Source organism: Capsicum annuum, chromosome 4 (genome assembly GCF_002878395.1).
Source record: "Capsicum annuum cultivar UCD-10X-F1 chromosome 4, UCD10Xv1.1, whole genome shotgun sequence".
Lineage (NCBI taxonomy): Eukaryota > Viridiplantae > Streptophyta > Magnoliopsida > Solanales > Solanaceae > Capsicum > Capsicum annuum.
The window spans coordinates 36,398,140-36,470,228 of record NC_061114.1 but is presented as its reverse complement, the minus strand read 5'-3'; positions in this window follow the sequence as shown (position 1 = coordinate 36,470,228).

Genomic DNA, 72,089 nt, shown 5'->3' with positions numbered 1-72,089 from the left:
TAGAGAGACCGCTACATCAAAAGTATCCAATCATCGCCTAATTATCAGCTGACGTGTGGTGCACTAAGACTTAGATCTACACCAATAGGGCACAATAGGGATGAGTATATTCCACTTGTATTCAAGAGGTATCATAGCTTGATAAAGAAAAGTAGAAAATAGGGATATAAAATACACACTATAGGTACGTCACGTGCAATCAAAAAATATCCCAACTGGTAGCCCACACGTCTCCACTAATAATTCTAGATTTTAGTATATATACCAAGTTCAAGTAAGGAAAAGAAGCATCAAAAGATAAATATTAGATCAAACACAAAAGTACAACACAAAAGGGAACCTAGAGTATGAAATATAATATAAATGATGATGACAATGATGTGATGATTCCGAGGTTGTCGTACAATATCCATATACATCTATCAAGCCTTGCTCGCGATTAAAACCCATGGAGGGTTCCATAACCCATTTACAATCCAATAACCAATCAATACCAATCTAATATCCATAACTCCTCTCCGGCCATGATCTTTGGTATAGGGTTTTTAAATATGTCACATTTTTGTCAGAAAAAATGGTAATTCCACAATGGTACCAATGCCTCATAAATATATATTATATGAGGATGTAATTCTCACAACTAAACCAGAATGAGAATTTGAAATATTCAACCAATATATAAGCTTGTAAGCCAAAAATTGACTTAGTGAGTCAATATTAATGATCCAATATAGTCCATGCTCTAGCAGAATAAGATATGAAATATTTTGTTATTGATACCTTATAAATCCCAACTTAGGAAATTTCCACCAAGAAGAAAACAACCAAATATATATAAATACTAGGTCAACAACATCATATATGACCCTACACATTTACATATTGCAAATAACTTCTCAAACAACCCATAACAACTTCATAGGCCCCCACAGGAGCACATAATAGGAATAACACCATTTTTATGATTAATACCCATACCCATGACATGATTTTATATCAGTATTAACTACCCAGCCCAGTCTAAAGAAGGTTAAGCTATAAAGTACGTCAAATGTAGAAAACTCGGTACAAACAATCCTTGATGTCACCAAAATTTACCCTTTAACAAGATATAATGTGGTCTCTATCAAATTAAAGTAACCCAACTAGGATAGGGTTGATCCCCAATGGAATAGGTCAAATTTGTCTTACGAACTTACTATAGTAGTAAAAAATGTAGAAAAGTAAATGGGGGAAAATTTGTAGCAACTAATAAGGAGTAATAATTCTTGATTTACTTTGGTTGTAATCAGTCTGAGATGAGCACTAGTACTGTGTTCCTTCTAGCTACTTAACTCTATAGATTTATCGTTCTCTATTAACCTATCACAATATCTTGAATGCAGAATCTGATAAGTTATGTATCAATATCTATCTTGTGAAATCCTTTAGTGAATTTCACTCCTTACCTTTTGAGTCTTAGAGTGTCGCCTTACTAACCTTATCCTAGATCCCAAATTAACTGTTCACTTTTGAGTGTTATGCTAATTAGATAAGGGTTGTTATCCATAATTTTTTATTGTGATCTTCTTATCCTAATCACTACTTCTCTTGAGAAGTAACTACTTAATATAGGTACATTATCAACATTGGCCACTGCAAAGAACTACTAAAATGAACACGATCTTAATACTTGCAAGAATATTGATCAAGAACAGTGTTGCACTTCATTTACTTTGTTATTCAACCAAGGTTCCCACAAACCTAGCTAAGGAATATAGCCTCTTATAGTTGCAGGATAATCCATGTAATTCATAATATAAAGAATAGAAATAATATCACAACAATTGAAGAATAAAACCTAAGTCTAAAATTAATAATAAGCCAAAACAAAGAATATATAGATTCCAAGATCAAAAGTCAATCATGAAATCAATATATGTTTGCGAATAATATGATTGTGGAAACTATTATAAAAATATCAAAGGAGCATTTATAGTGTATTAAAATAACACAAAAAAATTATCCAAGACAGATTAGGAAACTAAAGTCGTTTGTGCCTACAACTTCGGGAAAAAGCCATCTGGACTGATGACGACTCATTATCAGCATTCATTGCTCTCTTCTGTACTCAGTGATGATGACTCATTATGAGACCCTACGAGTCATTGTCTAATCTTTTTGTCACTCTAGTAGATATTCTCCTTTCAGCATATAACTCATTATTGTTAGAATGGTTCTTCACTATGAGTCGCAACCTATCATGATAACTTATAGTCATCCTCTATTTCTACTTGGGCTTCAACTTATCTATCTTCAGTATTTTTTCCACTTTGCTCTGAATGAATTCTTACTATGACTCATTTTCTATCCCTACGAGTCATATCCAGCCTTAACTTCACTCATTGACTCAAAAACCATCACTGTTATCACCACGACATAGGCTATGAGCATATAGCCACCCAACAACTCGTAGTCTAGGTAGAAACTCAAATTTTCTAAAAATTTTCTTTTTATTCTGTTCCATTTCACTTCCAACCTACTTTCATGGCAACATACACAAAAACACAACTTATATCTAACAAAATAAACTATGTATTTGCATATCTTCATATTTTTAAGTATTGAAAGTTCCATGAAACCATGGAACATCAAAATACTCAACTTAGAACATTTGTATGTCCTCAAGAAATTAAAAAACAACACAATAAAACACAACACGATGCTTAACCAGAAGAAACCTAAGATACCTACGACAGTTAATTTTAATTTTTGCGCAAAAATATCACCTCCTTTTATTTTTAATTTTTCAACAACAACTTCATGAATTTATGTATAAAAAAATATGGTATAATATAATTAAGACATTGTGTTACATTAGCAACAATACATATAAAGTACACCACCTGAACAAATAAGCATCTAGCAACACAACCTATGTACCCTTACATCGAAGAAGTCCCACTCATGTAGTTAAATCATCTATGTTAATGTGGAGACAATCATAAGACACTCAAAATCACAAGAAGCTCCAACAATATGCATATAATACTATAGGCTTGCCATTATTTTCTTTAACTTAGTTTATGGACAGTTGGGTTAGGATTGCTATAGAACATTACTCAGCTTGTAATGTTGGCTTGGGTGTTGGTATGGTTCATTTAGGAATTAGGTGACAAAGCCTCCTTGGAACTATAATTATGTTTAGGGTCCATATATCAACCACTTTTGTTTTATTATGCCCTCATTTTTTCCTTTTTTCTTTTATTGCTCGTTCAGGTTGGGTGTAGTATCTTTTATTCTTTTTCTTCTTTTCATCTTTTTCTTTTTTTATCTTCTTCTTTTTCTACCATACCTAACAATACATTTATTTTTCTTATTTATGATCTTCTTTATACCACTTCTAATTACGCACCCCTATGATAGAGATCCTAAACTTAGTCAATTTTCATAGGCTAAGGTGCGCAATGCCCAAGGAGGATCGAGGCTAAAATAGGTTTATTATAATTAAAATACGAAGGTGAAAGATTAAAACAAGGAAATAGGTCTATATAGGCTCAAATAGGGATCAATTGATACTTATTTTTATTTGTGAGGTCATTTAGGATTAAAGTGGACTAATTTCAAGAATGTCCTATGATCGTTTACCAACCAACTATCCTACAACCTAGGCAAGACTAACCGAACAAGTTCTGGATTTAATAAATAATGAGAACTTAGTAAGCATCTCACACAACCATGAAAAAGGGTTGCATAACAAACTACTACTTATCAGGTTCATGTAAATACTATCTATGATTATTATGTCCATAATCCTACTGCCATAAAAAGATTCATAGTTTTCACATATATAAATACACCAAATAGTTCAAAATAAAATTTTCAGTGGGGTATCATTTTTTTAACACATTTAAAAAATCATAAAATACATCAACTACCCTTATGTACTTATTTACCTTCTATTTAAATAAAAAGACATAAGATAAAACATAATAAGTCCTAGATATGCCGATTCTAGAATTATATTCTGGCTGATGAGAAAAAAAGGCATAACAAAAGAAACCCACGGAGGCTTTGGAAATCTTGCATCCCCAACTAAAGTTGATGCACTTATTCAAGTTCATCTAAAAGTAAAAACAAAGAATGAAGATATACCTGGGTGCACTGGGCACTAGCTCATTAAGTCTCAGTATGCAAGACCCCAGATGGGACCTACTCTCATTAGTTGTAGTTCTAGTAGAGATTGAGACACATATCTATAGTGGCACCTACTAGTGGTACATGCACTATATAGAATAGATGAATGTGGAGCAGTGCCCTAAATAAAATTTATTGTAACTACAACCATCGTGTAAGAAATACATAGACTTGGAACCTTTAAAAAACAACTTCATTTTGTGTCTCTGTGTTGGGTACGACTAGGGACTAGAGTCGTACCCTTGGTCATAACTCATTGCAATATTGCCCTCCCTTTTTTTACCTTGATTAGTACATGAGGGCAAAATACTATTCCTATACGACATGACCATCCCTCAATCATAACAAATATGTATGAGTTGTATACTACCCAACCGTAGGGAGAATGGACCTAACTTGAGTGGACTATTTTGGTTATGGGTGGTCCATATGCGTTAGGGGTTAAGTCTACTCTTGGGTTATCGCTCTAGTGTGCCTACTCATACCCACAATAGTAATGTTGACCAAGGAAAAGCCTAGGGTACGACTTAGGGTTCCACTATTATCCTAGGGTACATTGCTAGTGAAACCGTATGGGGGAGTCATCCCCCTGCACGAGAGCACTTTCTAGCTTTCTATTAAGGACCTTTTGGTTATTTAAATTTCCAAAAACCCTAAGCCCTCTCACCATATAAGGCATTTTAGCCTCCAAAGTCTTCATTTTACAAGACTTAAACATTCCAAAATACTCTAAAAGTTTCTTGGAGCAAGATTGGAGGCTAGGGTTTGGAAGTGTGCATCTAGTGCCAAGGAAAAGTCAAGATTGTTGGTGTGTCCTCTTGTTTAAGGCATGTACCTCTTACTCTCTTTAAATATCTCTAAAACCCATACATGACACACCTGGATTAGTAAGTGTACATGGTGGTTTTGAATCAAATAAAAAGAGTTTTGTTACCTAACAATAAATAATGATGATTCTTTCTTATATGTGAGTTGGTACATATTATTGATGGTAGATTATATATGTGGGTTCTTTTGGTAAGTTTTTTAACATAAGGGTCTTGAGGAGCCCTAGTATTGATGATTTTTACCATGAAAATGGCCTTATTGAAGGTATGCACCCAAGGTATTTGTGAAAATGTTTGAGTTATCTAGTCATATGTTATTGATGTATTGAATTAGTGAAATGTACTAATGAATATGAATGATTCATAAATGATGTGTTAAAGGAATTATAAACTATGTATGATGAAATTGATAACCTTGGTGGTTGGGTAATAAAAGGGTAAGTCCCTGGGTATAAAGATGAACTCAAATTATGGGTTGAATTCGAGTGTAGTAGGAATGTTGTATAGAATTTTTGTAAAGGTCTTGATGACCATAACTTATTTTATATGATAAATTTAATGAAGGCATTGGCCTATTGAAATGGTTGAGCAATGAAGGCTCTCATAAGGACCAAGTGGTCATGTATGATGTTAAATTAGCTAAATAGTTAAAGTCCTTAAGTGTTGTATTAAATGTATGATTGATCCATGAGTAATGGGGATAAAGTACCATTGTCAACTAAAGATAGTGTGATGTATCGAGGTTGAATTCCGTTGCCTTATAAATGACTTAAGGTTAAAGTCCCTTACCCAATAAAATTGCTTATGGTTAAAGTACCTTGCTCAAAAAGATATCTCGAGGTGATAGTACCTTGCCCAATGTAAGAGCACGTGGATAAATTTCCTTTTTTGAATAAATATGAGTATGGACAGAGTCCCTTGTAGAATGAATGTGCATTTGGTTGAAGTCCTTGGTTAATAAATGGGTAAGCATGGTTGACGTTCTTTGTCTAAGTGTATGTGATTGTTGTAAATGGGTAAGCATGGTTGACGTTCTTTGTCTAAGTGTATGTGATTGTTGTTAGAGTCATATGAATAGTGTGAAATATTGAACCTATAAGTGCGGAGGGTCGGAGTTCCCCATTTCATGCCTAATAAATGAATGTTTGAGAATGTTGATGAGCCTTGATATCTTGATTGGCATGTAATATATCAAAAAGTATGATGAAGTGTATGAATGTGAGATAATGTGATATATATTGATTTGTTTTTGTTTGATGATGTAATTTATCATTTATCCTTGAGTTTGTGCTAGCATTCCAACTACTAACCATCTCCAAACACTATGTCCCCATGCAACGTAGAGTCTAGAGCATCTTTTTCTTCTTCTGCGCAGTGAATAGAAAATCAGGCGGTTTATGAATTGACTTGAAGGTGTGAGCTTTCTTACATCTGGAATACATTTATCTCTTATTCCTTATCTTTAGACTTTGTCTCTTTAAGACTTGAATTGGATATAGTCTGGGGCTTGTCCCAACAAATATATTTATTAACTTCGGTGTGTATAGAGGTATTGTGAACAATTGTGAACTTGGAAGTAGTTATTATAATGAATTAGTGTTGACTTGTGATATTATTCCATAATATTATCTTGTGAATTGGAGTTCCTTCGACTTATATTATATGATGAAGTGTTTAGGTTGGGTTACGGGGCAACCTCCGATACATGTGTGCTTGAGGTGCCCATACGACATTTAGGGTATGTTAAGTTGGTATGAGAGCCTAGGTTCATGGTCAGTTGGGTGTTCCTAATGTCATGTCAATTAGAGTATCTTTTTGGGATGTGAAGCGTGCCACACTTAAAAAAGAGAAGCTATGAGACATTTTAAGAAATATTTCCCTTTTTAATGCTTCAATCTCTAGCTATAAAGTCTAGGGCTTTGAATTCCTCTGATTCTATTTTCTATCTTTTAAATCATGCCTCAAAGGAGATCTAAGACTTAGGTAACCATTACAGAGGGTCCTATGGACGAAGCTCGTCCAACATTTGGATTTCAGACTTGGGCTAGGGCTATAATATCTGGCCATTCTCGTGGTGTTCCATCTACCAACCTTTCTCATGAGGGTGGCATTCCTCCCCAGTCACATCAAAGGAATGCCAATTATGTAGATTTTCATCTCTATATTGATCTCTTAACTCACTTGGTAGCCTCTCAAGAAGATCATGGTGCTCCAACTATCGTTCTTTCTCAGGCAGTAAGAATCATCTAATTTATGAGGGTAAGCCCTCCTATGTTCTATGGTAAAAAGGTTGAGAAAGACCCTCAAGGCTTCATTGATAAAATAGAGAAGATCTTTTAAATCATGCATGCTACGAGGATTGAGGCCATTGAATTTACTTCTTACTAATTGAAAGACGTAGCATACTAATGTTACGAATGGTGGAAGTTGTCTAGGGGTGTTGATGCTTGCCCCGCCATGTAGGAGGATTTCTCCAAGGCTTTTCTTTACCGCTTCTTTCCTCAAGAGTTGAGGGAAGCTAAGGCAGAAAAATTTGTAAACCTAAAGTAAGGGAGGATGTCTATTCAAGAGTATGCCTTGAAATTCCATCAATTGTCAAGGTATTCTCCCGAGATGGTTTCTATCATGAGGTCTAAAATGCATAAGTTTGTCTCAGGATTATCCCATAAGTTAGTTCTTTAAAGCAAGGCAACCTTGTTGATTAAGAACATGGATACTTCTAGATTGATTATGTATATAAAATAAGTAGAAGATGAGAAGAAGAAGAACGTTAAGCTTAGTGAGAGGAAAGAAAAGAAGTTTAGGCCTTTTGAGCGTAGTGTTGAGATAGTGTCAAGTTTCCATGAATGAAATGGGGGAGTTTGAGTTTGTTCTCCTTGGATAGTATTTGCTATCTTTACTTAAAGTTTTTGGGTGGTCATCGGTACTAGTTTAATGGCTAGTCTCGGCTACAAGGTTCTAAATTTTAGACTGGTGGTGCCCAGTTAGCTCCACCCCACCCTTCTTGCAGATTCAGTGGTTAGGGTCATCATGATCACTGTGAGAAAAGGAAGAGTAAATGTTTTCATTATGGTCAAGTTGGTCGTATGCAACGTGAGTACCTCATTCTAGCAACTTCTTAGGCCAATAGGGCCTCTGTTGCTGCTCTCTATACTCTCACACCAAAGGGTGCTATGTCTGCTACTACTTTTGTTTATGGCTTCGGCAATGGCCAGAACTGCTGGTATGCACTTGCTACTCACCATGATTCTGAGGCGCCTCCTAATGTTATCATGGGTATGTTGAGACTTTTCTTCAGTGGTTTGTATTGCTTACTTGATCCTGGGTCTACTCTTTCTTATGTGACCCGTACGTTATTGTGTGTCTTGATTATAGTTCCTAGAGTCTTTCATCTTCTTTACCTATCTCTACCCAGGTAGAAGACTCGATGGTTATTGAAATAGTCTACAGGGGGTGTGTAATATCTATTGGTTGTAAAGATACTCTTGTTGACTTGACACAGTTAGGCATGGTTGATTTTGATGATATCCAGGGGATATATTGGTTGCATTCGTGTTATGCTTCCTTAGATTGTCGGACCTGTAGGGTCGTGTTCAAATTCCTTAATGAGCTAGTCATTTTTTGGGAAGTTGGTTCTTTGGTGCCTAAGGGAAGGTTAATTTCTTATCTTAAAGCCCGAAGGTTGATTTGCAAGGGGTGTTTGTATCCTTTGGTCTAAGTTTAAGATTCTAACTTGGAAGAGCCTTCTCTATAATCTATTCTAGTGGTTAATTAGTTTGTCGAGGTGTTTACTGATGATCTTCCTGGTGTTCCTCCCGATAGGGAAATTAATTTTAGGATTGATCTTGTTTCGAATACTCATCCGATCTCTATCCCTCCTTATAGAATGGCTCCCACGTAGTTGAAAGAAATTAAGGAGCAATTGAAGGACCTCTTAGATAAAGGTTTTATCTATCCTAGTGTGTCTCCTTGGGGTTCCCCCGTGTTGTTTGTGTGCAAGAAGTATGGTTCCCTTCATAGTGGAATCTTCTATCGTCAGTTAAACAAGGTAACTATAAAGAATAAATATCTCCTTCGTAGGATAGATGATTTGTTTGATTAACTTAGGGTGAAAAGTATTTCTCTAAGATTGATCTTAGATCATGTTATCCTAAGCTTAAAATTAGAGATGCAGATATCCCTAAGATTGCCTTTAGAGCCTAGTATGGTCACTATAAGTTTCTTGTCATGTCCTTTGGGATACCAAGGACCAAGCGACATTCATGGATATGATGAATAGAGTCTTTCTTTCATTCTTGGACATATTTGTAATTATCGTCATTGTTGATATCTTAGTGTACTCTAAGAGTGAGGTACATCATGTCGATCACCTCCGTGCCATGTTGCAAACTTTGACAGATCATCATTTGTTTGCAAAAGTCTCCTAGTGTGAGTTTTGGTTGAAAGCCATTGCTTTTCTTGGTCATGTTATCTCTAGTGAAGGGATCAAGATGGATCCCCAGAAGATTGCGGAAGTTATGAAGTGGCATACACCTATGACTCCAACCAATATTCTAAGATTCTTAGGTCTATCTATTTATTATAGAAGGTTTGTGGAGAATTTTTCCACTATAGCTGCCCTATTGACCAAGTTGACCCAAAAGAAGTTCAAGTTCTTGTGGTCCTAGACGTGTGAGGATAGTTTTGAGAAGTCGAAAGATAAATTGAATTTGGCTCCAGTTTTGACCTTACCCGACGGTAGTGATGGTTTTTTAATTTATTGTGATGCATCTCGTGTTGGTCTTGGATGCCTGTTGATGCAACATGGTAGGGTGGAAGACTATGCTTCTAGGCAATTGAAAGCTCATGAAAATAACTATCCCACCATGATCTAGAATTGTTAGTCATGGTCTTTGCCTTGAAAATATGGTGGCATTATATCTATGGTGTTTATATTGATATATTTTCTGATCATACGAGCCTTCAATATGTGTTTACCCAAAAGGAGTTGAATCTCCGACAAAGAAGGTGGCTTGAGCTATTAAAAGACTATGATATGAGTCTTTATTACCATCCCGTTAATCTTATCTTTTTCCATCACCCTTATCTATAAAAACACAGGATTTGAAGTCCCCAAAAGCATATTTGGTCATCTTTTACACAAAATATCTCAAAAGAAAACCCCTCTCTCTCAAGAAAAAACCCTAGACTTTTTAAGATTCAAGCTCAAACTTCAAGAAATCACAAAAAACTTCTGCAAATTCTTTAATTATAGTATGTTAGATGTTCATCCATGGGCTTCACCCATGGATTCCAAGAACCTATTTTCAAGTTCAAAGTTATGATTTTTATGTGTTAATATGAATTATATCCATGAAATTACATGAATTTTGATTATTTATCATGTTTATAAATTATTTTGGTTGAAATCGCCCTTGATACGTTTGAATGGTGATATTCAAATGTTAAATCCTTAACCCATGTTTTAATATCAAAATTATGTGATTATTACATGATTTAACTATTCCCATGCTTAAGTCCATGAATTTATTGCCATTTAAATTTCAAGTTCAGACTATAACTGGTTTCAAGTGGAATGCATTATAGTATGTATTAAATATTGTGGTTTCCAAATTGTGTTCATGAGAATTTAGAATAAATCCTCAATTTATGATTTTATCATGTGATCGTGCTATATCATGATGTTTAAAAGTATCCCCATGTTAAATTCTTGAACCCCATGTGTTTGATGAAATGCCTAACTAATGAGTTTTTAATAATGCTTCCGATGAAATGCCTAACTGATGAGTTTTTAATAATGCTTCCTTGTTATGATTTCGAGTTTTAGTATGTCCCTATTGTTATCGATATCGAGTTTTAGGTGATATGAATACCCAAAATTAAGCTATTTACTTAGTCTCAGCATTTTTAGAATGGTTTCAGATATTTTTGAGCATTACCAGTTCAATCAGTTATCATGTCTTTCACACTTAGATAAGTTCAGTAATTCGAGTCAGATCAGTTGGGAGTAGGGTTTAGCCGAGCAAACCTAGGGATGGGGTCTTGCCCGTCAATTAGGACTGGGTCCTTATAAGAAATCCGTAAGTTCCAAAACTACGTAGATAGCATAGGTTATGGGATGTCACCTGCTAGTTTAGTACTGACACTCTCAGGGATCACTCTCTAATTTAAGACTGGTCGCAGGGGTCACCAACTAGATTAGGACTGACTCCACAATCATTATTAGTACTCGTGGTATGATACTAGCATCCTTCCAACAAGGGTCACAGGTTGTACCCCAATCAGCTCAGCTTTGGGGCATGTCGGTTAGATAATAGCACCCACAATTTTAGTTTCAGTATTCATTTCAGAACTCAGTTTAGTTTTCTTTACCATAGCACACATGTATCTGTTATTTAATTATCAGTTTTTAGTATTTCCATGTTTGTCTGTTATTACTATTCTTATGCACAATTGGCCCATGCATTCAGCCTAACCTCATCTAGCATACCAGTATAATCAAAGTACTAATCGCATACTTTTTTCTTATGCTATGATGTTTAATATAATAAGGTCAGACTCTCAGTTTCCTAACCATGCTTTGACAGATTAGATTGTTAGCTGCAATAGTGGTGAGTCCTCAAATTTTGAGGACATGAATTCTTTATTTCAGTTTATCTTAGAATTTCAGTATTTCTATTCAATCGGAGTTAGTTGGGGATTTGTCCCATCATCTCCACAGTCAGTCAGCTAGAGTCTTTAAAGACACTTTTAGGAAAAGTTCCCATTCTTTCAGTATTTATGTTGTGTAAAAGAGAATAAGCTCTATTTAAACTCTCTTTCTAATTCATCCTTTATTCTATTACAGACCATACCTCCTATAAAGAATAACGGAAGAAGGAATGGGAATTAGCCCGCACCTCCACCTATTTAGGAAGATCCCCTATATGAGTATGTTTCTTATGCTGAGTTTATATCTGCCTTCACTACTTTAGCTCACTCACTACCTGCTCAGAACGATCAGCCAACTGTTATCCCAGCTATTCCAATAGCCAATATTACCGCAGCTAGTATTCACAACTTCACCCGAATGAATTCTCCTTTATTTTTAGGATCCAAGTCTGATGAGGATCCACAGGAGTTCCTCGACAAGGTTCAGAAGGTAACAAATATTATGGATGTGACTTCTAGTAAGAGTGCAGAATTAGCTGCTTACCAGTTATAGGATATAGCTCACACATGGTATAAATAGTGGAAGGGCGATAATGGTGCTGATATAGGACCTATAGAATAGTGGATTTTGCTACAACATTTTTAGATAGATTATTTCCTTTGGAGTGGATGAAAGCTAAGGTTTTGGAGTTCATTAGTTTGAAGCAGGGAAGTATGAGTGTGATGGAGTATTCACTTAAGTTTACTCAGCTAGAAAGGTATGCTTCTCATGATGTAACTAATAACAAGTCTAGGATGAGCAAGTTTGTGTCTGGTGTAGTCATAGTGTGGTCAAGGAGTGAAGGACCGCAATGTTGATTAAGGAAATGGACCTATCTAGATATATGGTCCATGCTTAGCAGATCGAGGAATAAAAGGTTAAAGAGCAAGAAAGAGAGAGTAAGAGGTCTAGGATAGGTAGTTTTAATTTTGCTTAGTCAGAGGGTGTAACCGTTCTCAGTTTAGCTAAATTTGTTCTGCCCCATTTTCTTCTTCAGCTAGTGTGCCAGTACCAAAGTTTAGGAGTGATAGTCGGGATGAGGTGCCAGGCTCCAAAACCCAAGGTAGTGTGAACAGTAGTCGTACCTAACAACTTTGTAGGTAATATAGTAGAAATCACCTAGGTGTGTGTAGAGCAACCAATGATATATCTTTTGGATATGGTAAGCCAATCCATAGGATACGTGAGTTTAGAGTAATGGCTCATAAGGGAAAGGATTTGCGCCAACAAAGTTAGTCCAATCGTCCTCCAGTTCCATCCAGATGCCCGACTCAGCATGGCTCCACTTCCAGTGCCACCAATGGTTAATGTTAGAATAGACTTTAAGCACTCGTGTCTTGACATGATCAGTTGAGTTCTCATGATGCTATTGCGGGTAAGTTATAGGCCTTTCATATTCTTGTGTATGATTTACTAGACCCCGAAGCTTCACTTTCTTTTGTAAACCCCCATATAGATGTCATGTTCATCTTCAAACCTAAAATATTAGTAGAGCCTTTCTCAGTGTCTACCTAAGTGGGTAAATCTATCATATCCAGAAGAGTATACATAAATTTCCCTATTACAGTATCCCAACAAACCACTTTAGTTTATTTCATAAATAGAGTCAATCAGTTTTAATTTCTTGAGGAACAAATCATTGAATGAAGGGGTAGTACCTCAGTTCTTAGGAGTTAGATATGTTTTTAGATTCCTTCTCAGAATCCTATGATGACATATGATCTAGAATTAAAAGAATGAAACTAGGAGTTTGTAAACATTAGTAGAGTTGGGATAGTGTTATCTTTATTCAAGCAGATTATATTTCATAGGGTTAGTTGTATGAACGGTGAATTAGTAGGTTTGAAGCACTGTATGGAAGAATTTAGGTTTACACATTCAAAACATATGCTACAAATCAGATATTTATAAGCTAAGATGAAAGTAGTATGGTTAGTAAACATTTGGGGATATCCATGTTATATGTTAGAATCTAAGTTTAAATCTTTGAAGGTTGAGCTAATAGAAAGAGGTGTTGAAAATTCTAATTTAGAAAATTTTAAGTTGTTATATGATGATTGTTGAGGCTATAGAGGGATAAGAGTTATATCTAAGAAGAAAGTAATAACAACAAGTGTTTTATTATCGGACATAGTCATTTAGGGTGAGTTACCAGTTATGCATAGTATTATACCACAGATTCTAGAGTAAAGTGGTGGCAGTTCAGTTTAGAGATGTAGATTAAGTAGTTCCCAGAATTAGAATGATGGATTTAAGCTAAGGGGGAGTTGATAGGACAAGTGACACATTCAGGCTCTCAGATTCTAGTAGTAATGCCAATGTATTGTAGGAACATCAGTAGGATAGGAAGACGCTCGGCCCATTCTTATCTCAGTGCAAGGTTTTTCAATCATCATGATATCTACTCATGCCTTACATATCAGTCGTATTATCATGGCTCATATGCGTGAACTTTATAGAACATCATGTATGCTTCCAGTTCCTAGTATAACGAGTTCTAGTTCACCTTGAATCAATTTCCATGAATTTATAAACTCCAAACTCAGGTCATGCAGCTCATGACTCATGTATTCATGTTTTACAGTATTCGCAGTTCTCATGACTCATGCTACACTCCTAATGATAAGAGAAATTCAGCTTTTTTTTGTGTATATCCTTATATTTGATTTCTTTGATGAATTCATGTTGTTGATACTCTATTCCTCTGGCCTCAGTTTTTGAATCCAGATATTCAATCATAATTCATCTCGTAAGTGCCTTGTGCATCATCTCAGTCTTTCCTTAATATTTTAAATAAGTCAGTATCATTCGGAGGATGAAATATCCCAAGGGGGAGATAATGTAATACCCCAAGTTTCCATGTCCTACACCTTTTTACTTTTCTCTACGAAACATGATCTAGCTTAAAGTAATGGATACTCATAAGTGGACTCTCACGTTTCTATCTTAGCCTTATAACTAATCTCATGTCATTGTATGCATTTTACAAAATAAATTTAGTTCATGTAGCATGTTCCAGACTCAGTCATGTAATCATGTTTTCAGTTATTCAAATTCAATATGTAATCTTAGTACCTCCGAATTTCTCATCTTAATCTGTCTAATTTTAGGACAAATGTTCCCAATAGGGAGATATTGTAATACCCCATATTATCCTTATATTTTTTCATCCGATAGTGCATGTATAAGAGGTTTAGAACCTGAAAATTTAGCTAAATGTTGGAGATTTAGCCTTATGTTTAGCCTGTTAACTTTGATGATTTTTAAAGTAACCTTCCCAACCTCGAGACCTATGTTTTAAGTTAATTCATGCTTAGGGGTGTAAGAAGTATGTCTCGATTAAGTTTTGGATTTTTCGGACGAGGTTTGGACCATATTTGGATTTCAAAAATAGCAAGTCACAGCGATTATGGCGCATCATGGTGTAAAAGCGGTGGCAGCCTTAGCGCATCGCGGTAAGGGCCCAATCAATATTCCAGTTATTAATTTTAATTTCATAGGGGTAGTCTTATCTTTTCCCATCACCCCAATCCATAAAAACACAGGATTTGAAGCCACCAGAACCATATTTGGTCATCTTATACACAAAATCTCTCAAAAGAAAACCTCTCTCTCTCAAGAACAAACCCTAGCCTCTTCAAGATTCAAGCTCAAACTTCAAAAAATTACTAAGAACCTCCACAAATTCTTTAATTAAGGTATGTTATATGTTCATCCATTGGCCTTTTCACCCATGGAGTCCAAGAACCCATTTTCAAGTTAAGGTTATGATTTTTACGTGTTAATATGAATTATATCCATGAAATTTCATGAATTTCGATTATGTATCATGTTTATAAATTATTTTTATTGAAATTGCCCTTGATTCGTTCAAATGGTGATATTCATATGTTAAATTCTTAAGCCATGTTTTGAATATCAAAATTATGTGATTATTACATGATTTAACTATTCCAATGCTTAAGTCCATGAATTTATTGTCATCTAAATTTCAAGTGAAGATGATAATTGTTTTCAAGTAGAATGCATTATAGTATGTTTTAAACATTATGGTTTTCATATTGTGCACATAAAATTTATTATAAATCCTCAGTTTATGATTTTATAAGGTGATCTTGCTATATCATCATGTTTAAAAGTATCCCCATGTTAAAGTCATGATCCCCATACATTTGATGAAATGCCTAACTGATGAGTTTTGAATAATTCTTCCTTTTTATGGTTTCGAGCTTTAGTATATCCCTATTGTTATTGCTATCAAGTCCTGTGGGTTATGACTACCCAAAATTTAGCTGTTTACTTAGTCTCAGCATTTTCAGAATAGTTTCAGATATGTACAAGCATTATCAATTCAGTCAGTTATCATGTTAGTCACACTCAAATTAGTTTAGTAATCCAAGTTAGTTTAATTGGTAGTAGGATTCAGCACCGAGCCAACCTAGGGATGTGGTCTCACCCATCAGTTAGGACTGGGTTCGTAGAAGCAATCCCTAAGTTCTAGAACTACATAGCCAGCATAGATTAGGAGATATCACCGGCCAGTTTAGGACTGACACTATCAGGGATCACCCTTCAGTTTAGGATTGATCTTAGGGGTCACCCTTTAGATTAGGACTGACTATATAACCATTGTTAGTACCCGTGGCACGGTACTAGAACCCTTCCAACTAGGGCCATAGTTTGTAATGTCGGTTAGAGGATACCCCCCACAATTTTACTTTCAGTATTAAGTTCAGAACTCACTTCAGGTTTGCTTGACCATTGCATACAATTATCATTTATTCAATTATAAGATTTTAGTATCCCATGCATGTCTATTATTACTAATCTTAGGCATAGTTAGCCTATGCATTCAACCTAACATCATCTAACGTACCAATACATTCAAAGTACTTATTACATACTCATTTATTGCGCTATGATGTTCAATCACATCGGCTAGGATGCTCATTTTCCTAACTATTCTTAGATAGATCAGATTATTAGCAACAATAGTGGTGAGTCCTCATATTGTAAGGTCATGAATTCCTTATTTCAGTTTATCTTAGTAGTTCAGTATTTCTATTTAGTTACAGTTAGTTGGGGTTTTCCCCATCATCTTCATAGTCAGTCAGCTAGAGGCTTTTTAGACACTTTTAGACAGCCAGTTAGATTATCAATTTTTATCTGATTTTAGATAGTTCATTTAGACTTATGATTTAATAAAGTTCCCAGTATTTAAAAAATTATAGTATATTTAGTTGTTTTCTCACATGTTTTCTATTAGTATATTGTGTATTGCTTACAGCAGGTGCTAGCTCATGTGTTAGCTTGTGGTCTCTAGGTATTGTAAGCACCGTGTGGTATCCAGGGTGTAATCCCAAGGAATTACAAACTTGGTATCAGAGCCTAAGTTTTTAAAGTGTCCTAGGGAGTCTAAAAGCCTCATTGAGTAGAGTCTTTTGCATAAGTTTGAAGCGCGCCACACTAATAGACAAGATGCTATAAGATGTTTTAGGAAAAGTTCCCCTTCTTTTAATATTCTTGTCATGCGAAATATCATGACCTCTATTTAAACTCTCTTTCTAATACATCTTCTATTCTATTACAAAACCATGCCTCCCAGAAAGAATAACGGGAGAAGGAATGGGAATCAGCCCGCACCTCCGCTTGTTCAGGAAGATCCCCTGAATGAGCATATTTCTTATGTCGAGTTCAGATCATCCTTCACTACCTTAGCTCACTTAATAGTATCTTAGAATAATTAGCCAACTTCTATCCCAGCCATTCCAGTGGCCAATACCGTTGCAACTAGGATTTGGGGCTTCCCCCAAATAAGTCCTCATTTATTTTAAGGATCCAAATCCTATGAGGATCCACAAGAGTTCCTCAACATGGTTCATAAGGTAATGGAAATTATGGGTGTGACTTCTAGTGAGAGTGAATAATTGGCTTCTTACCAATTGTAGGATATAGCTCACACTTGGTATAAGCAGTGGAAGGGAAATAGAGGAACATATGTAGGGCCTATAAATTGGAAGGAGGTTTCTACAACCTTTTTAGATAGATTCTTTCCTTTGGAGTTTAGGGAAGCTAAGGTTCTGGACTTTATTAATTTGGCGCAGGGAAGTATTAGTGTGAAGGAGTATTAAGTTAAGTTTACTTAACTAGCTAAGTATGCTCCTCATGTGGTGGCTGATAACAGGTCTAGGTGAGCAAGTTTGTGTCTGGTGTATTTGATAGTGTGGTTAAGGAGTGTAGGACCGCAAAGTTGATTAAGGAAATTTACTTTTCTAGACTAATGGTCCATGCTCAGAAGATCGAGGAAGAGAAGGTTAAAGTGAAAGAAAGAGAGAGTAAGAGGGCTAGGACAGGTAGTTTTAATTTTGCTCAGTTAGAAGGTGGTACTGTTCTTAGTTTAACCAGAAGTGTTCAGCCACAGTTCCATCTTTAGCCAGAATGCCAGTACCAAAGTTTAGGAGTTATAGTCGGGATGGGGTGCTAGGCTCCAAAACCTAGGGTAGAGTGAGCAGTTGTCGTACCCATCCTCTTTGCGGAGAATGTGGTTGACCTAGGTATGTGTAGAGATAGTAGTGATGTATGTTTTAGGCCACAGGATGCGGGAGTGTAGAGTAATGGCTAAGAGGGAAAATAATTTGCGCCAACAAGGTCAGTCCAACCATCCTCCAATTCCATCCGGATGCCCGACTCAGTAGGGCACCACTTCCAGTGCTACCAATGGTCAATATCAGAATAGACTTTATGCACTCTTGTCGCGACATGATCAAGAAAGTTCTCCTGATTTAGTTATAGGTATGTTACAGGCCTTTCATATTTTTTTGTATATTTTACAAGACCCCAGAGCTTTAGTTTCTATTATAACCCCCATATAGTTGTTGACTTCACCGTCAGACCCAAAATATTAGCAGAGACCTTATTAGTATCTACCTCAGTGGGTAAATCTATCATATCCAGGAGGGTATAAAGAAATTTCCCGATTACAGTACCCAAGCAAACTACTTTAGTTGATTTTAAAAATAGAGTCATTCAGTTTTAGTTTCTCGATGAACTAATTAATGTATGAAAGGGTAATACCTCAGTGCTAAGGATTTAGACATATTTTTAGATTCCTTCTTAGAATTCTATGATAGTATATGATCTAGAATTAGAAGTAAGAAACCAGGAGTTTTGTAATAGTAGTAGAGCTAGGATAATGCTATCTTAATTTGAGCAAATTATATTTCATGGGGTTAGTTGTATGAAAGGCGAATTAGTAGGCTTGAAGTAGTGTATGCAAGAATTTAGGTTTGCTGATTCAAAACATTTGTTATGGATATGATATTTGTAGGTTATGATAAAAGTAGTATGGTTAGTAAACATTTGGGCATATCCATGTTATGTGTTAGAATCAAAGTTTAAATCATTAAAGGTTGAACTAATAGAAAGAGGAGTTGAAAATTCTTAGTCAATTTTAAGTAGGCACATGATGATTGTTGGGTCTATAGAGGGATAAGAGTTGTATCTCAAAAGAAATTAATAACAACAAGTTTTTAATTATCGGGCATAGTCATTCAGGGTGAGTATACCAGTTATGTGTAGTATTATAACCCAATTTATTTTAGAGATATAGATTAAGTGGATCCCAAACTTAGAATGATGGCTTTAAGCTAAGGAGGAGTTGATAGGACACGTAACCAAGTCAGGCTCTCAGAATCTAGTAGTAATGCCAGTGTATTGTATAACATTAGTAGGGAATAAAGATGCCCGACCCATTCTTATCTTAGTGCAAGGTTTTTCAGTCATCGTGATATCTACTTATGACTAATATGTCAGGCCTATGATCTTGGCTCGTATTCGCGCACTTTATAGAAAAATATGTACTCTTCCAATTCCTAGCATAAGGAGTTCAAGTTCACCGAGCAGTCCATACCATAGTCCACAAATTTATGAACTTCAAACTTAGGTCTTCCAACTAATGACTCATGTATTCATATTTTATAGTATGCTCAGTTCTCATGACTTATGCTACCCTCCTAATGATCAGTAAAATTTAGATTATGTCATGTATATCCTCGTATTTGATCTCTTTGATGAATTCATGTTGTTGATACTCTATTACTCAGGCCTCTATTTCTGACTCTAGCTATTAAATCAAGATTTAGCTCATAAGTTCCTCGTGCCTCATCTGAATCTTTCCTCAGTATTTTAGTCAAGTCAGTATCATTCAGGGGGGACAAAATATCCCAAGGGGGAGATATTGTAATACCCTGAGTTTCCATGTCCAAAACCTCTTAACGGTCCTCCACAAAACAAGATCCATCTTAAAATAATGGGTACTCATAAGTGGAGTCTCATGTTTCAATCTCAACCTTATAACTACTCACATGTCATTGAATGCATTTCATGAATTCAGTTTAGCCCATGTAGCATGTTTTACACTCAATCATGTAATCATGTTTTCAGTTATGCATATTTAGCATATAATCTCAGTACCTTAGAATTTCTCAGCTTAATCAATCTTATTCGAGGATGAATATTCCCAAGGGGGAGATATTGTAGTTCCCCGTATTAGCCTTAGGTCAGTTCAGCCCATAGTGCATGTACAAGAGGTTTAGAACATGAAAATTTAGCTAAGTGTTGGAGACTTAGCCTTATTTTTAGCCTCTTAGATATGATGATTTTTAAAGTAACCTTCCTAACCTCGAGACCTAAGTTTTTGAGTTATATTATGTTCAAGGGTGTAAGGATCATATCTCGGGTAAGTTTTGGATTTTTCGGACGAGGTTTTGACCACATTTTGATTTCGAAAATAGCAAGTCACGATGATTTTGGCACATCGCGGTGGAAAAGTGGTGGTAGCCTTAGCATTTCACGATTAGGGTCCAATCATCATTCCAATTTTGAATTTTAATTTTAGAGTGGTAGTCTTGTCTTTTCCCATTACTCCAATACGTAAAAACATGGGATTTGAAGCCCCCAAAAGCATATTTGGTCATATTTTTCATAAAATCTCTCAAAAAATACCTCCCTCTCTCAAGAACAAACCCTAGACTCTTAATGATTCATGTTTAAACTTTAAAAAATACCAAGAACTTCCACAAATTCTTCAATTAAGGTATGTTAGATGTTCATCCAAGGGCCTTTTCAGCCATGGAGTACAAAAACCCATTTTCAAGTTCAAAGTTTTGATTTTTACGTGTTAATAAGAATTGTATCCATTAAATTTCATGAGTTTTGATTGTGTATCATATTTACAAATTATTTTAATTGAATTGCCCTTGATACATTTGAATGGTGATATTCATTAAATCCTCAACCCATGTTTTTAATATCAAAATTATGTGATTATTACATGATTTAACTATTCCCATGTTAGTGTTCATGAATTTATTGCCATTTAAATTTCAATTTAGTATTATAATTGGTTTTAAGTGGAATACATTATAGTATGTTTTAAATATTGTGGTTTCCATTTTATGTTCATGAGAATTCAGAATAAATCCTCAATTTACGATTTTTTCATGTGATCGTGTTATATCATCATGTTTAAAAGTATCCATATGTTAAAGTCTTGATCCCCATGTGTCTGATGAAATGCTTAACTGATTAGTTTTGAATAATGCTTCCTTGTTATTGTTTTGAGCTTTAGTCTGTCCCTATTGTTATTGCTATAGAGTCCTGTGGGTTATGAATACCCAAAATTTTTGTGTTTACTTAGTCTCAGCATCTTTAAAATAGTTTTAGATATGTATAAGCATTATCATTTCAGTCAGTTATTATGTTAGTCACACATAGATTAGTTCAGTAATACGAGTCAATTCAGGTAGGAGTAGGGTTCTTCACTCAACAAATCTATGGATGGGGGCTCACCCGTCAGATAGGACTAGGCCCTTAGAACTAATACATAAGTTCCATAACTATATATCCAGCATAGGCTATGAGATGCCACTCGCCAATTTAGGATTGACACTCTTAGCGATCACCCTCTAGCTTAGGACTGATCTCAAGGGTCACCCGCTAGATTAGAACTGACTCCATATCCTTTGTTAGTACCCGTACAACGGTAGTATTACCCTTCCAACAAGGGTCATATGTTGTACCCCAATAAGCTCAGCATTGGGGAATTCTTGTTGGATGATACCTACCATAGTTTTAGTTTTAGTATTCAGTTCATAACTTTGTTCAGTTTTGCTTGACCATAGCATATAGTTATCAGTTATTCAGTTATCAGACTTCAGTGTTTCCGTGCATGTCTGTTATTACTATTCTTATGCACAGTTAACCTATGCATTCAACCTAATATTATCTAGTATACCAGTATATTGGAAGTGTTGATCGCATACTCGTTTATTATGCTATGTTGTTTACTACCATAGGTTTGGATGCTATGTTTGTCACCGTGCTTAGACAAATCAAATTATTAGCAGCAGCAGTGGTTAGTTATAATATTTCAAGGTCATGAATTCTTTATTTTAGTTTATCTTAGTAGTTTAGTATTTCTATTCATTCGGAGTTAGTTAGGGGTTTGTCCCATTAGCTCCATAATCAGTCATCTAGAGGCTTTTCAGACACTTTCAGACAACCAGTTAGATTATCAGTTTTTGTCAATTTTCTGAAAGTTGTTTTTAGACATAAGATTTAGTAAAGTTCCCAGTATTTAAAACTATATGGAATATTTAGTTGTTTCCACACATGTTCGCTATCAGTATATTATTTAGTGCTCACAACAGGTACCATCTCATGGGTTAGCTTATGGTCACTCGGGACTGTAAGAACCGTGTGGCATCTAGGGTATACTCCCAAGGCATTACATAGGGATGATCTCACTATCTCTATCATATAAGTCTTACATCCTAGGGTACCACCACTAATTATTGATAGGCAATAGGGCAGAAGTAATTAGTGGTGGCTCAGCTGGGGTAGGCATTGGTATCTCTATTATGCTATCACTAGACACACTTAACTCTTCCTTCTCATTTTCCTCATTAGCTAGCCTTTATTTTCTAAACCTTCCTATTTTGACCCACTGTTCAACTCATCATCTACACCCTTACTATCATTCTTAGGACCAAACTCTTATTTACCATCCTCTTCAAACTGGGATGGTGAGTTTGGTGGTTATTAGTTAGGGTTCTTTATCCTCGGCCTGATGGGTAGAGGTGACTGGCAAGAGTAAGAACCCTTGGTGCCTCTGGGTAAAATTTTTGTTTATTTCATCCCCCCTACTAAATGATATATTTGATGGATATGGTTGACTCATCATCAGTGGCTTTAACGCTGAGGTGTTGAGTGGAGAGACGGGTTTGCTTCTTTGGTGTCTGCTTTATGGAATCTACTTTGGGTGCCATATTTACCTATTAGGACACACATATTAGATAATCCAAAGAAAGGGAAAGAAAAGCAAGTAAAACCAAGAAGTGTGTAGCAGTGACTGTCAACCCTATGAGCAAGGGTACGACTCATTGCACAACGCTACGAGTCATCATAAGACTTATAGGGCAGAAGGATATATAGTCATTATTCATTGGTTAGGATATGATTCCTCCTAATGAGTCATTGGGTCAGACAATGACTCATCACCAACACATGTAGTGTGACCAAAATCTTTTCTTTAATGCATTCCCCTTCCCAGTCACTAAATTTCACACTACAAGACATATGGTGAGACAACTACTCATAGTATGAGTTGTAGTGTTACCAAAAACCACGTGCCCCTTTTTACCTATGTTCCAAGTGGATATGAGTTATGTAAAGACTTGTTACGTTACCTTATGAGTCCTTATGAGCCCCATAGTGACTATTACAGGGTGTCTAGAGGACTTGACCTTTTATATCAATTTCCCACAGGTAGTCATACTTCCCCATGAATATAACATCCCTAATACATACTTAATTCTTAACCATATCAAAAATTTAAGCACAAATTTCATTTACTCCTATTTTTTTTGAAATCATCAGTAATTCTCAAGAACAAGTTCATGGTTTTTTACTCTATGCAAAATTTAACTAAGGAATCTAAGTATTTTCTACCATATTTTTTATCAACTTAAGAGATACAAAATTAAGTGCACACTTAGAGTCGGAGAAACACCATACGCAGGCTTTGGCACAGTTAAATGTATAATACTCAGAGTTGGAGGAACACCAAGTGCACTCAAAGGAACACCCTCTAAACAAGTCATAAAATAAATCAACACCTCCACCATGATCGGGGTAGATGAACCTTGTGGAACCTGAGTAGGTCCTATATCTCTAGCATGCTCTACCTGAGGCTCAGAGGAGATCCCCCTAGTAATCCTTCTAGAAGGGAAAGATCCTCACGCTCGTTCTCTACCACAGATTATCCATGATTCCCAACTCTCTCCCTAGATTAGGTTCCCTCCTTGGATAATGGCTCAGCATCTCTAACCTCAAGGGATCTAGTCCTCACCATCTTCTTAGAAATAGTGAAATACAATTTATAAAACAAGGTAGGAAGGATCCACACGTACAAAAATTTTTTCCTAAAGATATCTTATAGCCTCTCAATGATTGATATGGATGTCTACATATCGATTTGTGAGACTCTACCAGATACCTTTTCTTACGTTGGTGAGACCAATGAACCTGGCTTCTCGGATACTAATTGGTCATGACCCAAAAACTAAGGGTTATGATTATACTTATCACGATACGCCTTGAAAAGTAAGCTAATTACCAAAACTGGTATGGAAAGAGAAAACAATGCAAAAATCCCAAGGCAAGACTTCTAGAAAAAAGTCAAACCATACATATATACTATAGCAGAAACATAGAAGAAATGATACCATAAATCACCCCAAAATTCAATATCATAGTTCAAGAACAATCTACATACAACTCGGAGTTTGAAAATACAACCAATAATCAAAATAAAAAATAGTTATTTCTCTGAATACAACCAAGATATAAAACTAGATAAGATGGGGTAGAAGTTTAACTTTGGAAGCATAGAGTGACCACTACATAAAAATTATCCAATTCCCACTTAAAAATAAGCTGACATGCGGCGCACTCATATCTAGATCTGCATTAAAAGGGCATAATAGGGATGACTATGGTTCACTGGTACTTAGTAGGTATCATAGTATGACTGAGCAAAGTAGAAAATAAAGTATATAAGAACACATTATGGGCACATTACCTATAATTAGAAAATATTGTAAATGGTAGCCCACACGTCTCCACTAAAAATTCTAAATGTCAATATATTTACCAAGTACAAGTACCAAAAAGAAGCACCAAAAGATAGATATCAAATCAAATATAAAAGCAAAACACAGAGGGTACTAAAGTATGAAATGCAATGAAAGTGATGATGATGATGCTATGACAAATTCAAGGTTTTCACATAACCTCTATACACACCTACCAAGTGTTGCTCTTGAAGTAGGAACCGGGAGAAGGGGGGATCCACAACTCATTAATAATCCAATAACTAATATCAATACCAATCTAATGTCCATAACTCCTCTCCAACTATGATCTTTGGTAAAGTTATTTTAAATTTCATATTTCTATAAGAAAAACCATTAAATCCATAATTGTACCAATGCTTATATATGATATAAGGATGTAATGCTCACAACAAAACAAAAATGAAAATTTTAGAAATCCAACCAATTCACAAGTGTTTGAGCCAAAAATTCCCTAAATGAGTTAACCATTCATGATCCAATATAGTCCACCTACCAGTAGAGTAAGATATACAATATTATGTAATCGATGCCACATAAATACCAACTTAGGAAATTTTCACATAGAAGAAAACAGTCAAATATATATCAATACCAGGTCAGCAATATCATATAATGCCCCATATGGTCACATATAACAAAAATTTCTTAAACCACCAATAACAATGTCATAGGCCCCACAATGGGCACAAAATAGGAATGACACAATTTTTACGATTAATACCCATACCCATAACATGCCTTTATATTGTATTAACTATCTAGCCCATTCTAAAGAAGGTTAAGCCATAACGTACCTCAAATATAGAAAACCCAGTCCAATCAGTCCTTGATACTGCCCAAACTATACCCTTCAAGAACATATAATATGGTCACTGTCAAATTATAGTAACCCGACTAGGTTGGAGTTTATTCCATAGGGAATAGATTGAATCTATCTCACAAACTTATTAAAGTATACAAAAGTGCAAAAAAATAAACGTAGGCAATTTGTAGTAACTAGTAAAGAGTAACAAGTATTAATTACCTTTGGTTGTAATCAATCTGAGATGAACACCAGGACTGTGTTCCCCCTGGATTCTTAAATCTGTAAATTTGTCGAGCTCTATTGAACTATCGTAATATCTTACATACAAAATCTGATAAGTTATATGTCTCTAACCATGTTATGGTATGACTTTAGGAAATTTTACTCTTTACCTTTTGAGTCTCAGACTATCGCCTTACGAACCCTTATCCTAGATCCCAGATTAACTATTGCCTTTTGTGTGTTAAACTAATTAGATGAGGGTTGATAGCCTCAAATTTCTATCATGATCATTTTTTATAATCTCTACATCTCTTGAAAAGTAAGTAGTGAGTACTGGTAGGTTCTCAACATTATTCACTACTAAAAAAATTATCAAATCAAAGATGATCACAATACATGCAAGGATATTGATCAAGAAAATGTTGCACTTCCTCTACTTCATTATTCCATCAAGGTTCCCAAAACCATAGATAAGAGATTTAGCCTCTCATAGTTGCAGAAAACTCCATGGAATTCATAAAAGAAAGCATATCAATAATCTCACAACAATTGAAGAATAAAATTCAAATTGTCAAATGAATAATCAACCAAAACCAAGAACAAAGAGATTCCAAGATCACAAGTCAATTTTGAAATCAATATATGTTTTTGAATAATATGAATGCATAAACCTTTACAAAAATATCAAAGGAGTATTTATAGTGTTTTAAAAAACAACAGAAAACCTAACCAAAACAAACTAGGAAACTAAATTTGATAGTACCTACGACTTAGGCAGTGAGTCGTCTAGACTAATTATGACTCGGTCTCAGCATTCGTTGCTGTCTTCTATATATCCAGTGATAAAGACTCATTATGAGAGACCCTATGAGTCTTTGGATGAACTCATTGTAACTCTAGTGAATTTTCTCCTTTTATCATGTTCCTCACTATTGTTAGTACTGTTCTTCACTATGAGGCATAGCCTATCATGATGACTCATAGGCATCCCTTATCTCCACTTGACCTTTAACTTTGATATCTTTAGGATTTTTGCCACTTTCCTCAGAATGACTTTAGACTTTAACTCATTGTCTATCCCTACAAGTTGTATCTTGGATCAACTTTACTCCTTTACCAACAATCATCATTGTTATCACCATGACTTGTTATATAAGACGTATAGTCAATCAATGACTCATAGTCCAGGTAACTAATCTTAGGTGAATTTATGCACCTAAGGCTTGTTATCTAACCTTAATTAGTCTTGATTTGAGGACTTATTTTTTGATTAATGAGTATTTAATGAGATAAATAACCATCAAATTTCCAAACTACTTGATTATAATATTTATGTTGTGTTTAAACATGTTTGGAATAAATTGTCCACTTTGAGTTTAGATGAGAAAAAACATGTTATTAGCTTAAGCTATTTGTTATTCTAGTTGATCTCGATGGATTTTAGTATTTTTAATGAGTTACTAAGAGTATAACTGTGTAATTATATATTGTATAACTTGTGTATAGTGTTTAAGATTCTATTGAAACTAGCCAAGGTACAAAACACTAAGTTAATGATCAAAAGGATAGAACTAGTACGTTTAGCTTAAGTTACTAGTTCATCATCTTGGATTGTGTGCTATTTTGAGATCTAGTTAATGGAATTTAATGATATAATATTCTTGGTGAGTTGATCATGATGACATATGGATGATACAAAAGCTGGAAATCAAGTGGAAACAACATTATAAGGCTTGGAAATAATGGATAAACACTTGGGAAATTCTGATGTTTTAGGTGAAGTCATGCTATAGGATCTTATTTTCTAGTTCTTTTTCTAGTTTTTACCTAAAATTGAAAAAATTACAAAAATATTTTCTATTTAGTTTTTAGTTTTAGTTTGTGTGTGTTAGTTGAGTAGGTGCACACTTCACCGACCCCATTGTTATTCCTTTTTATTATTTTCCATTGGACGCCCCTTGAACCTAATGTATTTTTTATTTTTAGGTATAAATTTTAAATTTCTGTGATTAAGTGAAATTTCCTTGTTGGTTATATGTGTGATTTTTGTATGCAAGTGGGTTTTGTGTGTAAAATTATGTTTTCTGCGTGAATTACTACTTTTAAGCCTCCTAGGCTCTAGTTTCTGACTCTTGTATATTGTTGGCTTAATTTTGAATTCATGTGATTGTGTGGTTGAAAGTCTACAATATAATACTTGAGTTGAGCATGTTCCATATACGGTGTAAGGTTTTTGTGTATTCATTGTTGCATTTGGTATCTAGAACATGCCTGGTGTATGTGTAGAGTGAAATAAAAGGTATGGGTTTCGGAGGTTATATAGGAATTTATTTGATAGACATATTTCATACTCTTTGTTACCAACCCTTGTGCATAATCCTAGTTAGCCCCATTGAGCCTTTATCCTACTCTTTGGTAGCCTCATATATAGCCTGTCACATCTTTTGTTTGACCTAAATTTAATCAAAAGATCCTAGTATGAGACCTCAAAAAGTAGCTATTGGTTTTGTGAAATTGGTACGCGTTGTGTTCGGGAGTTGTGTAATGTAAATATTTTCTAGTTTGTGCAAAAATTTGATCCTGAGTTGATGAATAATCCTCCCTCTATGTTATCTGTGAATAAGCTTAATGAGTTGGGGAAAAACAAAAGATGGGTGTTTAGAGAAGTGGTGAATTAGTTGTTAGTAGAGAGATCTTAAGGTTCATGTGATGTATTAAAGCACTTAGGGAATTTAGTCACTACTTTAACCAAATAGTTCCTACCCATCCATTAGACTAGAATACAACCCTTAAAGACATATTTGATGTTATGTCCTAACATTATGATATTATTAGAGCACTACACTAAGGGAAAACCTATGGTTCATCATGTGCAACCTATGAATTCATTGTGAGAATGAGCGTAATTTAAATTTTACACCCATTCTTGTGATAATTGCATCTGTGAGAGTGGGTATAGGTAACTCTCTTACGGTGAGGGCACATATTTAATGATAGTTAGGTGAATTGTATGATCTATGTGTTTGAGTAATATGTATGAGTATGCCAACTTAGTGAGTCAATTCTTGAGTTTAGGATATTTTGAAGTAGTGTTCTTGAGCTTTCACTTTTGTATAGCATACTTAAGGTAAAACCTTGGTATCTATGTAGTCATTATAGTACTAGCTTGAATCTATTTCTTGTAATAAAAGTGTGAAGTCTTCTCTGCTTATGATGCTTATAGTAAAGAGTTGTTTGAGGATGAACAAGGCCTTAAGTGTGAGTTGATTATCTTAGGTGAATTTATTCACCTAAGACTTGTTATCTGACCTTAATTAGTCTTGTTTTGAGGACTTCTTGTGAGTTTAATGAATCTTTAATGGGATAAATGCACATAAAAGTGTCAAACTACTTTATTTTAATGTTTACGGTGTGTTTCAAATAAGTTTGGAACCAATTTTAAACACTTAGATATTAGATGAGAAAACTAGTGTTACTAGCTTGAGTTATGTCTCATTCTATTTGATCTTGATGGATTCCTCTATGTGTAATAGGATAATCAAGGTATAATTGATTAATCATGGGTTTAATAACTTGTTTATTGTGTTTAAGGTTGAATTGGAACAATCCAAGGGACAAAACACTATGTTAAAAATCAAAAGGATAAAACTACTACTCTTCGCTTAAGCTACTAGTTCATTGTCTTGGATTGTGTATTATTTTGAGCACTAATTCGTGGTGTTTGATTCTATATTATGCTTTTTAGTTTGATCATGGGGATATATTTTTGATTTTAAAGATGTAAATCAAGTGTAAACAACATAACAAAACTTGGAAAGGATGGAAAAACACTTGGGACGAGACTTGACTAAAAATGGATGTTTTGGAGTTATTGGCGTGCCACAGACCTTAGGCACCATCTTAGGGCCTTGAAATGAACTTATTAAAATCATAAATTACCAATTACATATTATCACTACTATTAGGGAATCCCACGAACGCTAAGCTTGTGTCCAAGTATAAATAGGTCACTTAGTTGTTATGTTTCACACCTTGGACGACCTTAGGACTTAAAGAGAAGCTGTAGAATACTTAAATTAGGATTTATTCCATTACTTTGGTTTTGTATGGATTTTAACATTTATTCATTCATAGTGATTACGGTTATGTCTATTATTGGCTAAATATCCTTTTTTGAGGTTAAGCCAAGAACATGAGTACTATTGTTCTAAATTGATTTTTTTGTGGTTTTTTGTCATTATTGGTTGCCTATTTATCCTTTTCATCACTATTTTAAGTCTTCATGACCCTTAGAATACATTTACAATTATCTTGTGAACACGAAAGAAGGAACAAGAAGGAACAAGAATATAGAACGTGGGATAGATAGAATATAATTGTAATCTTCTAATTGAATGAAGTTATAATTTGCATGTAGGATATGAACATACCTAAGTAGCCTATTTGGTTCAATTATGGGATTAAATATTAATTCATTTAACTTAGTTGTTGAATCCTCGCTCAATGATGTAGTTCTAGGCTAAGTTAGATAGGTGATTAGAGGTTCAAAAGACCTTTAATCATGATATCAACCCCATGAACTCACAACCAAGTTAAGTAACCTAACCAATGATTTTTAACAAAACCTTAACTCTCGGCTTTTCCTATTTATTGTTCAAACTATAACTTTATTGTATTATTTAGTTTACGGTTACTTATAACTTGCAAACTCTTGTGGTTATATATAAATTAAATTAATCTTATTAGTGAACTAGTCTTGGATTGGTTTTAATAGAAGTCTCCAAGGGATCAATACTTGGGTTATATAAGGCTATTATATTACCTGGTGAGACCACATAAAGTGGTGTGTGCGCTTGGACACAACAATATTTTTGGTGCCTTAGCCTGGGACTTGTAATTTTGCAACCATCGTAGTTTTAGTTTGACATTTTTATTTCTTCGGTGCATGTCACTTGATCTTGGATTCTGAATTTGTAGGCACAATTCGTGTAATGCCCCGCATTTCGGGCTACAATATATACCATGATTCCGATGTTTTGATAAATCTCGAAGCTATAAAATCATATGCCAATATGGCATGTTAATTATTTGTGTAGCATGTGAATCCATTCAAGCTTGAATTTAGACCATATAGGTCCTTCAACTAAAGGACGAGTTGAAATTATTTCGATCGACTAAGTTTTAGTGGACGTAAAGTGTGTCAGCTTCCATCGACCATAACCCTCTGTATATATCGAATTAGGGATCCTACTATGTGTCAAATGATAGGTCTTCGAGTTAGCTTTCCAATGATACAAATTTTGCTAAAATTCGACACCCAGGCAAGAAGTTATGGCCTTTCAAGTAATTTGTGTTGCCTAACCAATCGCCCATGGCCACTGGAAAGCATAGGCGATAGCCTAGGCGGCTCCTATGTAAGCATTGATGATAGCCTAGGCGGCGCCTATGTGAACATAGGCGATGGAATGGACGGCGCCTATGTGAACATAGGCGATGGAATGGGCGGCGCCTATGTAAAGAATTCAAGTGACTTAAAAGACTCCGTTTTGGGGACAAAATGGTCCTTTTTCACCCTTACTTAGCCCTAAAATACAAAATTCAGATCTAAGGACCCCAAAATACACCTTCATTCATCAAAAGTGCTCAAAGATTCTCCTTAGGGTTTCAAAATAAAAACCCAGGCAGCTCGAGATTCAATCGGGTGTTTTAGAAACTAATTGTATATTTCGAATCCTCTCAATGTAGAATTTAAGAAGCATCTAATATTCGTGGTAATCCAGGTACGTGGGGTTATCCAAAATATCATGGGTGTAGTTTTTATGAACATGCATGCTTTTAAATGGGGGTTTTCAATCAAATGCTAATAACTTGTTTTCAATATGATTTCTAAGTCATTTTTCTTTATGTCATGGGAATTGTTTGCCTATATACTTCAATGGTTGAAACCATGCATATGTGATTTGAGATTTTCCATGGAAATTTGATAAATATGAATGATAAATTGCTTTAAAATTCCCATGATAATATCTTGATACCCCATATCATATGTGACCAACAAAGAGAGCATGAATTTGAAATAAATATAGTTCACCCCTGGTAAATGATGAAGCACCTTGGTTTTTACATGATTATGCATATGTGGAAGTGATATTGATGACTTATAAGTCGGGTATGACGATACCCTACAAAATATGATATGTAATTGAATAAAATAAAATTTGAATGCATTTATTTTACATGAGATAAGTGGATGCCAAAAGAAGGTATTTGAGTGTAAGGGCTCATCACTGGAAAACGTGTTTGCCGACATGAAAATTTGGTACCAGGCTAAGTGATCTTGTGTACTTGACTTTATATTATTCCCAAATTGGGACGATAGGTAGGAGCCCGGGCTAAGTGATCTTGCGCACTACCATTGGATCGAGACATCGTGCTTCGTAGTCTTGTGTGTCTCTCCCTCACTTATACTCTAATCTCGGTGACAACCGAGGTTTGACAGTTGGTATAAATTATGTAGTGTATTCCACCTAGCTCAGTTGCATTTCATTGTTATTGAGAAACTATTGCGTTATGCCCATGTGTTTTCAAATGATTTGACATGAAATTGCTTTATAATGGCTCTCAACTATATTTTGTAAAAAAATATTATGTTTTGTTTTGATATCTCTGCGTGCCAGTTCTTTTGTGCTGACCCTCTCCCCTCTATAACCTCTCAGGTTTAGAGGCCCAGTCTAGGGCTCAAGAGAATCAGTAGATCATTCAGACAGAGTTGCAGAGACAAGTGGTGAGCCTTCTATGTTTTGAAAGGTCTTATTTCTTGTAGTCTTTTTTTCTTATATTTAGTTTTGGGGTCCACTGGGGGCCTTGTCCTAGTTTATATACAGTTACTTGACTCAGTCATTTGTTAGAGATTTTTGCAGACAGTTGTTTAAAGGTTGATGATGTTGGGGGAACTTTATTTCCCCATTATTGTTTGTTTTCATATTTATGACCATGTTTCCGAATTATTATGTTTCTTCTGCATTACTTTGATCATATGAATTAGGTGCATGATTACCAGACAGATAGGGGTGTTTTGGGCCTCTATGGTTCGAAATGCTCGTCACAGCCAGGCCCTAGTTTGGGTCATGAAAAACTTGGTATCAGAGCACGGTTAATGGTCCTAGGATGTCTGCAAAATAATGTCGGGTAGAGTCCTATTTATGGGTGTGTAGCGCACCACACTTATAAGCAGGAGGCTGCTAGGTGTTTAGGAAATGTTTCCCTTCTTTGTGATTTAGTTCATGCTTCAGAATCTAAACTGTGTCCTAATCAATGATCACTTGTGTTTCAAAAACACAGTTATGCCTCCACGTCGTATCATCAATCAGAATGCTCAGGCAGATGAGGTCCATCCCACCCATGGGATGCAGACCCATAACAAGGCCCACACTCTAGAATTTTTCCCTACTTCGACAGTCCCTCCAGTCCTGACCAGTCCACCTCAGGCTCTGCAGACTAATGTCAACTATCCCCCAACGTCTCAGGGAGATATTTCAAATGCAGAATTTAGACGGTCTATTCATATGCTGACATAATTGGTATCTAACCAGGCTTAACAATCGGAAGATGTTGGGTCTGCATCTATTACATCTGAGGCTACTAGAGTCGGACGTTTCATGAAGATGAACCCACCTAAGTTCACTGGCACCAAGGTGGAGTAAGATCCATAGGAGTTCGTAGATGAGATGGAAAATATCTTTAAGGCAATGCACGTGGATAAAGTTAAAGGGGCGGAAGTAGCAACCTATCAGCTCAAGAAAATTGCGAATCAGTGGTATGCCGACGGGGAAGATGCAAAAGGTGAGAGTACTGAGCCCACAGTTTGGGGCAAATTTTGTGGAAGCTTTCCTTGATCGATTCTTTCCTCTGGAGTTGGGGGAGACCAAAGTAGAAGAGTTTATGAATCTGAAACAGGGTAGTATGAGTGTCTAGGAGTACACTTTGAAGTTTAATAAACTAGCCCGCTATGCACCAGAGTTGACTAGTAATATGAGAGCTCAGATAAGGAAATTTGCATCTGGCCTTGCTGATAACCGGTACTTGAGTGCCAGGGGGATATGTTGACTAAGGATTTAGACTTTTCTCGACTGACCATTCATATACAGCAGGTGAAAGAGAATAAGAAAAAGATTACTGAATCTAGAGAGAAAGACAGACAGGATAAGAGAGCTAGATCTGCGAACCATCACTAGAGTCAGCTGTAGAGTGGTAACTAGGGTAATAAGTGGTCGAAAAAGAAGAAGTTTTGGAATAATGCACAGTCAGCAGCCAGCGCCCCAACACCCAGACCACCGACAGATAGACAAAATCAGAGTTTTTAGACTCCTTATGTATCCAAAGCTCTAGGTTCACAGTCTCAGGGCAGTGTGTCCCAGCAGCGTTGTACTTATCTGAGGTTCAAAGTTTACGGAAGGAATCATCTAGGGAAGTGCTGGTTTGAGGGGAGAAACTACTATACTTGTTGTAAAGTGTGTCACCTTCAAAGAGATTATCCTTCTACTAGAGGAAATATGGGGGGCGAGGGGAGGGGGGCTAAGTCCCAAGCCGCCTCCACAGCTCCTCTTCCTAAGGGTGCCCCTTCAACTGTCGAGAGCGGTCGCAACTGGTTATATTCTTTAACTAACCGCCAGGAGGCGGAAGCTTCACCAGATGTTGTCACCAGTATGTTACAAATCTTTTCTCATGATGTTTATGTATTTCTTGATCCTTGGTCTACTTTATCTTATATGACCCCTTATGTGGCTGTTGGTTTTGGGTTTGAGCCCTAAGTAATTGTAGAACCCTTCTTTGTTTCTACTCCTGTAGGCGATTCTGTTGCTACCAAAAGGGTGTATAGAAATTGTGTCGTGTCTATTCATAGTAGGGAAACTATGGCAGACCTTATAGAACTTGATATGATAGATTTTGATGCCATTCTTGGGATGGACTAGCTTTATTCGTGTTATGACACCCTTAATTGCAGAACCCGAAAGGTCATTTTTTCTTTCCTGAATGAGACACCAATTGTATGGGCAGGGAGTTCCGTGGAACCTAGAGGTCACTTTATCTCTTATCTTAGAACCTGAAAGCTTATCTCCAAAGGCTGTATGTACCATCTAATCCGAGTAAAAGATTCAAAAGTTGAAAATCTTCCTCTGCAGTCAGTCCCTGTAGTGAATGAATTCCCAGAAGTCTTTCCTAATGATCTCCTAGGGCTAACCCCTAATAGGGAGATAGATTTTGGCATTGGTGTGTTGCCAGAAACTCGTCCTATTTCTATTCCACCATAGAGAATGGCTTCCGTGGAACTAAAGGAGTTAAAGGAACAACTTGCAGACCTCCTAGACAAAGGTTTTATTCGTCCTAGTGTTTTCCCATGGGGTGCACCCGTGCTCTTCGTGCGAAAGAAGGATGGGTCCCTTCATATGTGCATAGACTATTGCCATTTGAATAAGGTCACGATTAAAAATAAATTTCCTCTTCTTAGGATTGACGACCTTTTTGACCAGCTTTAGGGTTCCAAGTGTTTTTCAAAAATAGATCTTCGTTCGGGTTATCATCAGTTGAAAGTTAGGGAGTCAGACATTCCCAAGATAGCCTTTCGAACTTGATATGGTCACTATAAATTTCTAATCATGTCCTTCGGGTTGACTAATGCCCCTGCAGCCTTCATAGATCTTATGAATAGAGTGTTCTATCAATTTCTTGACTTGTTCATCATTGTATTTATTGATGATATTTTGATCTATTCTAAGAGTAAAGAAGATCATGCCAATTACCTTCGAATTATTCTTCAGACCCTTAAGGATCATCAGCTGTATGCCAAATTTTCTAAGTGTGAATTCTGGTTAGACACTATTGCCTTCTTGGGGCATATTGTGTCCAGTGACGGGATAAGAGTGGATCCCCAGAAAGTTGAAGCAGTGAGAAAATGGCCCAGACCCACGACTCCAACCGATATTCAGAGCTTCTTGGGTTTGCCGGGGTATTACAGAAGGTTCGTAGAGAGTTTTTCTTCCATAGCTACTCCGCTTACTAAACTAACTCAGAAAAAGATAAAGTTTGTGTGGTCTGACTTGTGTGAAAATAGTTTTGAGAAGTTGAAGGACAAGCTGACTACTGCTCCTGTTTTGACCCTTCTCGAGGGTGTAGATGATTTTGTGGTTTATTATGATGCGTCCTGTGTGGGACTTGGTTGTGTATTGATGTAGCGTGGTAAGGTGATAGCTTATGCATCTAGGCAGTTAAAGGTGCATGAGCGTAATTACCCCACTCATGACTTAAAGTTAGCAGCCGTGGTGTTTGTACTTAGAATCTAGAGGCACTATCTCTATGGAGTGCATGTTGATATTTATACTGATTATAAGAGTTTGCAGTACGTTTTCTCACATAAATAATTGAACCTCAGGCAGAGGCATTGGATGGAGCTTTTGAAATACTATGATATGAGTCTGCATTACCATCCGAGCAAGATAAATTTTGTAGCCAACGCCCTCAGCAGGTTATCAATGGGCAGCCTTTCTCATGTAGAAGAAGGAAAGAAAGAGATGGTGAAGGATACTCACCACCTTGGAAATCTGGGAGTGCAACTCTTAGATTCCAAAGATAGAGGGGTGATTGTTCATAAGTTAGCTATGTCATCCCTTTGTGCTAAAATTAAGGAGAAGCAGGTTGAAGATCCCATCTTGATGCAAATGAAGAAAGATGTGGGTCAACAAAAGGTTATGTCATTCGAAATTGGTGGTGATGGTATTCTAAGATTTCAGGGTAGGTTGTGCGTTTTGAATATTGATGGGCTGCGGGAAAGAACCTTAATGAGGCGCACACTTCGAGGTATGTCATTCACCCAGGCTCTAGTAAGATGTACCATGATCTAAAAACCTTGTATTGTGGAATAACATGAAACGTGATGTAGCTGATTTTGTGTCCAAGTGTTTGAACTATCAACAAGTGAAGGTAGAACACATGAGCCCAGGTGGTACTTCCCAGGAGATAACCCTGCCTTTGTGGAAGTGGGAGATGATAAATATGGACTTCATTACAGGACTTTCGAGGTCCCGAAACCAGTATGATTCTATATGGGTGATTGTAGATAGGTTGACAAAGTCAGCCCACTTTTTGCCTGTGAGGACAAATTATTCGGGAGAGGGTTATGCTAAGATTTACATTGACGAGATAGTTCGGTTGCATGGGGCACCAGTGTCCATTATATTCGATAGAGGTACGCAGTTTTCATCTCAATTTTGGAGATCTTTTCAGAAGGGTTTAGGTATACAATTAAATTTGAGCGCAACTTTCCACCCTCAGATGGATGGGCAAGCTAAGCGTACCATTCAGACCCTCGAGGATATATTGAGGGCATGTGTCATTGATTTCAATGGTAGTTGGGTAGATCACCTGCCACAAGTTGAATTCGCTTATAATAATATTTACCATGCCAGTATAAAGATGGCTCCTTTTGAGGCTTTGTATGGGAGGAGATGTAGGTCTCTGATAGGATAGTATAAAGTGGGTGAGACTCAATTGTATGGGCCTAATCTTGTTCATTAGGCGATGGAGAAAGTGAATATCATTATAGAACAACTTAAGACTGCTCAGAGTCGTCAGAAGTCCTATGCCGATGTTCGAAAAAGAGAACTAGAGTTTGAAGTTGGTGATTGGGTATTTCTCAAGGTTTCTCCTATGAAAGGAGTTGTACGATTTGGAAAAAGGGGTAAATTGAGCCCTTTCTATATAGGGCCATATCAAATTCTAAAAAAGATTGGTACAGTTGCTTATGAGCTAGAATTGCCTGCAAGTTTGGGTTCCGTTCAACCGGTATTCCATGTATCCATATTAAAGAAATACATTGGAGATCATTCTCTGGTATTTCCAGTAGAGGGTATCAAAGTGACAGACTCCTTGTCTTACGAAGAAGAGCCTGTTGAAATTTTAGATCGCCAAGTTAGAAAGCTAAGGAGCAAAGAGATAGCCTCAGTAAAGGTACTGTGGAGGAATCAAAAAGTCGAAGAAGCAACTTAGGAGTCAGTAGATGACATGAGGATTAGATATCCCAATTTGTTTGCTTCGATGAAGGATGATACAGAAGGTACTATTCCTATCTTATCTTTCCTAGTCCTTTATTATGCTTGAAATCGTGTCTGTCTCTATCCAGCATCATCATTCAGGGACGAATGATCCTAAAGGGGGGATAATTTAACGCCCCATATTTCAGGCTATAATATAAACCATGATTCCGATGTGTTGATAAATCCCGAAGCCATAAAATCCTATGCCAATACGGCATGTTAATTATTTGTGTATCATGTGAATCCATTCAACCTTGAATTTAGACCATAGAGGTCCTTCAACTCAAGGACGAGTTGAAACTATTTCGATCGACTAAGTTTTAGTGGACGTTGTAAGTGTGTTAGCTTCCATCGAACATAACTCTTTGTATATGTCGGATTAGGGAGCCTACTATGTGTCAAATGGTAGGTCTTCGAGTTAGCTTTTCAAAGATACCAATTTTGCAAAAATCCGATACCCGAGAAAGAAGGTATGGCCTTTTAAATTGACATACGTCGCCTAACCAATCACCCATGGCCACTGGAAAGCATAGGCGATAGCCTAGGAGGCGCCTATGTAAACATAGGCGATAGCCTAGGCGGCGTCTATGTAAACATAGGCGATAGACTAGGCGGCGCCTATGTGAACATAGGCGATGGAATGGGCGACGCCTATGTAAAGAATTCAAGTGACTTAAACACTCCATTTTGGGGACAAAATAGTCCTTTTCCACCCTTACTTAGCCCTAAAACACAAAATTCAATTCCAAGGACCCCAAAATACACCTTCATTCATCAAAAGTGCTCAAAGATTCTCCTTAGGGTGTCAAAATAAAAACCCAAGCAGCTCGAGATTCAACTGGGGGTTTTAGGAACTAATTGGATATTTCAAATCCTCTCAACGTAGGCTTCGAGAAGCATCTAATATTCATGGTAATCGAGGTACGTGGGGTTATCCAAAAATCTCATTAGTGTAGTTTTTATGAACATGCATGCTTTTAAATGGGGGTTTTCAATCAAATGCTAATAACTTGTTTTCAATATGATTTCTAAGTCATTTTTCTTTATGTCATGGGAATTGTTTGCCTATATACTTCAATGGTTGAAACCATGCATATGTGATTTGAGATTTTCCATGGAAATTTGATAAATATGAATGATAAATTGCTTTAAAATTCCCATGATAATATCTTGATACCCCATATCATATGTGACCAACAAAGAGAGCATGAATTTGAAATAAATATAGTTCACCCCTGGTAAATGATGAAGCACCTTGGTTTTTACATGATTATGCATATGTGGAAGTGATATTGATGACTTATAAGTCGGGTATGACGATACCCTACAAAATATGATATGTAATTGAATAAAATAAAATTTGAATGCATTTATTTTACATGAGATAAGTGGATGCCAAAAGAAGGTATTTGAGTGTAAGGGCTCATCACTAGAAAACGTGTTTGCCGACACGAAAATTTGGTACCAGGCTAAGTGATCTTGTGTACTTGACTTTATATTATTCCCAAATTGGGACGATAGGTAGGAGCCCGGGCTAAGTGATCTTGGGCACTACCATTGGATCGAGACATCGTGCTTCGTAGTCTTGTGTGTCTCTCCCTCACTTATACTCTAATCTCGGTGACAACCGAGGTTTGACAGTTGGTATAAATTATGTAGTGTATTCCACCTAGCTCAGTTGCATTTCATTGTTATTGAGAAACTATTGCGTTATGCCCATGTGTTTTCAAATGATTTGACAGGAAATTGCTTTATAATGGCTCTCAACTATATTTTGTAAAAAAATATTATGTTTTAAATTGATATCTCTGCGTGCCAGTACTTTTATGCTGACCCCCTCCCCTCTCCAACCTCTCAGGTTCAGAGGCCCAGTCTAGGGGTCAAGAGAATCAGAAGATCATTCAGACAAAGTTGCAGAGACAAGTGGTGAGCCTTCTATGTTTCAGAAGGTCTTATGTCATGCAGTCCTTTTTTCTTATATTTAGTTCTGGGGTCTACTGGGGGCCTTGTCCCAGTTTATATACAGTTACTTTACTCAGTCATTTATTAGAGATTTTCGCAGACAGTTGTTTAGAGGTTGATTGATATTGGGGGAACCTTATTTCCCCATTATTGTTTCTTTTCATATTTATAACCATGTTTCCGAATTATTGTGTTTCTTCCGCATTACTTTGATCATATGAATTAGGTGCATGATTACCAGACAGATAGGGGTGTTTCGAACCTCTATGGTTTGAAATTCTCATCACGGCCAGGCCCTGGTTCGGGTCGTGACAATTAGTAGTCTAGTAAACTAGAAAAGGATAGGGAGTTAGTTGAAATAGACCCCGAGCTCAAGCAATGATTTCACTAATAGAGGAGAGAAGCAGTCCTTTTACACCATTTTTCGCAAATTCAGGAGGAGCAAGATATTCCTGCTCTCATGATTGAGGATGCACTATACCATTGGACAGTTTAAGATGTGGCAATACCACTGAGGACTAATACCACCTTTGTTATTCATAGACCAGCTTCTAGAGGTTGATTTGAGCAGAAGAAAAATATAGTGCAGCACTAGCACAACAGTGGGCAATTCATCGGGCTAGCACATGAAGATACACAAGTCCACTAGTTAAACTTTCTATAGATTAGTAACTTATTTATCCCTATGGGTGTGTCAACTGATTAGGTGAGGCTGACATACTTCCTCTTTTCACTATTAGATAAAGAAAAGAAGTGGTTGAACATTGAGCCAGCAGGCTAAATCACAACTTGGGATGACTTAGAACAAAAATTCCTCATCCACTTCTTCCTATCTGGACAGACTATGAAAATTCTTAGTGATATTTTGAGCTTCAAGTAGAGGATAGATAAGAATCTATATTATGCTTGGGAAAGCTTCAAAGCTCTATTTCGGGACTGCCCACATCATTGGTAGTCTAATGAGGTACTATCTCACACTTTTGTTTAGGAACTTGACACTAATAAAAATATTTTGCTAGATTCAGCGGTAGGTGGTCAAGCTTTATAAAAGAAATGTGATAAGTTATACACTTTGTTGAACCAAGTTGTCAAAAAAATCTCGATTGGCATGGTGACGTGTCAAAATGCTTAGCGAAAAAGGTTTCAGGGATGATAGAAGTTGATGGTATAATAATATTAGCTGCCGAACTTTTAGCTATGCATAATGAGATGGTGAATTAATTAATCAAGTTGGGTGTACAACAGTCTCAGGCTCGGGTTAATATAGTGCAGCAGGCTCCGGTATGGAGTAAGATTTATGACAATAGTGGCCATTTTGCAGACATATGTGGAGCCAATCCTAAATTTGTGAACTTTGGGGACAATGCATCAAAGCTAAATTTTGGTAATGCATAAAACAAAAAAATGGCAGAATCAACCAATGTTTCCTTAGGGCAACAACCAGCATCAGTAGTTTCAGCAGTAGCAACAACATAATACTCAGGCCAGTAACATTGAAGATACTCTAAAAAAGATTTTTTCTAACCAATAATAGATAGCTGTTGAAGTAAAAAATTTGTCGGTAACTCAGAAGTAGTTAGAGAAAAAGTTGGGGCAATTACAGAAGGCACAAAATAACAGGTCTCAAGGTGGTTTACTAAGTGATAATGAAACTCTAAAGCAAGTTATGATAATTATTTTGAGGAGTGGAAAGTAGCTTAGTGACAAACCTCCACAGAAATTTAAGGAAACATATGCAGAGTTAGTTCCACAATAGGTTGCAGATAAGGTTATTGATAATTTAGGGAATCTGAGTACCTAAAAATAAAGGTTGTTGAATAAGTGAATAATAGACCACCACAACATTCTTATAGAGATTCAAGAAAGCCATAAAGGATAGCAGTTTCAAGAAGTTCTTTGACGCGTTCAGAGAACATCACATTAATTTGCATTTGTTAGATATTTTGTATGGAATTCCCAAGTACTTCAAGTACTTGAAGGATGTAGTGACTAATAAAGTGAAGCTGCAGGACATTAAGACATAGGCTTTGGCGGAGGGGTGCAACTGTATGGTAGTGAAAAAGATACTAGAGAAGCTTATGGACTTAGGGAGTTTCACCCTCGCTATGCAAATTAGTGATGGTGAAATAGTTCGTGCCTTAAGTGATTTAGGGAAAAGTATAAATTTGATGCCTCTGTCCATGTTCAAAACTCTTGGGTTGGGTGAGCTGAGACCATGCCTTTTAATATTGCAATCGGCTGATAATATTATAGTGAAGCCCAAAGGAATAATTAAAGGCATGCTTATAAGGGTTGGTGAGTTTGTAATTCCTACTGATTTTATTATTTCTGATTATGATGTAGATAACAAGGTAAAAATCATTCTAGGAAATCCATTCTTAGTCGCGGGAGGAGCGTTGATAGACTTTAGAGAGCACACTCTCACATTGAGATTGGATGACGATAAGGTAGTTTTCATAATTTATAAGCCACTTAACACACCTTCCCATAATAAAGATTTATGTATGATTATAGTGATGGAAGTGAATAAGTGTGGGGTGGTAGAATGTTCACCACCAAAGACCTCTTTAAACAGTCTTATTGAATTTCCCGAGTCACCACCTAAGCTTGAAGTGATGATGGTTGATGAACCTAAAAAGGCTATTGTTGAGAAAGATGTGGACCTTAAGAATACGCACTCAAAAGGTTAGAAATGAATAAGAAGATGGCCTCCAAGTAGGAGGAAAAGGATGAAAGAATTTGGTAGAGTATTGATATTGGGTCTTGCCGTGACACTAAATTAGGCACTTCTTAGGAGGCAACTCAAGTTAAGGTAAGTATTTTATTTTTTAGTATTTTAGTTTTTACTTCACGTATTTTTGTTTCTGTTGAGTGACAAGTCGATGGAAAGTCTGAGTAACGGAAATCTGAGCTAAGGAGCATAGTGAAGACTAAGTGTGGTGTCCCCAAACCCTCTTGATATTAAAATATGTTGCTATCTAGTCTTAGAGGCCTCAATATATATTTATCTCTGATTTTATATTCAACTTTGGGTACAAAGTAGATTTTTAGGATTTAGTTGTGGAATTTCCTATGTTTTGGGTGAAGTGATGTTGTAGGACCTTAATTTCTAGTTGTTGTTTTTATTTACCAAAGTTGAAAAATTACATAAAAATTTTATTTTTATTTTTTAGTTTTTATTTTGTTGGTTTCAGTTGAATAGGTGCACACTTCACCCACCCTGGGGTTGTTCTTATCGGCTCTTTCCCATGGGTGCGCCCCTTGAACCTAATATCCTTTTTATTTTAGGAGTAAATTTTAAATTTCTATGATTAGTTAAGTGAAATATCCTTGTTGGTGCTATATGTGATTGCATGATGCAAGTGGGTTTTATGTGTAAAAGCATATTGCTTGTATGAATTACTACTTTTGAGACTCCTAGGCTCTAGTTTATGACGCTTGTATGTTGTTGGCTTTATTATGAAATCATGTGATTGCATGGTTAGGAGTCTATGATGATCCTACTTGAGTTGAGCATGGGTCATGTGTGGTGTAGTATTTTTTTGTATTCCTTATTGCATTTTATGTCTAGAACTTTGCTTGTGTGTGTGCAAAGCAAAAATAAAGAGTGTGGGTTTAGGATATAATATAAGAATTCCTTTTATAGCCATGTTTCATACACCTTATTACCTTCCCTTTTGCATAATCCTAGTTATCCCTATTCATCTTTTAGCCTACTCTTTGATAGACTCATATATAGACTATTACATTCTTTGATTGACCTGAATTTGATCGAAAGGTCCTAAGTGCTTTAAGTGAAATTAATGAAGTAAAGGAATGTGAAAAAAATAAAAAAGAGGTGAGAGTGAGACCCTAAAAAGTAGCTACTGGTGTTGTAAAATTGATACATATTGTGGTCCGGACTTGGGTAGTGAAAAAATTTTCTAGTGTGTGCAAGAATTTGATCCTGAGTTGATGAATAATCCTCCCTCGATGTTATCTGTGAATGAGCTTAATGATTTGGGGCCAAAAAAAAATGTATGTACAGAGAAGTGGTGAATTGGTTGTTAATAGTGAGATCTTAAAGTTCATGTGATGTATTAAAGTGCTTAGGAAGTTGGTCACTACTTTTATCCAAATAGTTCCTACCCATCCCTTAGCCTACATTACAACCCTTAAATACCGATTTTATCCTAATTCCTAACATTCTCATATTAGTGGAGTACTACACTAAGGTAAAACCTATGGTTCATCATGTTTAACCTATGAATTTTTTGCGAGAGTGAGCATAATTTGATTTGTATACCTATTCTTGTGATAATTGCAACTATGTGAGTGATAATAGGTAACTATATTGTGGTGAGGGAACACGTTTAATGATAGTTAGATGAATTGTATGATCTCTTTGATTGAGTAATAGACATGAGTTTGCCAGCTTGGTGAGTCAATTCTTGAGGTTAGTATGTTTTGAAGTAGTGTTCTTAAGCTTTCACTTGTGTATAACAAACTTAAGGCAATGACTTGCTATTTATGTATTCATTGTAATACTCTCTTGAATTCCATGCATGTAATTTAAGTGTGGAGTCTTCTTTTCTTATGATTCTTATAGTAAAGAGTTGTTTGAGGACAAACGAGGCCTTAAGTGTGGGGTGATGATCTTAGGTAAATTTATGCTCCTTAGGCTTGTTATCCGACCTTAATTAGTCTTGTTTTAATGACATACTGTATTATTAATTAGTATTTAATTATATACAGAAGCATCTATATGTCAAACTATTTCATTATAATGTTTAAGGTGTGTTGCAAACAAGTTAGGAATCAATTTGGCCACTTAGAGTTTAGACGAGAAAACTAGTGTTACTAGCTTGAGCTATGTGTTGTTCTAGTTGATATCGATAGATTCTAGTTTGTGTAGTGGGTTAATAAAGGTATAATTTATTAATAATGCGTGGAATAATGATTTTATAGTGTCTAAGGTTAAACAAGACAAGATACAAAACACTAAGTTATAGATCAAAAGGACAAAACTAGTACTCTTAGCTTAAGTTACTACATCATCTTGGATTGTGTGTTGTTTTGAGATCTAATTCGTCGTGTTTGACTCTATAGGATGATTTTTTAATTGATAATTATATATATTTGATTTATAAGCTGTAAATAAAGTGTAAATAACACCACAAGGCTTGGAAAATATGGACAAACACTTGGGATTAGACTTGACCGAAAATGAACCTTTTGGAGCTATTGGTGTGCCACGGACCTTAGGCACTGCATGCCACGACCTTGGGAGAATCCTAAATTAAAAATTCCAGTGTATAAAATAAATTAGGTCTTTCCATGGACCTTAGGCACCACGATAATGGCATGGCACAACCCTAAGTCAAAATTGGCATCTTGCGTCCAAGTGTAAATAGGACACTTAGTTGTTATGTTTCACTCCTTGGACGAACTTGGGACTTGAATGGAGGCTAGAGAACACTTTAATTAGGGTTTTTTTCCATAAATTTTGTTTTTTTATGTATTTTTACATTTATTCATCTATTGTTGTTACGGTTATATCCATGATCGGCTAAACACTCTTTTCTGGGGTTAAGACGAAGAATATGACTACTATTATTTCGAATTTATTTGTTTATGGTTTTTTTTATCAATAATGGTTGTTAATTTATCCTTATTATTATATTTTAAGTATTCATAACCCTTATAATACATAAATAATCATTGTGTGAATCCGAAAGGAGGAGCAAAAGGATAGAACATGGGATAAATAGAATAGGATTGTAATCTTCTCACTTAATGAAGTTATAATTTGCATGTAGGATAGTAATATACATAATTTCCCAATTTTTTTCAATTTTGGGGAAAATATGAATTCATTTAACTTATTTCTAGCATCCTCGCTAAATGGTTTACTTGTAGGGAGAAGTTAGATAGGTGATTAAAGGTTCGGAAGACCATAGTCATAATATCAACATCGTGAACTCACAACCAAGATAGCTAACCTAACCAATGAAGTTCTATAATGTAGTAAGATTGTTATCAAAGTCTTAATCCTTGTCATTTCCCATTGATTTTTCAAACCTTTACTTTATCGTGTTGTTTAGTCTATAGTTACTTATAACTTGCAAACTCTTGTGGTTATGCATACACTGAATTAACCTTATTAGTGAACTAGTCTTAGATAGTTGTTAACATAAGTCACTAATGGATTTATATTTGGATTGTAAAAGGCCGATATATTACTTGGTGAAACCAGGTACACTTACATGTGTGCTTGGACGCAATAGCAGTAACACAAATTTTTTGAACATTTTCTTCTTATTCTAGTTCATTTCACTTCCAATCTATTTTTCCTGCAACATACACAAAAACACAACTTATATCTAACAAAACGCCCTACGTATTTTCATATTTTCATAGTTTTAAGCATCGAAAGTGCCATAAAACCATAGAACATCAATACCCTTAACTAGAACATTTGCATGTCCTCGGGTACTAAAATAAAAAAACCATAACAAAACACAACGCGATGCTTAACTAGAAGTAACCTAAGATACATATGACAACCAATTTTAATTTTAGCTCAAAAACATCATCCACTCCTATTTTTAAATTTTCAACACCAACTGTGTGGATCTGTTTGCACAATAATGTGGCACTACAGAATCAAGACATGGTGCTATATTAACAACCAATAATCATGCATATATACAAAGTACACCACCCGAACAAATAAGCAGCTAGCAACACAACTCTTGTACCCTCACATAAAAGAAGTCCCACTCACTTTGATAAATCATGCATGTTAATACGGGGATGGTCACAAGACACTCACACTTAAAATAAAGTTCAAACAATATGCATAGAATATCATAGGCTTGCCGTTATTTTCTTCACCTTAGATTTTAGAAGTCGAGTTGGGATCACTATATGACTTTACTAAGCTTGTAACGCAGTCTTGGGGGTTGGAATGGTATATTTAGAAATTTAGTGACAAAGCCTCCTTAGCACTACAATTATTCTTGGCGTCCAGGTATCAGCTACTTTCTTTTATCCCACCCTTATTTCTCCTTTTTTTCCTTTTATTATCATTCAGGTTGTGTGCAGTTTTTTTTCATTCCTTTTTTTTTACCTTTTGCTTTTTCTTCTTTTTGCTTTTTCTTTTTTTCTGTTTTATTTTTCTACCACACCCAACCCTACTTTTATTTTTCTTATTTATGCATTTCTTCATACCTACTTCTAATCGCGCACCACTATAATATCAAGCCTCAGCTTAGAAATTTTTTTTGGGGTGAGGTGCATAATGTCCAAGGAGGACCAGTGCATATAAAAGGTAAAAACAAGGAATGAAGACATACCTGGGTGCACTATGCACCATCTCATAAAGTCTCAATAGGTAGGACCAAAGAATGGGCCCTAGTGGAAGTGATGGTGGTTGGTGCAGTCAATGGAATCTCTGCAGATAAAGTAGCTTCCCTACTCAAATATGTTGCAACTATAGCCGTCGTCTCCACTACCTAGGAGCTATCGGCTCTAGCCGTAATCTCATGGATCCTTGTCTGGTGGTCCTATGCACACAGAATATTTGCTACCTTGGCCTCTTGCATAACATACTTATTCTTTCTTCTCTTTCTCTACTTCTTTGATCTTTCACCTCCTTATTCCTTAATAGTCTCATTTTCCCTTTTATGCCCCAAAAATCAGGCACATCATCTACTAGGATATCCTTAATAGTAAGGTAAGTAGGGAATGACCTCACATGCATATCCTATATCACAGCTCGGAGTATGTCCAACTCCCTACACATACCCGCCATAACTTGGGGATGAACGCCCTCCATCTTTTTGCTAATCCATTGCTCAAACCTATCAAATCTGGTATGTATACCCCAAATATCACTTTGGATCTCAATCTTTACTCATGGATTCACTCTCTATTCAATGTTCATCACCACACAGTTAAGTGTACCCAATCTCTTCAGCACATCAGTCTGGAATACCTTTAGGAGTATAGCATAGCCATCAGGGGTTCGTTTGGATATAAATAGTCTCACAGTAGGAGGCAAATATGAAGCTTGAGAAGTACCACCTACATCTGTTGAGGCCTAAGGATCGGACTGGGTAGACTCAGCGAGGGTTTCATAAATATCTAAAAACCTCAGGGTATCAACATCACCATGCCCTCCAGCCTAAAATATTTCTTGAAGTAAAGTGGCCCCCACCTTAACCTTTAAGCTGGGGTTAGCATGGTCTCAAATCAAATCCAAATAAGTGGTCCATTGAACTAGTAAAACCTATCCATACACTAGATCTCTAAAACACATCGTCCAAACACAACTATGTAAACAAGCACGAGATGGCTAAAGTGGTGTATGCTCTAACCGCTCGATCACAAATCTCTCTAGCTATTATCTTGTCTACGTCAATATCATAGCCCTCCATAATTCCCATAAATAGGTCAACACGATCAAGACTCAGCATATTATCGTGCTTTGTGGTACTTAAACAATGTTGGACCAAAGTCCACCAAGCCTTCACTATAAAATTCATGCACTCTTCATGATCCAAGTTAAAGGGCCAACCACCCAAGGCGCCTTCTCTAGTATCGTAGCAATGATTCCATCCATCCACCTGAAGTACGCAAACATATCATCTAACCCAATTTGTTTCAACGTCACTTTTCATATTTTATCCATGTGGTGATTAATTTCAGCAGTGTTGGATAACAGTTGGAAATCTAGACCACGAAGTAAACTAGAAATAGTCAGGTTTTAAATGTCCACCCACACACCTCTGATCAACTCTAAAAACAAGGTATCACCACCCTTTCAAAAAATTCCCTACAAATAAACCCACTTCAGCTCAATCTGGTAAGAAATGTAAAATTCTTGAACCAACGTTGCCTATATCATCCTGGAGCCCTTTTCATCCATTGGAAGTGGTACTGCCTGACACGGTCCTCAAACTTATATCTCAGACATGCCCACCACACTTAGTTTTATTCTAAGTAGAACCATCTTTTTGTTGTTTGGATGGCAGGGATGATCGCACTGTCTCTCTCATATAAGTACTGTATCTAGGTGTACCCCCACCATTTAATAATGGACAACATGGTAGGGGAAATTTAAAGTGGCTCAACTGGGGGAGGTAGTGGTATGTCTATCGAGTAATCACTGGACTCTCCCTCCTACTCTTTTCCATTCTCCTCGTTATCCAACCCTTCATTATTTACCATTCTTGTTCTAACCCACTGTTTTATTTATCATCTATTTACTTATTCACATTTTTAGGGCCAAATTCTTGTTCATGGTCTTCTTCAAACTATGACGGTGAGTGTCGTGGTAATTTCTAGGGTTCTTCATCCTCATCTTTATGGGTAGAGGTGATTGGACGGAGTAAAAATCCTTAGTGTCTCGGGGTAAACTCTTTCATTGTTCCACTACCTCTACTAATTGATATTCTTTGATGGAGCCACTTTACTCATCATCAGTGGCTTCATCCTTGAGATGTCGAGTAGAGGGGAAGGTTTGCTTTTTTAGTGTCTACAGTGACTGGCAGCCCTATGAGTTAGGGTTTGATTCATTTCCTAATGCTATAAGTCATCCTGAGACTCATGGGTGGATGGAGGTATAGGCAGTATTCAATGGTCAGGCTATGAGTCCTCCTAATGAGTAGTTCGGTCAGACAACAACTCATTACCAACACACATAGTCTAACCACAAAATTTTCCTTATTGGATTCCCTTCCTAGTCATTATGAGCCCATACTACAATTCGTATGGTTAGACAACGACTCGTATTGTTACTAAAAAATAAGCACCCCTTTGGATCTATGTTCCCGCTGGCTATGAGTCATGTAACAACTCGTTAGGTGACCCTATGATTTATTATGAGCCCTATAGTGACTGTTCCAGTGGTGTCTAGAGGACTTGATCTTTTATTTCAATTTCTCAAGGGTACTCAGACTTCCCCATGAGTAACACATCCTTAATACGCTTTTAATTCATCCCCATATCTAAATTTTAATCACAAATTTCATTTACTCCCATTTTATTTGAAATCATAAATATTTCTCAAGAACAAGTTCATGGGTTTTCAACCTATGTATAAATATAACCAAGGAATCCAAATATTTTTTACCATATTTTATATCAGCTTCAGAGATAAAACATTAACGCATGACACTTACTTCAGTAATAACAAATAACTTACTTGGACCCTTTAGAAGATTTTAAAGTTTTCACTAATTCTAACTAAGGTTGACTTTTTAGGAGACTTAACTTTGAATTTTGATTATGAGGGATGAACTTTTGACTGTAATTTATGAGTTGGTGATCGGTTTTGGGAATAAAATGAGGTTACAAATGTTTAAAAATGGAATGTGGATCGAAAATATGGTTAATTTTCATTTATTATGTTCGAATTTGGATGGATCAACCCATTGGGCCCGTGATGTTGAGCCCAGCAATAGGTGACCACTTATTACCAATGGCTACGAGTTGTAGACTCCCTCCATTGGGACTTTAACCTTACTTGGGTTCTCTAATATTGATTACTCAAGGAGACAAGTCGTTGTCATATATAATATCTCATTTTGAGAGTCGTGACAACTCTAGAGAACTTTTACTTATGATTGGTTTAGGCTCCTACTCCCTACGATTCTGGTGACAAGTCATAGGTTGACCCTATGACTCGTAGAGACATAGGCACCAAAAAATTTTCTATTTGTTTTTTTTTATTTCTTGCCCTGCACACTGAACACACAAGTTACCCAATAATGTAATAAATACAAAACATAGGTTGCCTCCCACACAGCTCTTGATTTAATGTTGCGGCACGACATGGCAAGGTTTGATACTTTGACTTCACCAACTAGCCCCATGGGTTGCCTCCCATGCAGTGAATGATTTAACATTGTGGCACAACGTAGTTGCCTAGGTTAATCAGACTTCACCAATGCTCATGTCAACACATACTTTCACCTCATCAGGGTTTCCCATGTAGTGATACACCCGCTACTCATTCACCTTAAATGGAGCTTCACCATCTCGTTTTAGCTCAATAACATCATGTGGGAACACCCTAAGCACGGTTAATGCCAAATACCACCTAGACTTTAACTTACCAAGAAATAAGTGGTCTTAAATTATATAACAAGGCTATATCACTGGGCTCAAACACCTTTTTCATACTATATCACTGGGCTCAAACACTTTTTTCATCTTCTTATCATGATACAACTTTATCTTTTCCTTATAAAGTGTTGAACTCTCATAAGCATGGAGCTGGAATTCATCCAATCATTAATCTTGCTCAACCTCAACTTAGTTGCATCATGCCATGCCAAACTGAGCCTTTTTAATGCTTATAGTGACTTTTCCTCAAGTTCAATCGGCAACTGGCATGCCTTAACGTACACAAAATGATATGGAGAGGCACCTATGGGGATATTAAAAGTTGTCTGGTAGACCCACGAAGAATCATCCAAATTCCTTGACCAATAAATCTTGTTTGCATTCACAGTCTTTACCAATATGGACTTGATCTCTCTATTGGAAACCTCAACCTGCCAACTCATTTGTGAATGGTAAGGTGTATCTACCTTATGCCTAACATCATATTTTTTTAGCCGAGCCTTGAATACATGGTTTCATAAGTGAGGCCTACCATCACTAATAATCGTACATAGAGTGCAAAATTGAGAAATGATGTTCTTTTCCAAGAATAAAGTAACCCTTCAACGCTCATTATTGGGAAGAAAAACCACCCCCACCCACTTTAAAATAGAGTTTACTGTCATTAGAATGTACTTCATCCTATAGGAGCTCACAAACAGACCCATGAAATCAATTCCTCACACATCAAACAACTCTAACTCTAATATAGATGTCATGGGGAGTTCATGTGTCCATGAGAAATTGCCTTGTTGATGGCACTGATTAAATACTTGGGCAAAGTCATCTACATCCTTGTAGATAGTTGGCCAATAATACCTACACTGCAGATTTTTATGGGTTGTTCAGGTACCATCATAATGACTTCCAACTGGTGATGAATGATAAGTCTTAAGAATGAATATCATATTCAACACAGGAATACATCTACAAATAACACCATCCATACAAATACGAAAGAGAGATGTAGATATGGTTGCAAATGAGAGTGCAAATCTTTGATGATGATTATTGAAGCTAGGAATTAAGGATGGAATATGGATGGGTTGTTCAAGAATAAAGTTAGTAAGTTCAAAATTAGTTTATTCTTGTGATTTTAGCATTTATTTGTAGATATTAGAATGATGAAATTATGGCTTAATCTCGAGAATACATGGAGTATGCCTTTCGGGGTATTTTCCTTAAAGTTATATGTGATTTTTAATGATAGGCTTGAACGTCATGTTGGGTGTAAGATGATGAATGCAATATCCACTAGTGAATCCATATCAAGAGTTTTAAATTAGTCATTGAAGTGGTAAGGCATGTTATACTTAGGGTGTGAGCTCTAAGAAGATATAGAATATTGAACCTTGTGGTTTAGACTAGTATTGTGGTTTGGCATATTGGATCTTGTGATTTAGTGTTAGGCTTGATCATGGTGAGAGAACATAGTTTATTTTAGACCTTAGTAGAAAGATTTTGCAATGCCAATATGAGAATTATAAGTTGAATCAAATGAGTATAGTATTTAAGGGGAATAGTATAGTTGAGAGAGCATTTGGGAAGTGATGATAAGCTTGAAAGTAAGAAGTTGTGTTGCCTATGGCCTAGCAATCCTATCCTAGTTTATGAGTTATATAATTATATTCCATGCTATAGAGTTTTATCAATGTTGTGATTCCTTAGTCAGATATTTTGTTAAGATCATGCCTAAATTCGTTGCTTCGTAATGTTAATAGAATTTTGTAGAAAGGTGCTGAAGAAATACTCCATTTAACTATGGGTAGTCAGTATGATCCAGTCCATATATCCTGTATTCTAGTTTAGCAAGCAAGGAGATAAGCTCCTATAGATTCTTAATTTTACAGCTAGTCTTACCATTTGTAGTCTTATACATATATACATTCCAAGAGGCAATGTTTTTATGTCCAATTAAATTATGAATTCAGCTCAGTTCATGCATCAGTTTCAGTTTCAGATATTAAGTCATGATTCATTTCATAAGTATCCTGTGTAGTATCACAATCTTTTCCTAGTATTTTCATCAAATTATTATCATTCGGGGATGAATGATCCCAAGAGGGGGATGTTGTAATACCCAGAGTTTTCATGTATAAACCTCTCATCCTTTCTTATGAGATCAGAACCAGTACAATGTAATGTTTACTCATAAGTTTACACTCTCGTTTCTATCTTAGCCATATAGTTATTTTTCTTGAGGATTCATGCACTTGCAGGCCAGTTCAGTAGCTCATTATTCTTGAGATCCATTGGTTTAGTTATATTAGTTATGAAAGATAGCTTGAAGACTAAGATTCCTTTTTGTTTCAGGTTAATTATCCATATTCGAGGATGAATGTTCCCAAGGGGGAGATAATGTACTACCCCATATTTTCATGATAGAATTCTAACCGTCGTTCCTGCGCGTCTAAGCTCTAATCCAAGTGATTCTCACATGAATAAAAGTTGCATGATCATTATCCTAGTCTACAGAGTAGTTTAGAGGTTAAAATGTTCATAGCAATGACCTAGAACAAATTTGAGCTAAGACCAATTGATTCATCAAAAGTTTGACATTTGATTCTTTAAAGGTCAGATTCAAACGTGTATATCTATTAATATACATAGAATTTTTCATTCCATGACATATCAAATTGTAGATAATTGAATTATCTTTCCAACAATACTAATTTCGGAAAAATTCGATACCAGAGCAAAGAGTTATGCCCATTTTCGTCAGAGGCAGTAAGGGTGTACGATGGGCAATGCGCCGCCCAATCAAATGTGGGCGATAAGGAGTGCGAGGCATACTTAAATATCTGCCATAAGGTGTGCGACACACACCTTAAGGTCTGCCATGGGTTGTGCGCTGCATACCTCACTTCCAAGTGTCAAAAACACCCCTATATATGTCTATAACACGGGATTAAGCTCCCATAACACCAAAATAAGTTTACTTTCTCTCAAAATCACCAAGAACATTCATTAGGGTTTCAACCTAAGAATTCAAATATCTCAAGATTCAACTATGAGTTTTCAATAGTTCTTCGAGATTCGGAATCCCCATTCCGAGGGCTACAAGAAACACTCATTATTTTAACAAATAGAGTCCCAAGGTCAAGAGTTCATTCAAAGATTCAAGTTTAAGGTATGTGGGGTTTTCAACAAGAACACCCTTTCGTTCTTGTTCCCAAATTTATTTTTATTTTATGAATATACATGATCTTACATGTTTTGATATGAATTTGAAGCATGAATTTATACTCTATATGGTTTTACATGAGATTATGATACTCTCTATGTTTTGGAAGTTGAATTGAATGACAATGATGACAATTTTGTACATAAAGCTGAATTTTCCGGATTTTAAAGTAAGTTATATATATTTAGGATGTAAAGCATGAATCTTGAAAAAATTTAATATAATTTTGATGTATGAGACCTTGAGTCCTAATTGGGATTGTACTTTGTGAAATTATGTGCTATAAGCACAATGAGAGTTGAATCCAAAAGTTCATTTTCTTTATCAAGATGTATGATTATAAAGCTGAAATTTTAAGTTTTAAGTAATAATTTTTGTGCTTATGTCATAAAGTATGAAACTTTGGAAGGTTTTATGGTGATATTGATGTATAGGTTTTTGGAACCCTATTTGAGATTATTATTTTGAGAAAATCATGTGTTATAAATACCTTGAGTTTAAATAATTTGAGATGATAAAGAAGTTTTGACCTTTTGGTCTTAAAAAGGGTTGTTTTTGAAACTGAGATGAGAAAAGAAATCCACTTTTATTGATTTATTATGAAAGGGGTAGCATAATGGCTCCCGTTGTGAATTGTTGAAATATTTATTAGTGGATTTTCTTTTGAAAAGATCTGAGCTAAGTCCGGGAATAGTCTTTAGCACCGAGCGGGAGGTATAACAGGATTGGTACTTACCAATAACTACGTGCCCCCATAGGTTGTGAGCCTGAGGCTGATTTATATATAGTGATCACTAGTGAACAAAAGATTAAGGTCCTACTCCGATGGCAAGGATAGGATAGCTCTCCCCAACGTGTGTTGGACGTTGGACTCCATGTAGCTCACATGGTTTGTGTCGATTGTAATAGACTCCCAATGTGCATGTGTGTATTCTCCTATCTAATATGAAAAGTCTTATTCTTCTATCTGAGATGAAAACATATTTGTTTGAAAGACTGAGTTTGAGAAAGTCATTGTTTTCGATAGATTTAATGAACCTATATTCCAAAGAGAATTGTTATGAGATTTGATTGCTTTGATGATTTGAAATCGAGATGGAAGTGAATCGAGATTTATTATGATGACTCACATGTTTCACCCGATATATTTTACTCTCTTATGATTATGATGATTTTAATTCGAGCTAAATGAGTTATTTATATCAGCATGCATAATTTTATAAACTGTGATGATATTAAGATATTATTTTATATATGTATTGCACCCCTATATGCTCGGTACCTTTCCATGGTACTGACCCACATATTCGTATGTGGGCTATATTTTCTCGGAATGTAGGTATAAGGTATAGTGTACATCTTTAGATCTAGTTAGTTCGCAGCATCCAGTCAGCAGGTGATGAGTCCTTTTGATTTAAGGGCTTGAGTTAGTTATACAGTTCGAGAAGTGTTGTATTTTAATTATCCAGCCATATTGAGTTGGGATAGTCGGGAGTCATGACCCAGCTACCTATAGTCAGTACTAGTTGAGGCTTCATAGACAGTCAGTAGAAATTGATGTATTTTGTTTTCGTTTTTGTTGTAAAGGAAGAATTGTAATCTTGTAAATTCAGTTTTGTATTCATTCAGATTCAGAAAATAGTTATTTTCTGCCGAATTGTATAGATTTGTACTTTTTATTTAGTTTCTTATGAGTTATGCTAGTAGAAGGGTTAGCTTGCGGTCACTTGTGCTCCTAAGAATAGTGTGATGTCTCGGGACCTGATTTCGGGGCGTTACAGATACATAATCTAAAAAATTCAGATAACACTATCCCCATTCTACTACTGCTAAACTTCTAAGTTCATGTTTTTAACTCTAGGTCATAGGTTGTCATGGGATTCTGAGAAGGGATCTGACTGCACATCTCACTTCAGCTCAATGCATAATTTTTTATTATCATGAATGAAATCTTTCATACTTTAGAACATAAAGGCACTAATGGTATTCTTTATAAGAAACATGAAATCTTATAACTATATGCGAGGAGTAATTAAGAAAAATCCATCAGTTGGAATTTATGTTTTATTATTTCTGTTACCTCAGAACTAAAGCAAAATTAGCATAAATGGAGCAAGATAACAATCTGTATATGTTTCTTAGAGAAAATCTCTTTAGAATGATCTAAGATATGAAAGAAGAGAAACATTTCTGAAATGCCCTACAGCCTCTCGAATAAAAATACAAACTTCTCAATACTGTTCAACAAGACTCTACTAGACATGGCTTTATAGACACCCTAGGACACTTGAAATCTGGGCTCTGATACCAAGTTTGTAACACCCTGGACTACCTCCTGGACATCACCTGGTGCTTAGAACCACAAGTTATCCTAAGCTAACTTATGATGCTTGCATAAATCATGAGTAACTAAATATGTTACATAAGTATGGAAGAAATAACTAGAGAATATTTATTTACTAAATATGTTCAATAGAAAAACTGTATAAAACATTTACACTTTGGTTATAAAAAACAAAACTGAAAATAGATACATTAACTCTGAATGACCATCTATGAAGCCTCTACTAATACTGACTATTGGTAGCTGAGGCATGAGCCCTAGTTTCCCTAATCAATATGACTGAATAAAAATGCTACTAGAACTACATTTGATTCAAGTCCTGAAATCAAAAGAACTCATTGCCTGTTGATTGAAAGTTGTGTACTGTTTGATTATGATGTGTGGCTACAACTTATACCTACATTATGAAACAATGTAGCTCATAGACATAAATGTGGTCCAGTACTTCTAGATTGTACTGAGCATATGGGAGGGAATTCATAAGTAAATCAATAACTGAATATACACATAGACTTTCAAATGATGCATGCTAAGTGTAAATGACTCACCTTGAGATTGAATGAAAAAAAGACTTCAAAATCATAAACTTGAGTAATGATGCATAAGGATAAACTTTGTGAGCCATAACACTTAGTTCTAAAAGCTTTACTTACTATTATTTCTTTTTGGGAGAGTATTCTAACATAGATAAACCATGTAAGCTATTATGGAGTCCTATGTCTTGCCAACTTTGGGGAGAGTTGTCCTATCCTTGCCATCGGAATAGAACCTTAATCTTAGTGATCACTGAACTTTATACATACTGGGAAAAGCTTAACCTATATTGGCTCTTTGTTTCTAGGAATTAAGGATATGCTCATCCGCATTCCCTACTCAGTGCTAAATACTACTTTCAAAATACTTATATGCTCATACTTTAGAAAATCCACATTAGATTAGCATAAGCGTTTCATAGAGTGAAAAACAGTTATGCTTCTCTTTACATTCAATCATAATCAAGATGAAAAAATATTGATTTCATATCTTACCTTAAGATAAAAAGATAAATCTTTGCTTTGTATCATAGTATAAAATTTTCAATGAAGCTTAAGAACATAATCTTCTTGTAAACTCAATACTTGTACTTAGGACATATAATACATAGTTAAATTCTTAGAAATTCATGACAAAACTTCATTCTCAATAATCATCTTCAAATTTTTCAACAATATCCAGTCAAGATAATGAATGTAAAATCATAATATAAATCTTATATGTCGAAACATGAATATAAGCAATTCTTGATGCACTTAAAGCTTTCAATCTCATAGTAGTAACATACTTCAAGAATATAGAAATTTGGGTATGAAACCTAACACAAAATAAATTAATTAAATCTTAAAACCATGACCTTTTGGAACAACAATGAAAAAATAACCTTTTTCATAAACGCCACATATCTAGATTGGATGAATTCTTGAAGAAAGCTTGAAACTAAAACACTACTTCCTGAGTTCTTGAGGGAAGAAACTTGAATTTCATTCTTGGGAAGAGGGGAAAAGTTTTAAGTTATGTACTAGACATTTGGGGTAAAGAGAGTGGAAATAACATGTTTTAAAACCCCATACATCATTTAAGGATGATTAGAAATGGTTTAGGAGTGGGAAAGACCTCAACGCCCTTAAATTATGTCAAAATAGATAAATTTTTGCACTGTGCTTTCACTAGGTAGAGCACGCCAAAAGCACACCTGAGGGTGTGCAGCGCATGCCAAAAGCACCCCTAAGGGTATGTGGAACATTCCAAACATACCTGATCTAGTGTCTATTTGCATATGCCATGCGACACACGACATTAGCACAAGGTCTAACATCAACACGCACTCATTTTTAAGGCCTAAAAGCACACCCAACTCAACCCATTACATCTAATCATGGTGTACCATAGAAATGGGGGTCCTAAAGGTCATTTTGAATGAGTTACTTGAGAATTAAAATCATGGGGTGTTGCACTTACTATTTCTCACAAAATGGTCATAACTTTTCACTCGAATATTGGATTAAGGCAAAATCGGCATCGTTGAAAAGATAATTCAATCATATATAATTTGGTGGGTCTTGAGATGCAAAGTTCTGCATATGTAAAAAGTTATAAATGTTGAAAGATGACCCCTGTAGAATTGAATACCAAAATTTTACTGAATCAAAGGCTCTTGGCTCGACATTGCTCTAAGTGATTCCTATGAACATTTTTCCACCTCATAGGAACTCTTCACACTAGGCTTGTAATCATGACACATGTATTAAAATCTAAATCAATGGATTATATATTACTCAAGTGGGAACAGTGGTTCAATTTCTAGCCTAAAAATATAAGGTGTTACAAAGATATAGCAACAGATTGGTGGAGGTCACTTGTTAGTTTCAGAACTCTTGGTTTTCTAGAGTTGACTAGGGATCCATTTGCTAAGTCCTTTTTAGACCAGTTTGGACCATATAGTTTGAGGGAGTTTGTCATGACCTGAGGCTACCCCCTAGTCGCAACAATTGTACTTACGGCCATAAGTGACCATAAACTAACCAATAAGCTGGTACTTATTGTGAGCACTGAATAAATACGACCATAACACCTGTGCAGAATATAAACTGAGAAGAAAATATCAATCTGAACACTAAAAAACTAAATCAATCATAAGTCTAAATCATTCGATAAAAACTTAAAGTAACTGATTGACTGTTTACTGGTTGTCTGAACGTCTAAAAGACTCTAAACTGACTGAGGAGTTTATGGGATAGACCCCCAACTAACTCCAACTAACTAAATAAAATGAGATACTAAAATAACTGAATAAACAAAACATATCCTCAATGGATGAGGACTCACCACTACGGCTTCTGGATTATGCTAAGCTGTCTAATTGTGGTTGGGAAACTGTGCATCCAAACTTATGATATAAGATATCATTATGTTAGAATAGTATGCGATCAATACTTTAAATGTACTGGTATATGGGATGAGGTTAGGATGATATACAAGGGGTACTGTGCATATGAAATAAGGACTAACTGAATAGCAGATAACTGAACATAAATGCGTAAGAACTATAACATCTGAGAATACAAGACCAAACATAAATCTTTAAACTGAAATGAGTCTAAAATATGAAAGATTGTAAACAGTATAATAGAATAACTAAAAATTTATACACTTGGTTAAGCAAATCTAAACTAAAACTATACTGATACTGTAGGAGGTATCACCAACCAACATGCCCCAATCTGAGCTAATTGGGGTCCAACCTGTAACTCTAGTTATAGAAGTGTCATTCCGTGCCATGGGTACTAACACTGGCTGTATGGATCCATTAAATTAGTGTCCCAAAGGACTAATGAGTCACCCTCAATTAGCAGGTTCTCTAATGACATATGTGTCACCATTAACTGGTAGGTAAACACTTTGTCAGCCCTAAAATAATAAGTAGACATCTCTAACCTGTGCTAACCATATAGTTCTGGAACTCGAGGATTGCTACTAAGAGTCACACCCTCTACTATCATGTAAGCCCTCATATATGAGTTTTCTAAGGGCTAAATCTTACTCCCAACTGAACTAACACTGATACTTGAATAGACTAAAATAGATTAAACATTATTATATAACTGATAGTGCTCATCATGATTATAAACATGTAAGTATACTGATAAAAGTCATGGATTAGCTGTCTGAGTACTTAAAAAGCAGAATTTATGTAAATCACGTAGGTATCAAGTGTTCATAACCCACCAACACTGAATGGAATAAACAATAATTCCATATAAAAGCTTTATAACCATGGTAGAGGATCATTGTTCAAAACCCAAAACTTAGGCATTTCATCAAACATATGAGAGACATAAACTAAAGCATGGGAATGGGTAAAGCATGTGAGAATAATATGATTACAAGACTAAAATCAGAACTTAGGGATTTAACATGAAGATTACAACATTTAAAACATATAATGTCTCTCCCCACTTGAAAAACACTTATAAACATAACTTGTTCTTGAATTCACAAGAGATTCATGGAGAAATTCAAACTTAAAAATGAAAAACTCATAATTTAAACAAAAAAAAGAATTCTTGGACTCCATGGGTGAAATGAACCCATGGATCAACATCACATATACCTAACTAGATGATTTCATAAACATTCTTGAGAATTTCTTGAGGTTTGAAGCTTGAATTCCTTGATTCCTTAAAAATGGGTTAGGGTTTGTTCTTGAGGTAGAAGATGGTTTTCTTGAGAGATTTTATGAATAAAGGAGTATATAATGCTTCTTGGGACCTAAATTTTATGTTATGGATGAGTTTGGGTAAAGGGAATTGATCCAAATGCCCTTTAATGATAAGGAACAAAAGCTGGACAGATAAAGAAAGGGGTGTCTTGGACTCTAGACAGGCGGGCTAAGCCCCACGGTGCGGGCTCCAATCCAATGCCCTCACAATTTTGCTTCTCCAAACATGCCCCTATGCTCGTCTGAAAATTCTTAAACTCATTCGAGACACACCTTGAACAACCCCAATCATGAATCAACTTAAAAGTCGATGTTCTAAGGTCAGAAAGGTCAAAAATAAAATCATTGACATTTAGGGGTCTTAGAAATGACAATTCCCCACACTTAGTGAAATTTCTAAGTCTTTAACCCCTTTAACGTACAATCATAAGCTGAATTGAGCTAGGATCTTATGAAGTATTATAATATCTCCACCTTGGGCATATTCAACCTTGAATAAGACTGGTTAGCTGAGAACACTGGGGAAACTGAGATCAAAAATTGAACATGCATGACTGAAAACATGATTGCATAACTAAGCCTAAAACATGATACATAAATTGAACTGAATATATGCAATGACATAATATGGATTACATAGCTAAAACTGAGAATGGAATAGAGTTAATCTAACGATAATGGTTACCTTAAGCTGAATCAGAGTTAGATGAGAAATGGTGAGGGTACTTTGTTCACATATCTACTTCTGCTCACCAAGTCCCTCCCTCAATGGACTAATTCCTCCAAAGAACCTTGACCAAGGGAACTTCTTTGTTCCTTAGTCTACAGATCTGATGATCAAGGATCTCAACTGGGATTTCTTCATAAGAAAGGCTATCCTAAAAATCCATGCTTTCTAATGGGACAACAACATCTGAATCACCAATACACTTCTTCAAAATATAAACATAGATCATTGGATGCACTAATGCTAAATCTATAGACAATTCTATCTTATAAGCTACCTTCCTAAAACGACTTGAGATCTTATATGGGCCAATATAATAGGGACTGAGCTTCCCCTTCTTGCCAAATATCTTCACTCCCTTCATAGGCAAGATTTTCAGATAAACCAAATCACCAACCTCAAAGTCAATATCTCTTCTTCTCATATCTGTATAATCTTTCTAAAGTCTTTGGGTTGTCTTTAACCTTTCCCAAATAAACTGAACTTTCTCCATTACATTAAATACTGCATCTGGCCCTATCAAAGCAGCTTTACCTTCCTCAAACTGACCAATAGGATATCTATATATCCTTTCATAAAGTACCTCAAACGGAGCTATCTGAATACTAGAGTGATAAATGTTATTATGGGTAAACTCAGTCAAAGGTAAGTGATCATCCCAACTAACTCTAAAGTCAATAACACATGATCTTAACATGTCCTCTAAGATCTGAATGGTCCTCTCTAACTAACCATATATCTGAGGATAAAAAGTTGTACTGAGATAAACTTAGGTACCAAGACCCTTCTAAAAAGCCTTCCAAAAGTGAGAGGTAAACTGAGTACCTCTATTTGATATGATAGACAATGGAATCCCATTTAATGTAACCAACTCCCTAAGGCAAAGCCTTGCATAATCCTTAACTGAGTAAGAAGTATGAACTGGCCAGAAATGAACTGATTTGGTCATTTTGTATACAATAACCAGTATCAAATCATGTTGATGATGCATATGAGGCAACCCTTTCACAAAATCCATGTTCACCACCTCCCACTTCCAAATGGGGACACTGAACTCCTACAATGTTCCACTAGGCCTTTGGTGTTCAAACTTAACCTGCTGATAATTTGAACACTTTGCTACTAACTTTGCAATATCCCTCTTTATAACACTCCACAAATTAATTTTTCAAAAGTCACGGTACATCTTAGTGGCTCCTAGATGGATAGAGTATAACACACCATGCACTTCCATAGGTATTTGCTATCTTAAGTTATCAACACATAAAACACATAATCTACCCTAACAATGAAGTACACCATCTACCCCTTGGGAGAAAATCTCCACTTTTTAGTCTTTAACCGACTTCTTCAACTTAACCAAGTTAGGGTCTCTATCTTTCTTTTCATTGACTTCGGCAACAAGGGATGATTCTGAATCATTCTAAACCCATACACTACCTTCTACTAAATCAACTGGACATCTAATCTAGAAAGCTGATGAACCTCACTGAATAACTTCTTCTTATCCTCCTAAACATAAGGAACACTACCCATAGATAATGTACTAAGGGCATTTGCCACTACATTAGCCTTGCCCAAATGATACAACATACTCATATCATAACCTTTCAACAACTCAAGTCATCTTCTTTGATGAATATTCAAATATTTCTATGAGAAAATATACTACAAACTCTTCTGGTCAGTGAACATATCAACATGAACCCCATAAAGTTAACGTATACATATCTTTAAAGAAAATAAAATAGCTGCCAATTCAAGATCATAGGTATGATAATTCTTTTATGGGGCTTATGTTGCCTAGAGGCATAGGCTATGAACTTATGTCTTTACATCAACACGCAAGCAAGAGCAACTCTAGAAGCATCAAAGTAAACCAAAAATCTATCTGAACCATTGGGCAACGTGAATACTAGAGCAAAAGTAAGTCAAGTCTTCAACTCCTGAAAAATCTTTTTGAAAGAATTTGAATACTGAAACTTGACTATTTTTGAGTCAATCGCGATATGAGGTATTCAATAAAAGAAAACCCCTCAACAAATCATCTGTAATATCCTATCAAACCTAAGAAAATCCTGATATACAATGGAGAGATGGGACTGGGCCTATTTCTCACTACTTTAGTCTTTTGAGGGTCAACTCTAATGCCATCATCAAAAATAATATGGCCAAGGAAAGCTATTGATTGTAGCCAAAATTTGCACTTACTAAAGTTAGAGAACAATTGATGAGCTCCAAACGTTAGTAACACAGTTCTCAGATGTTCTGCATGATTATTCTCACTAGTAAATAGATAGGAATATTATTAATGAAGCCTATGACGAACTTGTCCAAGTACTGCTTGAACACGTGTTCATCAAGTCCATAAAAGTTTCAGGGGAATTCATTAGTCCAGAGGACATAACTAAGAATTCGAAGTGACCATATCAAGTTCTAAAGGTTGTCTTCAGAATGTCACATTCTCTGACTCTAAGCTGATGATAGCTGGATCTGAGGTCTATCTTAGAGAAATAACTGGCACCCTGAAGTTGGTCAAACAAGTCATCAATCCTGGGGAGTGGATACTTATTCTTTATTGCGACTTTGTTCAACTGATGATAATCGATGCACATTCTAAGAGAACCATCACTCTTATGCACGAACAGGACTGAAGCGCCCCATGGAGAAACACTAGGCCTGATTAATCCCTTATATAAGAGATCTTTAAAAAAAATTCAACTCCTTAAGCTCAGCTGAAGCTATTCTATTGGGTGGAATTGAGATAGGTTGCGAATCTGGAAGGAGATCTATTGTAGGGTCAATTTTACTTTCGGGAGGAACTCTTGGAAGGTCTTTAAGGAACACATTTGGAAATTCCTTTACTACTGAAACTGACTTGAGACTTGGATTCTCAGAACTAGAGTCCTTGACTCAAAAAAGATGGTAAACATACCCCTTAGAAATCATCTTTTTTGCTCTAAGATATGAAATGATCTAACCCCAAAACACAGAGGTACTACCCCTTCATTCAAGGACTAGTTCATTTGGAAACTGAAACTAAAAGGCTTTATTTCTTCAATCAACTACGGCATAACATGAGTGGAGCCAATCTATGATGAGAATAACATCAAAATTAGTCATCTATAACTCTGTAAGATCCACTATGCTAACTCTTTGGGACACTATAATCAGGCAGTTCCTGTATACCCGCTTGGCTACAACGGAGCTACCTACTAGAGTAGGCACTAAGAAAGGTTCTGCTAAAGATTTGAGGATGACATTAAAATCGACTGCTATATAAGAGTCACAAAAGAAAGTGAAGCTCCAGGGTCTAATAAAGCATATACATTAAGATGAAAGACCTGTAACATACCCATAACCACATTAAGAGAACTTTCCTGATTTTGTAGAGATTGAAGTGCACACAATCTGTTCTAGTCCTGACCACTGGTTGCTCTATAAGTGGCACCCTATTGAGTTGGGCGACCAGCTAGAGCTAAAAGACAATTAGACTGGTGCTGTTGGCCGGCCTTTGGGAAATATCTGACTTTGTGGCTTGGATTTTCACATCTAAAATACATATCACTTCCAACTCTACACATAACTTGATGATTCATTCTATATTTTTGAAAAGAGGATTAGTATGACCATATTCACGCTACCCTACAACTTAGAGCCTGGTGCTCTTCCTCACTTTATTGCCTGAACTTAGGCATTAGAGCACTAGATGAAGATGGTGCTGGGGATAAAGACTTTTGATGGAACTAAGAACAGTTACCACCCTCTAACCTTAGTTGAGAAAAGTTAAAAATTACATGTTTTAGCTTTTTTAATCTCTATTTCTTTCTCCTCAAGCTTCTCTTCCTCAATTTGCTGAGCTTGAACTATAATTCTAGATAAATCCATATCCTTAATCAACAATGGGATCCTACAATTCTTAACCATATTATTAGATACATCAGATACAAACTTACTTATTCTAGACCTATTATCAACCACTATCGAAGAAGCATACCTCGCTAACTGAGTGAACTTAAGTGAGTACTCTTTCACACTCATATTACCTTGCTTCAAATTGAAGAAATCCTAAACTTTAGCTTCCCTCAACTCTATTAGGAAGAACCTATTTAGAAAAGTCGTGGCAAACTCCTCCTTCTCTACATGGCCTGCCTCGGCACCTCTATCATCCTTCCACTACTTAAACTAGATGTAAGCGATATTTTGCAACTGATATGCAGATAACTCTACACTCTCATTCGATGTGATTCCCATATCATCTGTCACTTTTTAAACAATATCAAGAAACTCATGTGGATCTTTGTTAGACTCAGATCCCGAAAATAAAAAGCTTCATAAAATCTCTAATCCTAACCACAGCTATATTTGCCACTAGATTGGCTGAGGCACTAGCTCATTGATTGTTCTTAGAATCTAATTAATGAGCTAAGGTAGTAAAAATAGCTTTGAACTTGGCATGAGAGAATTTTTATTTTAGGGATCTTCTTGAACAGGCAGTGGTGCGGGATAATTATCGTTCCTTCTTTTATTATTTCTTTTGGGAGGCATTGTCTATAAACGGAATAAAGTATAAGCTATAAAGGGAGTTTAAGTAGATCTCATGTGTTTTGCATGACATGAATACTGAAAAAGGGGAAATTTTCCTAAAATGTTTTATCTATAAGTGTGGCACGCTTCAAACCCATGCACAAGACTCTACTCAAGATGGCTTTTAGACTTCCTAGGGCACTTTAAATTTATTGGCACTAATACTAAGTTTTGTCACGACCCAAGGCTATCCGTAGTCACAACAATGGTGCTTACGGTCATAAGTGACCATAAGCTAACCCATGATCTGGTACCTATTCTGAGAACTAAATAAAAACAAACATAACACCTGTGCGGAATATAAATAGAGAAGGAAATATTAATCTAAATACTGAAAAATAAATCGATCATAAGTCAGAAACAGCCAGAAAAAGTAAAAAGTAATTGACTAACTATCTACTGATTGTATAAACATCTGAATACCTCTAAACTGACTGGGAAGTTGATGGGACAGTTCCCCACCTAACTCCAACTTACTAAATGAAATTAAATACTAAAATAATAAATAAGAATAACATGTCCCCAATGAATGAGGGCTCACCACCACGGCTAATGGATTATGCTGAGCTGTCTAACTGAGTCCTGGAAATTGTGAGTCTGAACCTATGATATAAGACATCATAGAGCAAGAAGAGTATGCAGTCAGTACTTTGAATATACTGGTATATAAGATAAGGTAAGGCTGATATACATGGGGTATTGTGCATTTGAAATAAGGACTAACAAAATAGCATAAGATAACTGAACATGAATGAATAAAAACTATAACATCTGAGAATGGAAGAACAAGAATAAATATGTAAGTTGAAATAAGTTTGAAATCTGAAAGACTATTGACGTGTGACCTAATGCTAACACATTTAAGGATTTTAAATAAGAATACTTGCGAAATCTTAAGCAAATTTTGTCATTTTTGACTGCTTTATGTTTGATTTTGCAGTAGAAACTAATATTAAGAGAACCAACAAGAATGGAAGAAAATGAGGTAAAATCTGAAGTAAATAAAGGCAAAGTATGGCTGACAAAATTTGTGATAATTCTTCAGCCTTGTGATAAGATATCAGCCTCATCGTCAGTAGTAAAAAGAGAATTGGCCTAAGTTAAAAGTTGTGATGACATTTTGTGATAGGAAGTCAAGGAGCTGATAAGTCATCAAGATTGTCATCAGCCTAAGGCAGAACATGAGAGCTGAGAAAAAGCCTTAATGACATTTGTGATAGATCATCAAGGAGCAGATAAGGTGTCACCATTTATCGTCATCATTAGGCAGCGAGTGCCAAAATCATAAAGGAAGCTGGCGACATTTGTGATAAGTCGTCAGTATCCTGATAGGCTATCACAAATGGTGTCACCTAATCCAAAGAATTTTTGAATTTTATTATTTTGTTTCCATAATTAGGGTGAGTTATTTAAAGCCTTGTTTAGGGTTTTCTTAAGAGTTCTGAACCTTGAGTTTTGAGACACGATACTTTGATATTTTTTTCCCTCTTTTTTTGGCTTGAGAAAGCAATTACTTTAAAGAGACTATCATCACTATTTTGGAATTTTCTTTGGTAATTTAATCTGAGAACCTCTAGTTTATATTCATATTTTGATAATTTTATCATTCAAAGCATGAATTCATCTATTTGCTTCAATTATTACATCATGAGCTGCTGAATTCCTTTAACCTGAATTATGGAATCTAGGGGTAGGTCTTGATATGGTGTTGAGTGTTCATGATTTGAAAGGTGGTAGGACTCCTTGATAATTTTGATGTTTTAATTATTTTTTGTTGATTGCAAATGATAGATAACACTTGCTTTGATTTTCTTAAGAAAGAAATCAAATATATTGGAAAGTGAATTATCAACAGGGACTTGGAAACACTAAACTTCCGTTTAATAATAAGCATTGTAACAAGGTTAGTTAACCTGAGGTAAAATTTGGGCAGTAAATATAAATTTCCTAAGTCTGAAAGGATTAGGTAATTAAATGCTTAAGTAGGTCGAGAGGCATTTAAGTATAAATTCGCTAAAGATAACTTGTTGTCCTACCTACCATAAGAATCTTGAACCACTAGTAGTATCTGTCAAGTGCCAAAACCCATAGTGAACATGATTCTAGTTTTTCATAAACTCTTGATTACAAATATTTAAACTAAAGTGATCAAAAATTACTTGTTAACTAAAACCCCCTTGTTTCTGGAAACATCCAACTATCAGTTGATTAAATCACAAATGACTTACGTTCACACCATATTTCCTATTGAATTTGACCCCAACCTAGTTGGATTTTATATTGACAACGATTGCTTACATTCTCATTGAGAGGTGTAGTTTGAGCATTATCAAAACTGGCATCGTTGCTGGGGAATACGGTTGAAAATTGAAGTTTGTGTGTGCTAAATGACTATTAGTTAAGTTTTCTAGTTTTACATTTGTTTGTTGTTTTTGTTTATTTGTAGGATCTTTATAGTGTATGCTTAGAACTAGAAGTTCCAGTGAACCGTTATTACCACCTAATTTGGAAATGCAATGAATTGGAAGAATGACAGAACAGCAAGATAATGATAGATTGGCAGCGTTAGCTAGAGCTTGAGTGAATGTGCAAAATGTCGAGCAACAAGCACGATATCCAAATCCTGAGGACGAAGAATTGGGAGATGAGGAGTTGCTAAGTCCTGGTAACCCTAGGTGTGCACAAAAAATAGCTACACCAGTACTATGTAATATTAATAGGAACCATCCTTTCTGAGAAAGGCAAGAGTACGACCTGGTCCAGTATGATCTCAATGATGATGATGATAGAATAGACGGAGTAGGTGCAACGGGTGCAATTATTCCTCCACCGTTGGAACCTAGGGTAAAATTCAACATTACGAGTATTATGATTCAACTCCTAAATCTGAAGGGGTTGTTTGGTAGCCTTCCTGGGGATGACCTAAACTTATATCTGGTGAATTTTGTCATAATCTGCAAATCTTTTGATAACCTAGGAGTGGGATAGAATGCTATCCGATTGAGATTATTTCTGTTATCTCTTTCTGGAGAGGCAACATTGTTGCTAAATGAGCTAACACCTACTTCTATAACTAATTGGAGGCAGTTGAAAAGAGCTTTCCTAGAAAGGTTCTTTCCTCCTTCTAGGAGGGTACAGTTGAGGGACGAAATCAGTAACTTTAGGAAGATCCCAACTAAATCCTTCAATGAAACCTAGGAAAGATTCAAGAAACACCTGACATAGTATCTGAACCACAACATGACGGACATATATTTGATGGAGACTTTGTATAGGGCCCTTAACTCTATTACAAAGCCAATTGTATACAATGTTGGTGGTGGTTTATTTGTTGATCTTACATTCCATAGGCTTCAGAGATACTGGAAAGAATGACCAAACAGAGACGGTCATGTCATACTAGAGACTCTGTGGTGGCCAGCCCTACTGATCATATAGCTATTACTGTGGAAAAACACAAAAGAGAAGAGGAGCGTGACTAAGACATAACTCACCTTAAAACACAGATGGAATTACTAACTACACACTTGCTATCCGGTAAGATTGAAAAGGTGAAAGATCTAGGATCTCAAGACAGAAGTGAGGCTGATACAGATGAAGAAGCTAACTATGTTAATAATCAGGGGGTTTCCGAGGCAATAGCCAAGGCAATCAAGGTTGGACTTACTATGATAAGCCTGGTTATAAATATAAGGAGCAAGGAAAATGGAGGAATAATAATGACAAGAGCGAGATATATGTTCCTCCTGGAGAGGCTACTTCAACATGTTCTGAGAAAATAACCATGTAGGATATGATGGCTAAGTTGTTGAAGGGAGTGAAGGCTACCAACTCTGGTGTGACCACCATGATGACTGATCTGACATCCATCAGTCAGTTGGTGTACTCACACTCTACCGTAATCAAACAGTTAGAGCAACAGATGAGACAACTCTCCACAGCATTCAACTAGAGGAAGACCAGAACATTACCAAGTGATCCAGTCTAGAATCCGCAGAATGATGGATCATGCATGGCTACTTTCACTAGAAGTGGTAAGATATTACCTGTCCATTCTATGGGTAAACCTGTCTAGTGGAGTCTAAAAAGCTGGATAATTCTAATGATGTTCTGGAAAAAGGAAAAAAAAAGAAGAAAGAGGTAGTCTTGAAAACTATCACCAGACAACCACCTCTCTTTCCTCAATGATTGAAGAAGAAAACTGATGATGCAAAATTTAGCAAATTCATGGCAATGCTCAAGTAGTTGACAATAACTGTGTGATTAGTGGAGGCACTCGACAAATGCCAGGATATGCTAAATTCATTAAAGACCTTGTGAATAAGAAATGAAAGGTTAGTTATGAGCCAGAGGATAATCTCTTTCATTATGGCGCTATCTCTACAAGGACTTTAGTGCAGAAAAAGGCAAATCCAGGAGCTAGTATAAACCTAATGCCACATGTGTACAAAAAACTGGATTTGAGGGATCCTACCCCAACGAACATGTAATTGGTGATGGCAGATAGGTCTGTAAAGTGGTCAGTGGGTATATTACATGATATATTAGTAAAGGTGGCTGACTTTATTCTGCCTGCTAATTTTGTAGTACTAGAATGTGAGGTAGACTTCGAAGTGCCCATAATTTTAGGTAGACCATTCCTTGCAACTGGGAGAGTGATAGTGGATATGGAACTGAATGAGCTGAATTTCAGGTTTAATGACAAGGAAGAAAGATTAAAAATACACTCATCCATGACAACGGCAAAGGAGATGAGTGTTTTCCCAATTGTGGATGTAGTCTATGATGATCGTAAAGAGGTATCAACTGGTTGTCTTGGAAAATTTTGAGTATTCAAGATAACAAAGTCGTGCCGTGATAGTAAATTAGGCGCTATTAGGAGGCAACCCAAAATTTTTATATTCCATTAAATTGTTTATTTTTGTAGTAGGTTCTAGTTCAAAGAAGGTGGAATTGATATTTCCAGCCAAGTGCTCCTGAAGACAATTTTGATAGGCTATCACAATTGTGATAAGCCATCAACTTTGTCGGTAGAAACAGCAGCTCTGAGGCAATTTCTGTTAAGGATGACGACATTTGTGATAAGCTATAAAAATTGTGATGGCTTATCAGAATGTCGTCACAAAAAGCCCAACATTAGCTGAAATTGTGGGACAAATTAAAAAAAACTGACCCGGCCCATAGATTGGCCTTTCCACCTTCCTGCTTAGTTTTTATTTCCTTTAAGTTATTCTCTTTCCATCTTTGGTTTATTTTGTTCCCTTTTCAAAGTGGATCCAACTAAAACAAAAGAAAGTTTCCTTGTATGTGTGGGTTTGCAATCAAAATCAAGAACCTCTCTTTATATTCTCTTACTCATGTAACCACATTGAAGGCTCCCATCAGGTATGCTCAAAACCTAGCCTTTCTTTTCAAATGGTAAGTGATAAATTGATGAAAACCCAAGTTCCCAAGAAGCTTGAACCAAGTTCAGCTTGCAAAAAAATAGCTAAAAATCAAAACTAGGGTTTGTTGTGCAAGCTTAAGGTTTAAAAGTTTGGATCAAAAATGAAAATCAAGTGGATTTTAAGAAAAAATGGGACCAAAAATTGAGTTAAAATCAAGTCGGGGTTCGGTTAATAGCTGGCGACATTCGTGATGAGCTATCACAACTGAGAAGGCTTGTAAGAAATATCGTTAGAAGTTGATAAGAATTTTTTGGGTTCTGCTTAGGGCTGACGACATTCATGATAAGCTATCACAACTGTGATGACTTATCAAAAATGTCATCACACCTGGGACCTAAAGTATTACTAACCCCTTACAAGGGGTGTGGAATTTCAATGATCAATGTGTTTGTGTATACTCTTGAGGATCAACTAATGGTTTTTCTC